Here is a 72,089-nt window from a genome sequence, read left to right on the forward strand (position 1 = left end):
GTATGTCAGTTTGAGTGACAGTGGGAAGCAGAGGCTTAGTATCTCTTACAGCTTGATTTATAGACGGTTGTGAACCAGCAGGAGGAACTAGGAACTGACCACGGATATTTGGGTCTTCCCACTTTTAAGGATTGTTGAACAGTTCAATCCACAATGACACTGAGAGCAGGGAAGATGAACAGGGGTTTTAGATGCCCTGTGAGTATATATGGTAAAAGAGCACACTAGGATCAGGAGGCAGATCAACTTTACCTAGGGTGATTCAAGGCTCATGAAGTTTGGGGAAACTGTGGGTAGGAACATCCAGGATTTGGCAAAGGCTGGGCACTAAGAGTACCTGAAATATCTCATTAACAAGGGAAGTATTTCAGGAATCCCAGGTGCTGTTAGCAGTTTTCCCACACCAGTGTATACTAACAGCAGTATGCACTCTTAATAACTAACTCATCTGTCTATTAAGAAGAATATTTAAAACTAAAATTAGGTTTGGAAAGACTGAAAATATAAAATAAGTTGAACTGGTTTCATGACTTGGATAAATTTCCTACAAAGAATCAGAAATGTTCAAAATGTGTATAAAAAGTTTGAAATCATCGATAATTAACAGGATGCAAAAAGAGATAATCATAAACAAATGTTATTCAAAACAAGTTAACAGACACAAAAGCAGGTAGTATAAACTCTATAGGAAAGTAAAAAGTTGTAGAAGCTACAAATTAGCATTGTTTTTATTCAATAAAATTGAAAAGTAATTACCAAGTTCCAGTTGTGCTGTTACTGGATCTCCTACATGTTAAGTCATCAACTCTTGTTAATCATAATAACAAATGCTATACAAGGATCTGGGGACATGAGAGGATACAAAGTCATACAGGGAATGGTCATTGTTAAGTAAGAAAAATAAAAGAGGGGTCAGACATTCCATGCTGAAGCCCTACTAAGTCTCAGCAGTTCTCAGGAAGAATCTCAGGAAGTCACAATCACTTCTTTCTTGAATATTTGTTGTGATTCAGTGATCAGACCTTCTGATCCTGAATGACTTTGTGTATACCTGCAGAAGGCAATTATCTCTCTATATCATTACTGTGCACAAAAATTTATGTTAAATTACTTTAAAGATGAATTAATAAAATGATAAGATTCTCAGAAGAAAATGGTAGAAACACAAGATGTAGGTACAGGCAACAGGCAAGTGCAATAGTAATAGCACAGGAAATGCAGCATGAATTAACAAGTAGAACTGCAGGATATTAAAAGCTATCTGCAGGTTAAAGAAACTACCTGCCAAGGAGAGATATAACCTATATAATAAGAGAAAATCATTGACTTCTGTATTTCAATCAATAACTTAAAATTTAAACTGTATAAAGTAAAATAGAGATTAAACTGCTTCTACTTTCTAGTAAAAAGAAAACAGATTGATGAAATGGGAAAGGATTTATTTAAGGATAAAATACAAATGGGCAGAAAACAGTTTTCAAAAGTATTCAACGTATTTACCTATCAAAGAAGTGTAAATTGCAAATACGTTTAATTACAAATACTGTGCACCTCTAAGAATTATTAACATCAAGAGAATGGACCACAACCACCATCACCACCAACAAAAATTGATGAAGGCAATATGGTGTACATAGATTTGACGAACTTTAAAACATAGGTAACTAGAAGAGACTCTGTGTTAAATGCTATCATGAGTTATATTGCTGTATGATTCTGTCTAGCTGTTGTGACTATAGTGATCAACTGCAAATATACAGACACTTAAATGATGAGGACCAGCAAGACTGATGTATGTAAAATATGTAAAGGTGCTTTCTACCTCATCTGATGACCAGGACTCATCATGGAAGGAGAGATCCAGTTCCCAAAATACATCTTCAAATCTTCATACATGTATGCTCTCTTAGCTGCACATGCCCCCCCCTTCCCAAACAATAAATGAATTGTGTAATGCAAATTTAAAAGACATTAGAACAAAGATTTACAGGGCTGCAAGAAGAAGATTATGGTTTCAAGGACACAGAGTTTTGGGTTTGTGATGGAAATACTCTAGAGCTCAGCTGCAGAACATTTAAGATCATTTTTGACACGACTGAACTACACACTAACAATAGGTAACATGATAAAAGGTTGTAGTTTGACATTAGTTCTATCTTACATATAAAGGGATTCTGTTTAACATATGTGAAGTTCAGGTTATGTTGTATGGTACACAACTACAACGAATGCAGTTACATAAAGTCAAAAACTTTCACGGGCTCCTAGGATACTTACATTGATTTGATGATCACAAGGATAAGATCATATTTTGGCTTATAAGGAAGAGGTATTGGCATATTAAATATGTACATAACATGGTAAGGCTTTGATGTTGTTGTTTTTGTCTTGGTTCCATTTATTAGTAGCAATTCATAATAACAGACAGATATATGATATCTCCTGAAAAATTTAGACAGGGGACCATGACAATAAGAATAAAAAAGCCAAAGATACCTGTGTCTCTTTTCCAGAAGTAGACAGGAGCGCATGGACAGGCCTCATCTGACAAGAGAACTATTTGTGTATGTTCTTACAGATAACATGTGAGCATAAGCTAGAAACATACAACAAACAATTTTATGGGATATATATTGAAATGTAGAAGTAATCACAAAAATATGTCATATTTCAGAACACCTGAAGTATGTAATAAATCATTTCTTACTTTTACACAATTCATTCGATGTAACTATTAATCTTGGTGATTCCATAAAATTTATTTTCCTAATGGAAAAATCACCTTATAATTCTGGTTTAAAAATTTAACTCACTAGTATCAGTGTTTTCTCCCATCCAATATTTTAATTCAACTCTTTAGACATAAATATAGGATTTAGCATTTTGCAGAAGTTTCCAAATTGGTGAGTAGAAAAACAGAATAAAATTATTCAAGTTATTTATGGTAGGATAGGGATGTAGATCATGGCATGTCCAGCAATTGCAGGGCCCAGGGTGTGATTCTCAATTTCATATGTAAACAAAAATGAAGTATCCAAATAAATCCTCCCTTGACACTCTAAAAACTAGGGAGAGACATGCAAAATGAGATAGAGATAGTGTGAGAAAGATGGAGACAGAGAGAGAGAGAGAGAGAGAGAGAGACAGAGACAGAGACAGAGAGAGAGACAGAGAGAGAGACACAGAGAGAGAGAGAGATGAATGATGGAGGCTAAGAGAAGAAGGGAGGAGAAAATGAGGTGGTATCAATGACAAAAGAGGCTCGGCAGCAGCTGATGGGAGAAACAGGATTCACACAGTTTAGGGAGGCTTGCAGACAGTCTACTTTTGCTCTGAGTAGACTTCCTTCCTTTCCTTCCTCCCTTCCTCCTTCCTTCCTCCCCTCCTTCCTCCCTCCCTCCCTCCCTCCCTCCCTCCCTTTCCTTCCTTCATTTTCTTCTATATTTCCTTTGAATAGAACTTTGGAATGAAATTTTAATATAAATTTTAAGTATAACCACAAGTAAGAGAGGCAAGTAGGAAGAAAATAAGATGCTTCTGTGATACAAGGGTAGCTTCTAAAACCCGCTTTCTAATGTCTTTAGTTCTTACTACTCCTATGTCTCCGGTCACTTACCTCAGTGTTAGATGACACCATTATGGTGGCTGTTACCATGAGAAGTGAGTTTCTGTTGAAACTGGTGAGAAACTCCCTACGCTTAAAGGTTCATGATCTCATGGTATTCTTTCCCACAAGATTAGTCACTTTAATCTTAGTCCTAGAAACACGATAACATCATCTCCACAAGAATTTGAAGTACCTTTCAAACACCTTGGTCCTGACTTCATGTCAGAGAAGAAAACACAACAAAACAGGTAGTACAGATTACGCAAATAACTCCAAGGAAGCAATCTATTGTCCTACTTTCTGTCTGTACTCTGGACTCTTCTGGATGCTCTGGCTGTTCTTTATGTCATATCTACAACAAAAACCCTCCTCTTCAACCATAAGTCGGTAATGCACGGCATGTCCACATTTATTTAGAAAATTCCAAGTACTGATATGGGAGAATGGAGATGCCATGGATCTATGTGCTTTGCATCCTCCAGGTCAAGGTTTTGATTTTGTTTTTTTGTTTTTTGTTTTTTTTTTTTGTTTGTTTGTTTGTTTTTTTTTCGGAGCTGGGGACCAAACCCAGGGCCTTGCCTTCCTAGGCAAGTGCTCTACCACTGAGCTAAATCCCCAACCCAGGTCAAGGTTTTGAAATAATTAATCCATGTTGTGTGTGTCACTCTTTGTTGGCTTCATGCAGTAGACAGATTCATTGATTGCATTAAAAATTTAAATTAACAGTCAATGGCTAGATACTGTTAGTGCTAGCTCTCATGAATGATTTTTGACTGTGAATAAAATATACTTTCCTAGAAATATCTAACTTGTAGTTGAAAAATTGAATCAGGAAACAAGAATGATTTCTGATTTTGGAGAGGAACCAGTTGCGATCACAGAAACCAATTGATGGTTAGCAGCTATCCCAGAGTTTCCTAACCCTCTTCTTACCTTCATGACCATTAGACATATAGTTGGTACACATATGTACATATGGGTAAAACATTCATTCATATCAGTATAAAATTAGAAAAAAAGATAACTATTTACTGGACAGCTTTCTCTTTTTGAGTTCCATCAGCAAGCTCACTCAGGATCCTGAGAAGTCTGAGGTGCTTAAATCACGGAAATTTATACGAAAATGAAAGGTAAGTGTGTTTAAAACTGTCTTTTGCTCATATGCCTATAAGAACATTTTACATCTAAAGAATTAATAAATAAGGCTATATATCTATTTCTCTCTTATTGACATAAATCATTTTATATATGGTATATATTTTCCGTTACATAAATTTATGATAATTGAATTAAATACACTATCTGAAGACTTATATAAAAGTCTAGTTTTGTACTAGGATTTGAATACTAGGGTCTTTTAATGTATGCACGTGTATGTGCGTGGTAAAAAGAAAAAACAGCAGAAAAAAAAGATATTACAATTTTAAAAATGGGAACTATCAAGTGGAAGCTGTAGATACATAATAAATCATATTTGCATCTATCAGGAAAGCAGTCTAACCTAGCAGGAAATAGCCTGCACATTTTAGGAGGTGGTCCTATTACACATGACCATGTTTTACTGTCATACTTAAAAATACAGAAATATAAACAATGTGCCCTTCTCCATCTATTTCTTCAGTCTGTTGTTTCCAATATCTTGATATGACAGGAAAGATACAGGTGTATAGTATACACCTTGGGAACACAATTGTGTCCCATTGTGAATGGCTTAGATTGTAAACAGTCTCTGACTATACAACATATGTATTTACTATTCTTTATCCTCTTTCCAACAGACAAACTGTCATTTTCTTAACTGTATATACACATCACCATCTAACTGAAGGTTTGAAAATTAGTTTCAAATCACTTTGCTTTAATATTATCTTAGACTAAAATAAGAACAAATTACAGAAATAAATTTAAGAAAGTAATGATGATGAGTTAGAAGGAACCTTTTCCATGATCCTTGAGTACTCAGTGTGTTTCTTGAAGAAGCAAAGATGATACAAAGGTTCAATGCTAAGCCATACTCTATCCAGTATTAGGGATGACAAAGTCATTCACTATTCGCTGCCAATTGTGATTTAGTGAGTAAATGCAAACAACGATCTCATTAACAACGACAACAACATATATTCAGGCAAAACATTCTTAGCATGCAAAGAAATACCAAACAGAGCAAACTATTTTCAACTCCCCCCCCCCGCACAAAAAAAAAAAAGCTGTAATTAGCTCTATGCTTATGCTTGCCAGGAATCTTTTTAACAATGTGCAAGACAGCAAAACATTTAATGGTAATCTAGAATAGGCAGGCTTCTGCTGGCAGCATAAGTGCACATTACAAAGGTACATGCATAGTGATTTTAAGGTTTCAGAAGTGTCATCACACAGACATAAGAATATTTCCTGTCATTACTTAAGCCTTTTTACATAGCCACCTCTTCCCTCCTTATTGCGAATGCATGTGAGAGCCATATTTAACATCAGCAACCTTACTCTCACATTCTGCCACCTCAGTTTTCTAGACAGGGCATCTTACTGACATGTCATAGACAATTTGAAATGCATGTCGATACTACCAACCACAATTTCTGCCTCCCATGTACTGGCATCTCACGCTAGTATTTTGAGCCATATTTGTAAGTGTGAGCTGAGGTTCCATCTCAGTCTTCCTGATTACAATGTGAGTTCATATCTGATTGAGCAATCTCCCAGATGTTGTGCGAATAATGCTCTCCAATTATCTCTGATTGATCAATAAAGAGTCAATTGACCTATGACTGGGCAGAGAAGTCAAGACATCCGATCCCAGGAAAGGGGTGCAACATGGGAGAGGAAAGAATAGAAGAGGTACCTATGAGGCTCCAGAAGTCATGACAGTTTGCTAAAGGATTCATCATGGGATTTGTCAGGACGCATATGTAGCAGACCAAGCCAAAGCAAGACTCATACTGCAATTAACCCGGGACCTGTGACTGGAAAATAGCTTAGTGGGGTAGAGTTGATGAATATCTGTCCAACTATAGTGCCTAAAACTTGTGAATAAACTTAATATGTCTTTGTGTCAATTATTTTGGAACATATAAGACTATCATCATTACGTTACTGCCAACAGCCCAGTGGTGAGAAACTGCTCCAAGACCAGTTGAGAAACCATTTGTTCTTGGCTTTGCTTTTCTTGCTACAACTACCAAGTAAACATCTGAATTTTTGCAGCTCCTGATTTACACAGGAAATAATGTCATTTGGGGGAAAGTTGTACTGAGCACTTGGGGAGTAAGATATGTCTTTTTTCAGAGAGCACAACAGAGACCTGGGTTAGAGTAAACTGGACATTATCTAATTTAAGATCATTTGCTTTGACTCAGGCTTATAAGATTCTCTGAGCCAGTTGGCAGAGCTGGTGATTCACACCAACCTGCTGTGAATCCTCAGAAAGATTTAAATGTGGAAGTTCAATATATGTTTTGTGATTGAAAAACTATTTCAAAAATTGGTGGGTGTTTGAAAACTAAGAATTCTAGAGAGAAGAGACATATAAATAAAGTGAAGAATTAACTAAAACTTTTGTCACAGTTGACTTCATCCTTACTTGACAGTTTTACAACTACAGCAGCAAAGCAAGCAAGTAAACAAAACAGGGGGAAGAACCTTTACCTGCTCACTGAGTCTTAGATGGAATCCTAACTCACCCTAGCTCTACATATCTACTGCTATGCTTGATACTTCCCGGAAGGAGAAGACACCCTAAGCATGTGCTGTAATCCACAGTGGTTAAAATGTACAGTAGCACACCAGAGGTAATATTAAGATCAGCATTTATCTCTAAGAAATTCTGACCTGTGTTTTCACATATACCCCATTCCAGAGTTGCTAAAAGTTCCTGATTTCCAGAGAGTTTTCAATCTGAAGCGGTTCAGTGAACAAGATCAAACAACCCATTGGAAATGGAATGCGACAGAGAGAAAGAAGTACCTAGAGGTTGTCTAACTACAACATGGAAAAGACTGAGTCAGAACCAGGTTCATCTCCTAGGGGCATGTATTTCTGTTTTGTGAAACATGGTGTTTGTTGGACATGATGTGAGGACTGTAGCCTGCGGAAGAATTAAAACAGGGGGAACAAAAATTAGTAGTTTTTTTTTGTTGTTGTTGTTCTTTTTTTCTTTCCTTTTCTATTTTTGGTGTTTGCTTGTTTTTTGCAAAATGAAGTAATGTGGCCTATTCTGATCCCAACGTCATTAAGTAGTTTTACATGACCTTGCGCTGTAATTCTATGGCTTCTGCCTTCCCACTGCTGGGTTCTGGACCTGTTCTATGACTTCTGGGTCTTTTTTCTGTTTGTTTTGTTTGGTTTTGTCTTTGTTACCGTGCCACTTTGCATATCCCTGGCTGTCCTGGAACTTTCTATGTAGTCCAGGCTGTACTTGAACTCACAGAGGTATACTTTCCTCACCTGAGTGCTGGGATTATAGGTGTTTGTCACTATGACTATCTTTTTTTACAAACATTCTAATTCTTAGGTTGAATTTTGTCTCCAGAAATTCACATGCTGAAGTCTATATCCCAATGGAAATAGTATGATTTCAGAAAGCTGAGAGATCTCAGCATAAAGGACACAACCCTAAAAGAAGGCTGGAAGCTTAGAGATTAGAAATCTGAAGTGTAAATTTCTCTAAGATTATAACACTGAAAATTTGGAGTCTTGAAACCTCAAGTTCCACTTCTGGGAGAGTTAAAATGCTGTATCTTAGTGTTATAAAGCTATGTTCTTAGAATGGATTATCCACAAAGTATGCGAAGGATTCAATCTTTGGGGTTAAAAAAGTATAATTTTTCTGCATTAATATTCATTCCTGTTGATGGTATTCTGTATCTTGAAAACTAAAGCAACATTGGTCAGAAGAAGCATTCTTATGAAAACATTTGTTTTCATGAAAATACATAATACTTATTTCATGGTGTGTCACTTTTTTCTGCATGTAATTTCATGCATGGAAATCTCACAATTGATTCTAACAATTAGAATAATTGGAGAAAACCCACTGGCATTTAATCCCACCACACAGGTGAAGGAATTTGGTGCATTTCTGTGAGTTTGAGGCCAGCATGGACTACAATATTTCCAGGCAGCCTGGGCTACATAAGGGGAAACTTTCTCCAAAGAACAAAAGCAAATCAAATAGACAATCAAAAGGGATGCATGAAGAACTGAAGCAGCCCTGGGGAATAACAAAGCATAGGATTGGATTGCAAAGTCAATTGCAACTTCTTGGTAAGTTTGCAAAAATAAGCAAACATCAAAACAAAACAGAAATAGATAAGAAAAGTAGAATAAGGAACAAAAAATTCTTTTGGTCACTCCATTTTAATTTCTCTCCAGACTTCAGTCCTGACATCATGTCTACAAATCATCATGTCTCCCACAAAGGAAGTGTATCTCTCCCTCTCCTCTCCGAGATGACCCTGGTCCACCCTATGTCTTTTGTATACCCTGCCTCAGACTCCTCCTTGGTGCTTCCTGTCCTCTGTCAAATTCCACTACCAATTGTTAGAAGTTGTTCACTGAAGCATTTGGGACCCAAAACTCTGGAGAAATCAGGAAAAATTTACAACCATATGTGAGAACAGGATCACTATTCCTATGAAATAAATGTCAATTCCAAGACCACTCTCCTGTAACATCCATCTGCTGGGATGCACACTCACTCCCAGGACCTGTTTGGCTCTGAGCCTGCCTGGTCCTGTCCCATGTCATTTGCTCACAGGAGTGCTTTTCAACTCAAGTCAAGATCTGCAACACTGTCTACATAGGACTGAGAACTTTTAATTGACTTTCCACCAATCACATATCAGTGCAAACTTGTGCAAATCGCAGGAGCAAATGCAATGAAACAATTAGGAGTGCTTAGTAAGAAACCATCTCTGTGAGTCCTCAGTGTTACAAGGAGGGATGCAGAAGGCACAAAGAGCCAAGGATAACTAAGAACATGAAGTTGCCTCATGGCCTTAAAGAATGAAGGACATCTGAGAGCCTTTTCCAGTGCTCAGACAGTTTTAAAGATTTCTTTAAGCTTTGAAGAACAGCAAAATTGAGAGTTGTGAAGAAAGCAAATGCAATAAATTACCTTTTTCCCTTTCTTCTAGTCTGTTTCTTAAAAAAATGGATTAATTTTAACTCTAAAGTTTTCATTCATTCTTTATAAACTCTACTGCTCTCCACACCGTGAAAAAAAGGAACTTACATAAATACTTAATGTATAGCCTCTAGTTTGGTGCTATTTTGCTCAGAACTTCATTGTAAATAGGTTATAGGGACTAAATATATGTTTGCCTTCAGACAGTTAAGAGCAGATCATGAATATTGGAGTGATATATTTAAACTATACTATGTTGATTATGCTTTGAAAATGGCAGGTGTGTTTAAATGCACTTAGGATCATAGTGACCTGCTAAATCCTGTAAATTCACTCCCACATTCCTAAGTCTACCACCTTCAGATCCCCTATTATTTATAACCTCCCAAGTCAATTTCTTTTGACCATACACTCATAGATTTGTGAGACTACCTATGGGAACTCTGTTGGCTTACTAGGGGCCACATCTTTATGGAAATCTCATTTTCCTTGCCACAAAGCCAGGACCTGTCCATATCTCTTCAGTTAGTGCAAGTGCCTCATGAACCCGTCTCTCATGCTAGAAAGTTGCCTGACCAGGTCTTATGTAAGCAACCACAGCTGTTGAGAATTCTTGAGTGCAGTGGCATTGCCATAGTCAATAGACACTGTTTTCCTGTGACTCTACATGACAACTGGCTCTTACACTGTTTCCATTCTCTTTTTCATTTTAGTTGAAACTTCTGGTGAAGGGAATGGTTTAGTTATCCCATTTGTGACTTGGCATTACAGAGTCACTCATTCTCTGCAATTTGGTCAATGTGATAACCACCTACATAGCACAGAGAAACTTCTTGGATGAGTTCTGAGTGTTGCACTAATATATGGCTATAGATATATGAATTTAGAAAATAATTTAATAATGTGTCCATTTAGCAAAATAATGGTATTTCTTGTATCCAAGGGGCTTGTGAATTTCCCTAGCATGGTTTCCTGACCTAATTTGCAGCATTAGGATTCCTGTAGAGCAGTGTTTCTCATCCCATGTGTTACAACTATCAGGAAACATACATTTCTGATGATCTTTACAATCCTGGGCCATAAATTTATTTTCATTGCTACCTTGAATCAGTAATTTTGCCACTGTGTGAACATTATGGATGCTGAATGCTTGCCTAAAAAATGAGGTGCTCTAGGATCCATACTGTTGCAGCATATGTCATAGAGAGCTTACTGCATACATACCACCTAAAATACACATTGTATCATATAACCCCAATTTAATTATTAAAATTAGATCATTTATTTCTATTTAACAACATTACATCATCTTTTAGCACCATTAATATTTTCATCACAAAGGTGCAGTTTGTGAAAGAAGAAAATACAATAATCTTATGTAAAATCTTAGTCAGGAATAACTAATGTTAGCAACCTTCCTTCTTTAGAATATGTTTACATTTAAATTGTTGAAAAGAGTAAGAAGAAGACAAACTATTGTCCTGAAGAAAATAAAATATGAGAATAAAATCCTCATATGATTTGAAGCTGGATACCATGTTATAATTTGTATAATATGCAAAGAAAGTTTACAGATAACGCATTCGACAAAATAATTGAATGAGTGGAGACTGAAAACATGCTCAGTTTCATTCAACCAAAAATAAGGAAATTATTTCCTGTCTTGTGAAAAGGTAAATGGAAATAAAACTAAAAATGTGATAACTGAATGAAACAAATGTAAAAATACAGATAGATACAGACCCTTTAAACAGATTGGAGGATTGCACATATGGTTTGGTGATATCGAAATTATGTAGAAAACAATAAGTCAACGCCTCATAAAAATGTCATCAAAGTTAGATTTTGAAGGCCCCCACCAGATTCCGTGTTATATATGTTGCGATCCCCATGGAGGTGTTGGACCATTTAAAAAGTCAGTAGTATGCATATGGTTTAGTGGCATGTGAATATTCTAGGGGATTGAAGGAGTCCACAGCAGGCATATTTTTCTTTGCACGAAAAGAGTGCTTTTCTTGTAGAAAAATTTATTATAAATTACGTACATTATTAATGTAATTGCTCATGAGAAACGGAGACTCCCAGAGGTATATTTCACTGAAAGTATAAATATATGCAAAGAACAGAATTTATATGCAAAATATTTCAATGCAGAAATTTTGTAGAAAGTGGATGTCACAGCACACGGAATGATATAGGAGTAACATGAACTGAATATGTCATAGGGGATAATGAAAGTTTTAATTACTTTATATTTTAAAGCATACATTAATTAAACATAGTAATGGATTACATTATGATACTTTCATTCATGTGCACTATGTGATTATGTCATATTTATCCTTTGTGTCCTCCTTTCCTACTCTCTGGTTCTATTGTCCTTAGTAGTTCATATTTTACTCTCATTACTTTTTGTACCCTAATTTTACAAGAATGAAAATATAATATTTGCTTTTGTAAAGCTACCTAATATTTTTAAGGTGACATCTGTTTCATTTATTTTTCAATAACATTTTCAGACCAGTGGTGACATTTGAAAGATTATAGCATCCACAAACTAGAAGCAATGAACAACAGTTCAGAGCTGGAGAGCTGGCTCAGTGGGGAAAAACTCATCATGATTTTGAGCTCCGTTCCCAGCAAGTATACAAGGTGGCCCATGATTGTATTTAACTACAGCTCCAGAGGATCCAATGTGCTCTCCTTGCAGCTGCAGGCATTAGGCAATGCATGTAGTACACATACATTCACCGAGACACACACATACACACACAAAATACAACTAAACTATGATTTAACAAAAAACAAACCTCAGAACATAAGAGATAGCTTGGTGGATGAGAGCATTGATTGCTCTTCTGGAGTACCCAGGTTTTACTTCTTGCATTCAATGTTGGCATACCAGTGTCTGTAACTCCAGTTCCACCGGGTGTAATGCCGTCTTCTTTCCTCTGCAGGTACATTATGCATGTTGTTCACAAACATATAAGCAGGAAAAATCAACATCCACACTAAAAAATGAAGGTGTTCACACATATATAAAAATATGTACATGTAGAGAAGAGAGAGAGACAGAGAGACAGAGAGACAGAAAGAGATCAAGAAATAATGTTTGGAACCCTGTACATGGAAGGCTGTGCTACACTTAAGATCTCAAGACCCACATTTCTCCTTGTCTCTCCTGATGACTTGTGCAGAGGCTGAGGCTTGGCTGTCTCTGCCACGTAGTGCATCTGCTGCTGATACCTGCTATTTATCTATACTGAACTGTGTTGATGGTATATCTGTGAAGTATTTGCAAATGGATCAAGTTGCTGCTGCTAACCTGTGAACTGAACTGCAGATTTCCAGACAATAAAGAACTTTTCTAAACTGGCCCACTACCCCCAAAACCCATATCCTTTTTCCCCCCACTACCTCTAGCGGGTGGTGGGCTAAAAGGGAGGTTAAAGTGTTTAAGAACCATCATTAAAAATTGAATTTGAAAAAATTAAAGTTACACTCATGTTCTACTCTACTTTGTCTACTATTACATAATAACCCTTATGACATGATTCTATGTATTTGAAACATTGTTTATTAGAATAAAATTCTGTAAAACTTAAAACTATAATAAAACACCTAGTGATCAAACCACATGACAAGGGAGTTTGTTAAAAGATGACTGATTTTTAAAACAGTTTTCTTAGCAATCTACAATCGATAAAAGGTCATGGCAGTACACAAGAAGGAAGAGATACCTTGCTCATGCAATATTTGGAGGTAACTATCTCTTACCACAGAAGGATAAAAACAGGCTGCAACTAGTCTTGAAATTGCTGGTGAGAACAAAGGGGAAACATATTGCATAGCATATTTCTAAAAATATAAATACACTTACATCCTATAGCACTGAGCTTTTGGAGTAGCTCGTAAAGATTACACATGTAGAAGAGATTGAGTAAGAGAGGACAAATGTGCACACCGAGATGAGGATATTTTGGGTGGCTCTGTCTTCAGGGGAGTACTTTAGAAAATGCTGAGTAGCATGGATATGCTTGACTTGTCTCTTGTGTTTATAGAGGATACAAACCATGGAGAAACTTGAGCAGCCATGAGATCTACACAAGCCACCAGAGAAGCAAAGTAAAAACATAAACAGTGCTGTTGCCACATAGCTGGAAGTAAACAAAGAACAGTACTCAAAACTCATGGTAGTAATATTTTTGTTGTAACTGGATCCTAACACTTTTGCTGAAGTCAAGATGTTTAGAAGGTAGATAAGCCATCTGACTAAGCAGGAGGGACTAATATATGTGTTGGCTCTGTGCTTAAGCATCCTCCTCCTGGAGTTGCTGGTTCTGACTGTGATTGCTTGGAAGCAACCCAGTAGGCACATGACATACAGGGACATCCCCCTTGTTATTTGCTAAATAAAAATTATTAATTTACATCCAATATCATTCAGGAAAAATTTAAATCTGAAATCTAATGGTGTCTCTGGAATGCATTTTGAGATAATAGACAAGCAGTTGGCAAGTGTCAGGTGTTCTATACTCAGGTCTTTAGGGATTAAATAAATGCTTTCCAGTGACTATCAGAAAGATATAATAAAATATTATTGAGCAAGTGCCAAGAACTCCAACTGTAATCTGAGAGAGGAGGAATATTACTATTGCCAAGTTTGCAGGAGTTATTTTCATTCCTGTTAAAAAGGTAAATAAATTTGTTATGTTCAGTACCCTGGAAGTAAATTGAGTGCCCATTAATTCATATAGCTAGCTTAAATAAGATAATCATCACTTTCTTGACTTTATATATCTCTTTCAGAGAAAAATATTTAAAAGTTTTTCTTTATATAACTACATATTCTCTGTTATGTCAATGAAAAATATTATATATGTTTACTGAAATTTAATGTTTTTCCTGGATGTGGTAGTGTATCCCTTTCATCTTAACATTTCAGAGACAGGAAGACAACTCTATGAAGTTGAAACTAATCTGGACTATAAATTCAGTTGCAGGACATTTATTGCTACATGCAGAGAACAATGTTCTTAAAAAAGCATACAAGAGAAACAAAGAATTAATGTATTCATTTCTTTTGAATATAATGATTGGGATCAGTTTTTCACAAAAATATGTTTAAAACATGCCATTATTATTTCTGAAGTTCAAATGAGAGAGAATTAAAATTCATCATGAGAAACAACAGAAGATATCTGAAACTAATATTCACAATAATTTGAAAAAAACTAAAATATAAATCAAATGAAAAATAGGTTCATGACTGTCATATTTTTAATAAATTATTCAAAATGATCAAAATGCATATGAAATGAAGCTCAATATTACCAATAATTATGGGAATATAGTGATGGTATGTAATCAGAATAGCAAAGAAAGATCATTATGTACCTTACAAACAGTCAAAACTTACAAAAATAAAAGCAGGAGTTTACAGACTGGTCATATGGAGATCTGAGAATCTTAATTCGGACTTTATGGAAAGTAGGATGTCAAAGAAACTATATAATTTACTATTATTGTTTCAAACAAAATTGAAAATAATTACCAAATTCCAATGCAGTGTTATTGCATCTCCAACAAATTGAGCCATCAATTCTTGTTATTAATAATGGCAAAATTAAGACTAGCATCTGGGGAAAAAGATACAAACCCACCCAGGAAGTGACCAGGGTGGAATAAGGATAAATGAGGAATCTTCTTTTCCCTGCCATTGCCCTGCAGAGTCTCGGCAGTTCTCAGGATGAATTTACAAAGAATCTATCTTCATTCTAGAGGTTCATCAGCAGATAATGAAAGTGTGCTATGTAGACACAGTGGAATTTCGTTCATCTGAAAAGGAAATTGAAATCACAAAATTTTCAAGAACTTGATGAAGTTACATAGAACTTAGCAAGTTGACACAGACACAGGGGAAAAAACCATATTCTTTCTGAAACAAGAACATGTATCGCAATGTCCATATGTTAAGTGTTAAGAGAAGGTAGATATGGGCTACAAAATCAGAAAAGAGATCAAAGGTAAGGAGTAAAAGAGATGTTAAGGAATCAAGGGGAGAGGGATAGGATAATGTGTCAATAAATTATGAATAAAAAAGAATAATATCAGGGTCTAGAATATGAACCTTCATAGTCACTTCCATAGCAGAATCATTCCAACACCTGAAAGATGCAATCGTTCCATATGTTCATCAACAAAAACACTCATGAGGACAAAATTGTATGTACAAACAATGGAGTAACATTTATACTCAAAGATGAAAGTTGACACATTCTAAAACATAGATGACAGTACGAGACTCTGTGTTAAATGTTATGACCACTTATATAGCTGCATGAATCCAACTAGCTGTTTTCATTACAGTGATCAACTACAAACACACAGAAGCTAAAATAAAGAAACTAGCAGGTAGCAGGTAGACTGCTCAGCAGGTATAGGTGGTTTCTAAGAAGCTCAGTGACCAAAGTTCAATTAAGTGTCCCAATAGTGGAAGGAGAGGCACAGTCCCAAGACATATTTTCTAACATCCTCACATGTATGCTGTCTTATGTACACATGCACCTCCCCAACAATAAATGAATTATGTAATGAAAATTTTAAAAATATTAGAATGATTGGCAGGAATGCACTGTGGAAGTGATAGATGTTAGTTTCAAGGACAGAGTTTTATGATTGTGATGCAACATTCTGAAGATCAGCTACAGGACAAGAGGATCATTCACTATTCATGTGACTGGACTATACAATTGCAATGATTAATGTGATAAATGTTTGTTGTTTGACATAGCTCTCTACTCTTAAATGTAAGGGGATTGTAGTTAATATATGAGAAGTTCTGGTTATGTTGGAGAGAATAGAGCTATACTGCTGGCAGTCAACTAAAAGCAAAATAAAAGTTATTGATATTGAATTTAGGGTCACAATGATGAGTTTATATTTTGTCTGTAAGAAAAATACAAAAGTATATTAGTCAGGCATATAATATGGTAAGGTTTGTTGTTGTTATGAATTGGTTTGGTTTCATTTATTAACAGCAAATATATCTTCTTGAAGAAGCAGAAGTGTTGCTTCTTCAAGGAGTGCTTCTTAGTCTTTAGTTCTTACTATTTCTATGCTATGGTCACTCACCTTAGTGCTCAATGACACCACCGTGGTGGTGTCACCATGAAACAGGGTCTCTGCTAAAAGTGTACTGAGACACTAGTCCTGACTTAAAGGTTCATGATCTCCTGGTGTTCCTTCCCAGCAGATTGGGGATTATCAACTCAACTCTCAGCCCATGACAGCATCTCCACAAAGGTGTTAGGTAACTTTTTAAAAACCTTTATCCAGAGGTCCTAGTTGAAAGAGAGAAAGAAAGAAAGAAAGAAAGGAAGAAAGAAAGAAAGAAAGAAAGGAAGGAAGAAAGAAAGGAAGGAAGGAAGGAAGAAAGAAAGGAAGAAAGAAAGGAAGGAAGGAAGGAAGAAGAAAGGAAAATGGAATGCAAATTACATGAGCAGCTCCAAAGAGCAATTAGAAAGCAGGGTGGTAACCTTCTCTGTCAGTCCTTGGAGCACAAAGCTTATGGCAGAGATGTGCAGGAGGAACAAGGCTTCATCGCTATAAGTAAGTTGTGTGGCCTTGCCCCTGGAGAGATGTTTCCTAACAACCAGCATCCTGCACAGTTTAAATGACTCAATTTTGTTTTGTTTCCGAAGACACTCAGGACAAGAGGCTAACTTAGATGCTTATTAATGTATCAAAGGGGATGCTGGCTGCCAGACTGTCACAGCACTGCAAGAACCTCTTACAAAAGCCTGGCACCTTTCAGCACTTCCCTGTCCCCTAAACCCTTCTATCCCTGAGCTTCTCTTTCCTTCCCTTTTCTCTTTCCTATAAGCTCAGACATTTTGATCATGTATTCTTGGGCTCTTGGTGCTTCTTTTGTTTCTCCTCTTGGCACTTTGTTCTCTTGGTTCCCTTGGCCTTCTCTCTTCTCTTCTCTTGCTCACACTGCCTCTCTCTTCTCATGGCCAGGTTCAATCGGCTAACCATGTCTAGTGTACTCTCTATCCCTGCCCTGTACCCTTTTAGTGTCCATGTCTCTTATCTCCCTCACACCTACAATAAAAAACCTTCTCCTCTCAAGAGCATACCCAGAGGTTAGGCATGGCCCTCCCTGGTTGAGGGATAGGGTCACCCACCCATCACCAAAATTTTAACCCAGAAGTGCTCCTATCTAAAGGAAATATAGGGACAAAGAGTGGAGCAGAGATTGAAGGAAAGGCAACCAGAGACTGACCCCTCTCCCTTGATCCACTCCACGCCCACATTCCAGACACCAAACCCAGAAAGGTAAACTATATTATTTATTTGATACATATAAACCAGAGACAAACAAATAATCGTCTTGTTTATAATTTGAAGACTTCTTAGGCAAAATGCAACTTAATTTTTCCTTACCAGTTTCCCAGTGTCTACTCTTAGTTGCAAGTACATTTTTTACCTTAAAGATGAAGTAATTCATAGCTTTTGAGCATATGAGAGTGGAAACGTAGATAGACAGCTTTAGTTGACATTGTCTTAAGACTTCTAGTTATCAGGAATACATTTTGTTACTGCCTTAAACTATGGTGCTTACGATATGCATAGATTTCTTAAATATCTCCAAGCATGGCTCTTGCAGTAGTGTACATATCGGTCACACTGGAATGGAGACTCAGCACATCAGTGAAAACATTCTGGCTGTCTCAGAAGTGCTTTAAAAAATTGCCAGAGAAATGGCAGAGTGTGAAACTCTTGTTTCCATCTTTTCCTAGTATGTTGCATATTGGAATGAAAACATCATATTCTTCTATATCGTGAAGGAAAAAAAAGGAACTAAAGGGAAAAAGAAAGAATGAAAAGGAAAAGTTGAGGAAGAAAACATGTTAAGGAAAAAGTCCAAGAATGCTTTTAACTCAAGGTGGTTTAGTGTAAAAGCAAAGGAAGGGCATGGACCCCAGAAGAAAAAGGCCAGCAACGAAATCAAGTTACCAAAAGTGACAGACAAGCGTGAAGAAATAATTCCACATCTAGTACCAATAGGAGAAACTTCAGATAAACAAAATGTAAAAATGCAAGAAAATATCACAAGGGGAAAACAAAATCTCAACAAAATCTCAAAAAAACAAAACAAAACAAAACAAAAAACAAAACAAAAAAAAAGAGATCTGATCCAAATACACTTCAGAGCAAGAAAAGGAAAGCCCCATGGCTTTAGAGACCCCAGATCCTAGGGTATCAGGGAAGGAAAAAAAATGTACAAGAAGTTAGAAAGCTGGAGGCCATGTCCTTCTTACTCCCAGGAAATCAGTAAAGAAAGCGTCCAACACACTCAAAGACAGAAAACTACCAGCAGCCCAGTCAAACCCTAATTACTACTTTGGCCTGCAGGACATCAGAGTTAACCTAAGAACTTTTGAGAATAATTAGGCGAGGTGAAGTGGCAGACCCTGTCAGATGCAGAGATAGGCAGATGTGTGTGAGTTTGAGACTAGCCTAGTTGTTTATAGGGGTGGTTGGGACCTCAAAACTACTTAGTGAGAGCTTGTCTCAGCAGATAGACAAAAGTGGCCAGAATTGGATATGCACACCTTCATTTCTAGCACTCAGGAAGCCAAGGTCAGAGAGTTGGGGGTTTGAGGAGAGCACCTGGAATGAAGAGAGGTTCTGTATTTAAGGCCAAATGAAGTCCTGGGCTTGGTAGTATAATAGTTTGCCAGCATATACAAGATCCTGAGTTCAGTATCCAGAACTATCAAAGGACAAAACAAAAAGACCCCACACGGGCTGGAGAGATGGCTTAGTAGTTAAGAATACTGACTGCTCTCACAGAGGTCCTGAGTTCATTTCCCAGCAACCACATGGTAGCTCACAACCATCTGTAATGAAATCGGATGCCCTTTTCTGGTGTGTCTGAAAAGAACAACAGAAAAATAAATAAATAAATAAATAAATAAATAAATACATAAATAAATTATAAAAACAAAAATAAACAAACAGCTCCCCCCCCACGCACACACACAAAGTACTCCAGTACTGATTATATCACAGTCCTTTTTCAACAATAAGTCCAAGATTTAAATTTTTTTTCAGAGGTGGGGGGGGTGAAGTGTCTGTGGGTGACTCTGAATTTAATATTTCTGTTTGTAAAAATTAGGGTATTGAGGCAATATATATACACACATATATAATTTTTCTTCTGTGTGTTTGTGGCTCTTTAATTAAAGTATGACATCCACTTCAAGGTAAAAAATGTAAAATATGATGAATGAAAAATGGTTTATTATTAGATAATAAAGTCTGTTTTAAAAATGCTATAATAAAATAACTTGTGATCATTCCACACCGAAAATGTCAGTTAGAGAAAGCTTGACTTTTTCAAACTGTTGTCTCAGCACTTTACAACAGATAAAAAGATTGCGCATATTTAGAAGAGACAGCAAGGGTTCATATCACACTTAGAGGTAGCTATCTTTTATCAGAGTAGGGGGAAAACAGGCTGCAACTAGACTTCAGATTCATGATGAAAACAAAGGGGCAAACTATGGGAAAGCATATTTCTAGAAATGTATATACATTTACTTCTTACAGCATTAGATATTTAGAGTAGGGTCATAAGAATTGCCAATGATATACAAGAGCTCTTTGAAACATAATATGCAAATATATACACTTAAGCACACATGCACAATACACTTAAGCACACACACACACATAAGATAAGATTTTGGAAGGGCAGATCCAGTGTCAGAGACATTTGTCATATCAGCTTCTTAGGAGGTGTAGAGGATGAAGACAAGAGGATTTGTATGTGCTTCCGAGTCACTTTGCCTGGAGAACAAAATGCAAAACAAGAAAGGCTCTGTCTCAAATAAAGTGAAAGGTAAGGTGCAAGAGCCCAACACACTGGTACCCACTAACACACAGGATACACAAACCCACAAGAAACCTAACTCACAGGAGAAAGGCAGAGCCATCACCATTTATTTATTACTGGGAAATCAGATAACAGCCAGTATTTATCTTGGAAAACTGCCAAGGGCCATGCAGGAGGAACGACAAATGGCTTTAGAACTCATGGCAAGCTGCCTACGGGGTACCATAGCCACATGGGGGAGCCTCAAATGGCATGACCCCAGAGATTTCTTGCTGTTATAGAATTTTGCTCTGCTTGCTACCTTCACAACCCTTTTTATCTAGGAGTTATATGAATACTTTAAGGTGGCTTCCAGTCCCTCACTGGACAGTATCTCTGGCACTCACAGTAATAATGCTTGTTCTCTTTCAGGCATTGCTGCTGGAGCAGATTAATGATTCTCTCACCAACCTAGGGAAGAACTTAGAGATATGGACTGTCAGCAATGACCCTTAGAAAACATTTGGAAAAATAAAGTTGTTTAGTGAAGCTAGGTTGAGATGTTTTTACTACTGGTTCTGATGTAAAAAAAAAATAGTCTTAAGGAACAATCTGAAGTTTATTCAGAAAGGCATAATCTTATTAGTTAATCTAGAGACCTTTTATAATCAGGGAACAAGAACAATGGCACTGACTGGCATGACTCTCACTGAGGCAGATTTCTTATACCCATTTCTGCCCTCAGGTTTCTTATATGATTTATTAAAAATTTCTTATAAGTATATATATTCTGAGGATTTAAGGTACATATGACTGATTTCTATATAAAAGTTTAGATTTATGAATTTTTTAATATTCTTACAAGATTACTTTTAAATGTAAATAATAAAATATCTACTTTCTTTGTAACCACAAACTGCTTCCTGCCAGTAAGAGAAAATGGCAGAGAAAACTACCTTGCTTTGTGTATACTTTGTGAATCTATAGCAAGCTGCTTAGCTACAAATGTATGTGGGTTTTGGGGAATAGTTTGTTTTCTTTACCTGGGCCATGTGATGTTACATCTTGTAAATGTATTGGGGAACATACTTTTCACAATTATTTACTAGAAGAAAAGTCAAGTGTAATCACATTGTAATTTTATACCATGTGAAAGGTTTTGCTGGGATATGTAAGCTATGGAGGGAAAAATAAAGTGTAGAGGTTTGGAATATTGTTCCTTCCATATATCAACAATGTGTGTGCATACATACATGTAAAGCTTGTCTGGGTGTGTGTTGGAGCTTGCTCTATCGACCAATAGTGTGTGTGTATGATTGCATGTGTATGTGTGAAATACTTAAAGCCTGCTTTCTGGAGCTTTGTTCTAACCATTCAATGTATGAATGTGTATATATCTATCTGTTTGTATGTATGTATTTGTGTATGTGTGCATGTATATATGTATATGTATATATTTATATATGCATGTATGCATGTATATGGTTGTGTATATGAGGTCCTTGGACTCTGATTTTGTTTCATCTACTCAGTGTGTGTGTGTGTGTGTGTGTGTGTGTGTGTGTGTGTGTGTGTGTGTGTTATTTTCTCTCTCTCCTTCTCTTTCTCACTGGCCCCAAGTTGTTTAAAGAGTTCAGAGTTTTTCTGCAGCCCCAGCAAATTAAGCTTTGTTCCCACAGGGAAAAGTCTGCTGAGTAACTTCTCTAATTACTGCCTGCCATTGGCAGCAGCTCCTGTTAAGTATCTGGATCCATCCCTGTCAGTGGCACTAGGCACTAACCTCTAATGGCTGCCTGCCTCAGTTTAACCACCACATAGATGCCAAAGCTGGTAACTGGAAGAAAACTTTAGTAAACAAACTGACAAAAACTTCATTTTTGCCTTCACATGCCAAAGGCATGGGACAACACATGGAAGGAACAATCTGAATGTTAAATGAAACATCCTCACTGGCTAACTCTTATTGAGAACCTACATGCTTCTTTATGTGAAGATGAGACACTGAGGCTGAGTGAAGCCCTACTTGTAAGGTCCATAGTTCATTCTGATTTGTGGAACTTCCTCAGGTGACGGTGGTATGTGGATGACTGGCGAAAGCTACTATTACACAGGGAGCAGGTGTAAGGTTTCTCTCCTGTGTGAAATCCTCTCATAATCCTGCAGGTTTGTCTTGTATCTGAAGGGCATTCCACATGTACTTCATATAAATGGCTTTTCTGTCTTTGTGTACCAAAAACCATGAGAATAAAAATTATCAATTCCTTGGGAATCGTAATGAGCTCCTCAAAAGGAGCCAGTGACAATGGGCCTTTGGTCAATGATGACTGACTTAGGAAGGATAAGTCTGGACCTGAGTCAGCTCCTAGAACATGGAGTTGGAGGAGATAACAAAGTCAGAACAGAGCTGGTCACTGAAACCCTTTAAGGTCTTACCAAATATAGTGAAACTAACATAGTAGCTAATCAAAATTGTACTAATGTCACTGATTTGCCCCTACCAATCATATAAGATGTTACCAAATTCTTCTGCAAATTTTCTGTAGTACTGCATAAAAGGGGGCAAACGACCCCCTCATTTTGATGAATGATTGACCTACTGCATGCCAGTAATTTCTGCAGGATAAATGCTCTTTGCAATTGCATACTACTTGATTCTAGGGTCTTCCTTAAAGATTATTAGACCCAAACATTATGACTTCGTAAACTTAGTGTTCTGAGACTTAGTAAAACCCTTTCTGGCACTCCTTATAGAAAAATGGTCTCTCTTTCCTGTGTGTTTTCTGGTGGATGAAGAGGTGCTGGGATATTTAAAGGTTCTGGAACTTTCCTCACATCTGTGTAGTTTGGGGGTCTCTCTAGCCTCTTTCCTGGCAACCCTCACTGATGGAATTTGCCTCATGATGCTGGAAAACAGGGGCAGGCTTATGGTAGGCTGCTTTGGCCTAGAGAGGAACCCAGGTACCTCTATAGCGATATCTTCAAAACAAGCTGCCCACATAGACTCTTCCAGGGACTGGGAAGTACCACACAATGTTCTTCCTAAGTTCTGAGGCATTCCATAAGAAACATCTTCCATATCAGGCTCAGAATATTCATCTTTCTGGATAATGAAAAAGGGAAACTCCTTTATTTCTGAGATAAATAATACCACCATTTACATCAGTAGTGTTGTGGCCATCTCTGGTGTATTCAGACTGCTCTGTCCTGGAGGGAAACACTGGTTATGCCTTCATATGGCTATCCTCAGAAGAAGATGCCCTCAGGAACATTTCCTGGGACCTGGAAGTACCTTGTTTTCTTCTTTTGACAACCTATGGGATTCCATAAAAACATTCCCCTCTTCAAGCTCTGGATACTGTACTCTCTGGAAAGTAAGGAGGGGATCCCTCACAGTTCCAATACTGTTAATACTATTTCCAACACTAGCACTCCAGAGAGTTTGGCAGCCATTTTCTGTATTTTCATGTCCTGTGAAAATAAGACAACCAGAGAAGCTGTGTCCAAGAAGGGATCCATACAAGGATCATCTTCTGTTTAGCTTCCTGACTCACCTGAACATATCTCTGGGGATCTCCAAAAGTACCCTTGCATTATCTTGTGTTGGAGTTGGTACTTTCTGTTGCTTCATATGCATGCTTATTTCTTTTAAGGGCCATGAAAAGATGGTTTCCTGCCGTTCATGGAAATGTGGACTTGTAAACAAAGCCAGGTGACCACTGTCAATTAATCACTGAATGACAGAAAACCTACCCTCAAACTACTTACAAAGGATCCCTAGATTCTGGGTTAGTTCATGGGCCCATCCCTCATTTCTAGTGATCTTATCCTGACTAAGTTCTGTTCTCTAAAGTCACTATTCACACTGTGTTTGCAAGTGTTGAGTCACTGTTCTTAAGAAAAACACAACATTATGTTTCTGTAATGTCTAGTCAAAATGTTTTCCTCAACTTGTTAACATTGAATGAAGATAAGATGAAAGGGGGCCAAGCTGTTAAACAGGGACTGGCCCTTTAAGAAAGGTTACTCATTTCAGAAGAGTCAAGGATGCCACACAACTTGGCCCACAGAATTAACAAATTAGGGCTCATAGACTGTAGCAGCAATTACAGAGCCGTTATGGGTTGGTACTAGGTCCTCTCCATGTAACAGTTGTGTACTTTGGTGTTCTTATCAGACTCCTAACCGTGAGAGCAGTAGTGCCTCTTGACCTTTTGCCTGCCTTTGAACCATTTCACTCATACTGAGATGCATTTATGCTCAGTTGCCTCATCCGTTCAACCTCAATATGGAGGGATGTGATTGGACTTACTGTAAATTGTTATGCCATGTTCGGTTGATATTCATGGGTGGCCACTTCTTTATGCAGGAAAATGGAGGGCTGGATCTGAGAAATAGATGAGCTGGGAGGAGAAGGACTAACAGGAGAGATGGGAGGGAAAACTGAGGTCAAAATGAAATATGTGCCAGAATGAATAAAATAAATAAATAAATAAATAAATAAATAAATAAATAAAATAAAAGAAAGGCTACACATTGTTTCAGGAATTGTCCCTCCTCCCCAAAACCTCATAAGTAAGATATTGTAACTATTACCAAATGTGTGGCTTGGGAAAAAGAGACCAAGGCTGGGTAGAACCAAGCAAGAAGACTGGAGATGGGGAGAACCCAAAGGAGCCCATACAATGTCTGACACAGAATCCCCTGAGGAGTCCCCATCTCTGGACTCCTTTTACACCCTACAGTAGATGATACCCTAAACTGGATCTGTTTGCTCAAAATAGCTTGTCTTTTTCTTTTTTAACTTGGCTCTATGACTGGTATTTCCGGACAAAAAATTTTGTGAGATGGTCTTTATACTCATTTATTCAGTGGGATTAATTATGGGTAATTGTTATATTTTGTCTGGACTCCTCATGATCTCTACATTAATTATGCAAGACATGCTGTCTTGGTGTCTTGGCCTCAGACAGGCAACTACTACTTTCTGTCTAGCAACCTCATGATGTTCCATGTTTGTTCTAAAGTATTTGAGGCTTTCCCATCTCCCACCTCTAAGCATTAGTCTGTCAGTGGCCCCTTCCTATCTGTCACTTCATTTTCTGTCTGAGTGAGCTGTATTTCTAATATCTATATATTTTTTGTGTCCCTTCCATTAAATACTAGCCCTAGACAATTACCTTTGTTCAAAGATGTTTTGACAAAAAAGTTTTAATTTGAGGGGGCCACAGCTTATTTATTATTGAGTCCTCAACAGCACTCACGCCTGTGTGAAACATGCCCAACACTTAACCATTGTTGGCCCAAGATGCACACTGCCTCTGATCTTAGAAACACACCTGGATATTGTGGCAGCAGTTTACTTGGAATTCAATTTCAATCATGAAATTCTGAGTTTAAGATAAAGCCCAGGTGTGAACCTGGAATAAGACAAACTGAAAGAAATACTTGCTTACAGAGTAAAAGAACTCCAACAAACAGCATGGGGTGTCAGGGAGAGGGGTGGATTGTGTGTGTCTACAACTACAATCCTTCACTTGAGAGGAAAAGGGATTTTTTTTATTAGATATATTTCTTTACTTATATTTCAAATGTTATTCCATTTCCCGGTTTCCTGTCCATAAGCCCTCCATCCCCTCCCCCTCCCCCATATGGGTTCCCTCCATCCATCCCCTTTACTGCCCCCCATATTCCCCTGCACTGGAGGTCCAACCTTGGCAGGACCAAGGGCTTCCCCCTCTACTGGTGCCCTTACTAGGCTATTCATTGCTACCTATGCAGTTGGAGCCCTGGGTCAGTCTTTCGGTAGTGGTTTAGTCCCTGGAAGCTCTGGTTAATTGTTGTAGGAAGAGGGATTATTAATATACACCTAAATTCTCAGTCGGTCAGGTCTACACTATGAAACCATACCTCAAATAGGAAAACAAAAAAACAAAAACAAAAATCAAGAAACCACAAACAAAGTGAAATCAAAATTAAAATATATAAGACAAGAAGAAATTATTTACATAACAATGACCTCTTACAATGTGAATGTGGGGTGTTTGAACAATGTCTCCACTTAGGAAATCTCTGTCACTGACTAAGAAATATGCAAATCAAGATCCTGAAAGAAGATCCAATGTATTTACATTTACACCAAGTCTTTCAAAGTTTGAAAATTTCCACTGAAGCACCAATGTTCAACAAGGCATTTCTTACGAGTGTGCCACTGGTGCATATGCATGTGACAGATGCCTTTCAACATCAGAAACATTACTCTACCATTGTGTAACCTAAGGTTTTGTGGACAGGGTGTCTTACTGACATGTATTAGCCAATTTGGAAAGCCAGGTAGTTACTTCAATCCCCAGATTCTGCCTTTCAGGTACAGGGATCAGAGACTAGTGTTGGGAGCCAGATCTTTAGATGTGAGCTGAGGGCCGAACAGATTTTTCATGATTGCAATATGAGTATATCCCTGACTGAGACATCCTCCAGACAGAAGGCATCTCCTCTAAAACATTTAAGTTCTTACCCATATGTCAACTCCTCGGTCTCTCTGAAACCATATAAATATACTATATTTAATTAGAACCATCAAACATTTGATGGGATCCTTTCTGATTTATTCAAACTAATTTAGAGTAGTGAAAATTTTCCATATAACCATTTCGGAGGAGGGGAAAACTCTCCTTAGTAACAAAAACTACAATAACTTCTTAGAATTTCTTCCCAATTACACATGACTGCCTTTCATAATAATCTGTTACCCCAGGTAACATGACAGGAGGCTTCAAGCACTCATGAGTCAGACCCTGCATGAATCTCCCCATGTTTCTGCCACAGGATTTCCACTTCTCTGTCAAGGCAAACTTGTCCTTGCAGTGTCCAGTGAGGTGAAACTGCTCCAAGACCAGTTGAGAAATCATCTGCTTTGCTCTGCTTTTCTGGCTGTAGCCAGGAGGTAAACATCTCCCAGAGTGTTTGCAGCTCCTGCTTTGCCACGGAGCCATTGTTATTTGGGGAAATGTTGAACTGAACACTTGGTAAGTGAGAGATGTTTTCTCCCCACTGGAATAAACTCTGCATTGTCTAATTCAAAGTGATTTGGTGATGCCTTGGGCATAAAGGTTTCTGTGCACTGTGGAGCCGTTGTGATGAGAATCCTCAGGAAAATTCAGCTATGGCAATTTAGTATTTGTCTTCTGAGTTGAGTCCTGTTTCAACAATTGGTGAATGTATGACAGCTATACATTAAAAAGAAAGGAGACACGTAATTAAAGTAAAAGATCAGAGTTTATCTCCTGTGACTTCCAAACCTGTGCTCTCACATATGGCTCATCGTTTTTAGAGAGTTTTAGATCCCAGATGCTTCAGTAAACAAGGTCAGACCCTTGGAGGTGGGATGAGAGGAAGGGCCGGAGATGTGTCTGAATCACAACAGAAATAAATAAACAAACAAACAAACACAGAGGCTGAACAGGGCTCGTCTCTGTAAGCAGAGAAGGGTTTGTATTAGTAGTCTGGATAAACTTTAAGTGCTATGGTCAAAAACCAACTATTTGTTCTTTTTGTTTTCTTTCCTTTTCCTCGTGTGTGTGTGTGTGTGTGTGTGTGTGTGTGTGTGTGTGTGTGTGCGCTCGCGCGCGCGCATGCGCACGCTTCTTTTCTCAAAAGGGTGTCATTTAGTCTTTCTGCTCACAAACTCACTGAAAATGACCTTGTACTCCAATCTAATGTCTTTTACTTCCCTAGTGCTGGGATTCTCTCACAAGAATCATTTTCTTTTAGTTTTTGTTTTTCTGAGCAAGTATCTCACTGGAGCTGGCTCTCCTGGATGAGCATGGTGGGACTCACAGTCATCTGCCTGTTTCTGTCTCCTCTATGCTGGGATTAAAGGCCTGGGCCAATTTCTGCAAGCATTCTAATCATTGGGTTAAATTCTGTGCCCTGAAATTCAGGAATTGAGGGATTAACCTCAAACACCTTAGACTGTGGCCTTATTTCAAAAGAGTTCTGAACCTCTTCACAAAAGTCTGAATCCTAAGTGTCATCAGCCCAAATAAGAAGGCTGGAAGTTCAGGGCTGAAACAAACAAACAAACAAACAAACAAACAAACAAACAAACAAAACGAAACAAAACTTTCGACCAAAGTCCTTGAGACTACAATACTGAAAAATCTGAATGTTGAAATCACAATCTGTAGTATTCCTGGGAGAGAAAAAAATGTCACCTGATAGAATTAAGAAATCCAATTTCTGGGAATAAGTCACAAGGTATACCAATGCTTGAGTTCAGTGGAAGAAATTCCCATTATTTGGCTGCATTGATATTCTTTTTTGTTGATGAAATTCTGGATTTTAATAAGTCATAGAAACATTGTTCATAAGAAGCATCCATATGAAAATAGTTTTCATGAGATTACAAAACACTTAAAGCTGAGAACCAGGGAGTGTTGAGTTTAGTTTCTCCAGTGTGCCTCTGAATGGATGCGTTTTTGGGTGCGTAAGTACATGTGCACACCACGCATGCGCGAGCAAGCACATTTAAATGTGTGTTTATGCATGTGCGGTGTGTTACGTGGGGGAGAGCATGCACTGGGGCATGCACGGATTGCACGTGCGCGCGCGCGTTCTTTTGTGTGCGCGCGTGTGCGTGCGTGCGTGTGTGCGTGTGCGTGCGTGTGTGCGTGTGCGTGCGTGCGTGCGTGCGTGCGTGCGTGTGTGTGTGTGTGTGTGTGTGTGTGTGTGTGTGTGTGATGGACAGTTATATGTGTTTCCCACTCGTACACTAAAATGAATTAAATATTAAAAGATTAAAACATGGCTAGCCATCTGTAAGGCTCAGAAACCCGGGTATAGTGGGCCTACAGTTAGCCAGCTGCTCAAGAGTGACCATTTCACCTGCCTGTCTAGAAACCAGTCCATCAGGACCCCTTGTATGGAGCAAAAGCAGGCTAGGTGGGATGCCATATCCAGATCAATCAGGAAAAGCAAAAGGCAGCTACAATCCTTATACATCACTGTAGCCCCCGCTCACCAAGACCCAGAAGTTTCTGGAAAACGCCTAAGAAGGCTTTTGCACACGCACCAGCAACTCTCCTCAGTAAGACTCCGAAATTTCTGGAAGACGCCTCATTTGCATCGGCAGCAGCACCCCTTGCTAAGATCCCGAAGTTTCTGGAAAACAGCCTACGCGGCTTCTTCAGCTCCGGCCCAGGTATGTAACAGTCCCGAAGGGACAAAGGGCTGAGGGTGGTCCGAAGCACTTCCAGTGAGGTACTTAGTCTTGATGTCACTCCATGAATTTCCCCAGAACCTACCCTAAGTTCAGGAGTGGACAACAGACATACAGAGTTAAGTAAAAATGAATTTATCATGTTGCTCTGGGATGAACAGCCACCATCCCTGTGGGGTTTTTTATATGAACTTCCTTGGTCTTGGGGTTCTAGGATTTTGCTTGTGCGTACCAGGGCATGTGCTAACAGCTTTCTTCAGTTTTCACCACAGTATTTGGTTAAAGTTCATAGAAATGAGGCATTGTGTGGTAAGTGCCAGATGCAGCCTGCACTCTGCCTACCGTCAATGCTGGGTATGAGCATGGTAGTTTATAATCCTTTGCTGAGTCTTTTCTCTGGCTTAATGTTCATTGCTAATTGTGTAAGAGAAGTAGGAATTCTCGGAATCCCTCTGGGCCTGCACTGAGTGTTGTGTTGGTTTCAGCAACTGATTCTAAAGGCTCAAATGTAGCACTCCTGCCCTCCACCCCTACGCCGATCTCTCGTGCTCAGCGTGTTGTGTTCTTATCCGTAAATGTTTTTACCAGTAAACATTAGTCAGACAGAAAAAGGTTGATTCCCAAGTGAGTACTTTAAGCTTGGAAAAACGGTGCGTTTAAGCTGTGGGTCGTGTTTTTGTTTGTTTTCACGTTAGAACTTTAAAAGTGAAATATCCTTTGTGGTAAATTGATCAAACAAAAATATGAGCATACGGATTTGAGAAAAGTGCAAGAAAAAAATAATAGAAAATCTGCCTTGCAAACCGGTAATACAGACATAGTTCCATAATCCCGGACAATTTGTGCTGGGATTAATCGCCTGTGCACACCTCCCTGCTGGATGGATAAGCAGTTTTACCTTAGAGCATGGCCCTTCCTGAGCTGATTGATTCACACTGGTGTTTTACATCGTAGAGCAGAGGCTGTAGATCAGCTTGCCTAACATTCCATAATCCCTGGGTTTCATATCATACCACATCATCCCTGGTGCCCCTCTTACCTGCAGTCTCAGCATTTGGGAGGTAGATACTCAAGTATCAGAAGTTTGAGGTCATCATTGACTGGGTATCGAGTTCAAGGAAAGCCTGAGATATAAGAGATGTGACTGAAAGACTCTTTTTTTCCTCAAGGATTAGAAGTCTATATAAACAAATGTTGATTTTTTTTCAATTCCCATCTTTTCAGTGTCATGTTTTGTGTTGTTTCAGGTAGGTAAATATTAATTCTAATCACTAAATAAACAAGAAGTTAGCAGGAAGAAAATAATTACACTCAGTGGCATATGGTATTTTCCCCCCACTAATTTATTTACTCCTCTTACATCCTGATCAATGCTCCCCACTCCCCACAACACACACAGGCCCTCCTACCTGCACCTCTTCTCTGAGAGGGTGGGATTTTTTCCCCCTAGGCATGTGTTTTTTTATGCTCATGGAAACAACTATTTTCATATGGATGCTTCTTCTGATCAAGCTTACTTTAACTTATTAAAATTCAGAAATTCACCAACAGGAAATAGCAGTCCAGCCAATGATGAATTTTTACATTGAATTCAAACATTGGTATGCCTTGTCGCTAATGGATTCCCAGAATTTGCCTTTCTAACCCAAACAGGTGACATTGTTTTCTTCTCATGAAAGCTGCAACTTGTGGTTTCAACATTCAGATTGTTCAGTATTGTAGTCTAAGGAACTTTAGACCTCCGAATTTTTCATCCCTGAGGTGCTATTCCTCTTTGGGCTGATGGTATTTAGAATTCTGACATTGTACAGAGGTTCAGCACCCTTTGAAATAAGGCTACAGTCTGAAGTATTACAGGTTAATCTCTCAGCTCTTGAGTTTCATGGCCCATAATTCAACCTAAGTATTAGAATGCTTGGAAAAAGCCAGTAGCAACGGCATACCCCTTCAATCCCAGCATACAGGAGATAGAAGCAGGCAGATCTCTGAGTTCCAGACCACCCTGGTCTACAGGGGGAGTTCTAGGACAGCCAGCATTAGAGGGACACTTTCTCACCAAAACCAAAACCAAAACCTAAAAGAAAATGATTCTTGTGAAAGAACCCCAGCACTGGGAAGGTAAAAGCACTAAGATTGGAGTTTAAAGGCATTTTCAACTGCTTACTGAGTTAATGATAAGATTAGGCTACAAGACACCCTTTTGCAAAACAAAACAAGAAACAGACACACACACACACACACACACACACACACACACACACACACACACACTGGAACAGACAAACAAGCAGAAAAGGAAAGAACAAATAATCACAAAACATTTTAATTCCACCCAGACTACAGTAGTTACATCGTGTCTGCCAACCATCATATATTTCTGACAAATAAAATACAAGTCTAGCTCTGCTTACCAAGATGAGCTCTGTTCTGCCTCTGTCTTTGTTGTGATTCAGACACATTCAGGAGAGCCTCTTGCCCTTGTCTCATTCCACTTCCAAGGGTTTGACCTTCCTCACTGAAGCATCTGGGACCCGAAACTCTGAAAATGATGAAAATTTAACAGTTTTGGAATGAACCATATGTGAGAGCACAGGATCAGAAGTCATGGGATATAAATGCCAATCTTGATATTCCCTTCCAGTGTGGTACTCTCCTTTTTGACCACAGTGACATACTATGCTTGCTTAGGATGTGTTCCCTCACAGGGAAGCTTCAAGCATTGTATTAGAGATACTGAGCTGAGACTGAGTTAGAATTCCAGCTGTGGTTCATTCAGCAGAAAAGGTGTCTTTTGATATTTTCTCTGATGCAGTGATGCAAGTAGCAGGTAACTAGTAAACTAACTGTGACAGAAATTTCCGCTGTGTCTTTACTTATGTGTCTCTTTCCTTTTTACTTTATAGCTTTTACACATTCACCAATTGTTGAAATAGGGCCTCAACTCAAAAGACAAATGCCAAATTGCCACAGTTGAAATTTTCTGAGGATTCTCATCACAATGGCTTCACAGTTCAGAGAAACCTTTATGCCCAAGTCATCGTCAAATGACCTTGAATTAGACAATGCAGAATTTATTCCAACTCATGCTTCTGCTGTGCAATGGGGAGAAAACATCTCTCACTTACCAAGTGTTCAGTTCAACATTTCCCCAAATAACAATGGCTCCGTGGCAAAGCAGGAGCTGCAAACACTCTGGGAGATGTTTACCTCCTGGCTACAGCCAGAAAAGCAGAGCAAGGAGCAGATGATTTCTCAACTGGTCTTGGAGCAGTTTCACCTCACTGGACACTGCAAGGACAAGTTTGCCTTGACAGAGAAGTGGAAATCCTGTGGCAGAAACATGGGGAGATTCATGCAGGGTCTGACTGATGAGTGCTTGAAGCCTCCTACTATGGTGAGTACCTGGGGTAAGAGATTGCTATGTGGGGAGAAAGACAATCATTTGTAATGGGAAAAAAGTACTGAGAAATTGCTGTAGTTTTGTTATTAGGAGATTGTTTTTTCCCCTCGAAACCATTGCATGCTTGAATTTACAATACTATAAATTAGCATGAATAAATCAGAAAGGAGCCAATCAAATGTTTGGAGATTCTAAATTAAATATGATATATAGACCTAGTGACAGAGAGACTGGGGGGTCGACATTTGGGTAAGAATCTAAGGGTTTTAAAATACCTTCTGTCTGGAGGATGGATTAGTCAAGGAGATACTCATTTTGTAATCAAGAGAACTGTGCTGGGACCTCAGCTCACCTCTAAACATCTGGATTTTAGCACTAGTTTCTGATGCTGTTGTTGCCATGAAACGTTCGAACCCCAAAAAGAATACCAAGGGCCTAATCCAATGCAATTATATTAGGGTCTCTTTATTCAAGCTCAAGCTTGGACAACTTACCAACCCCTAATACAGCAGGAAAATACAGCACTGAGTTTAGTTTTAGGCAAGCATTTACAGAGGCAAGAAAGAGGTATCTATCCTAGTACACATATGATTGAAGGCCACTGTGGCTTTAACATAATTGGCTGATGCTGGGAACTAAACCGTAAACTTAACTTCTGTTTTCCTCCTGATTGGTGGTTATTAGAAAATTAAGTATCAGGGCCCGCTTGTAACCTGGATGTGCAGATTTGTGGGAGAATAACATGGGAACCAGTGCTAGACACAGGTTTTGTTGGGGAGTAACCTGGGAAACTGGTAGAAAACACGTCCTGTTGGGGGTAGCCTGTAAACTGGTGCTAGGTACTGGCCTGTTAGTTAACTTGAGTACAATCTTAGGTCAGGTTCTCTGAAATGGAGTCTGAACCCAAAAAGATTTGCTCTCTCAATCCCTGTACATAAAGGGCAGAATTTGGGGATTGAAGTGACTACCTTTGCTTTCAAATTGGCTAATAAAATGTAAGATACCCTGTCTGGAAAACTGAGGCTGCAAATAGGATTCTGAGGTTGAAATGCTGCTTTCACATCCATACACAAGAGGGACACACTTGTAAGTAATGCCTTGATGAATATTGGTGCTTCAGTGCAAATTTTCAAGCCTTGAAAAAAAAGGTAAATGTAAATCATCTGATCTTCTTCCAGGGTCTAGATTTGCATATGGTGGAACATTTTCAATTTTAATTTGGGAAGGCAGGGTCCCAAATTAGTGCTCTTATTAAGAATATCTGTAGTCAAGAATACTTGTCTGGGGCTAATAGTCAATGGAAGGATAAAAATATATATACACATTTAAATAAAGTCCCATACTCACATTGTAAAAGGTCATTTGCTATGCATATGCATTTTTTTAGTTTGATTTCAGTTCCTTTTCTCTAGCGAAGTTATAGGTATGGAACCCCCCCCCCACATACACACATATACTGTTTGTTAGAGTTCATTTACTCTATAAATGAGTTCTCATTTCAGTTTGTTTTATTCTTTGTTGAACGCTCCTGAACTTTATTTTAAATTCAAAATTTCATGGCTGAAACTGAATTCCAAGTAAACTACTGCCACAATATCCAGTCCTGTTCCTAAGGTCAGAAGCAGTGTGCTTCTTCTTGTGCCAACAGTGGTTAAGTGTAGGCTTGTTTCAGACAGGTGTGAGTCTTGCTAAAGACTTAATAATAAATAAACTATGGCTCCCTCAAATTAAAGCTTTCTTGTCAAGAACATCTTTGAACAAAGGTAGTTGTCTAGGGCTAGTTAATGGAAGGGACAAAAAATATAGGTATTAGAAATAGAGCCCACTCAGAAAAGTGAAGTGACCGATAGGGAGGGGCCACTGACCGACTAATGGCTAGAGATGGGAGATGGGAAAGTCTTAGCTACTTTAGAATGAATATGGAGCACACATGAGGTTTCTAGATAGAAAGCAACATTTGCCTGTATGATACTAAGACATCAAAGGGGCATCCACTGCACAAAATATGTAGAGATCCTGAGGATTCAGGCAGAAAATGATAATCACATATAGTTAATCCCACTGAATAAATGAGAGTAAAGGCCATCACCCAAATTGTTGGTTGAATTAAACAAGTTTTATTTTCTCTCACACAGGGCCATCTCTATTAGGTGGGCTTTGAGAAAATGAAGAAAGAGACAGGGTTTATATGGCTTAAAATACTGAAAGACCAGAGGGTTTCCAAGATTTGTGTGCTTTATGTTTATGTAGGAATTAGACTGAACCTTTCAAAATGTATCTTACCAGGGTGGAGGTCAGGATAGACTTGAGAATGAAAATGGAAGGCCCTGGGGTTCCAGGTCAGAAAGTAATAATAGTCTGTCTGAGGCCAAGACACCAAAGTGGTGTGTACTGCAGAGTATATGTCGAAATCCTGTGACTCACAACTGAAAATTACAATTACCGTTAAGTTCACGGAATGTATGAGGATAAAAGCAATCACACATTTTTTGCTTGAATTAAGCAAGCCCTATTTTATGTCAGACAAGGCTATTTTTCAAAATTTGGCTTTGAGAAAAGAGTGAACCCACAGACAGTGGGGTTATATAGCTTTAAAAACTGCAAGACTAGGGGGAATCCAAGACTTGGGGTGGCTTTTTTGTTTATATAGGAATTTGGCTGAACATTTTAAAACTTATCAGAGTGGAGGTCAGGACATGGTCAGAGTATATAGGCTTCAGAAAATGTTAAATTTCAGAAAATGGGTCAAGACATGGTCAAATTCGAGTTTTACAAAAAACCAGGAATGATTCTATTTTGACCTTGTAATAAGGTTTCTAACCTTGAGATGGAGTCAAGCTGGTCCATCATTGACCAGAGGCTAGATGTTAAGGTAGAGGCTTACGGTGGTCATCTGGTTTTGTTTACAGGTCCATGTTTCTATGGATGGGCAGGAAGCCCTCTTTTCTGAGAACATGCCCTTAAAAGAAGTCATCACACATTTGGAGCAACAGAAAGCAGCAGCAACTCCAACAGAAGAGAATGTAAGGGCACTCTTGGCGATCTCCAAAGATATGGCAACAGGTGAGTCAGGAGGCTGGACAGAAGAGGGATGTTGTGTGGATCACTACTTGTGCACAATTTCACTGGCTGTCTTATTTTCACAGGACATGAAAATACAGAAAACTGCCAAACTCCCTGGAATGCTGGTGTTGGAAATGGCAGTGTTAATAGTATAGGAACCATGAGGGATTCCCTCCTCACTCTCCAGAGAGTGCAGTATCAAGAGCCTGAAGAGGGGGATGTTTTATATGAAATCCCACAGGTTGTCAGAAGAACAAGTCAAGGTACTTCGAGGTTCCAGGAAATGTCCCTGAGAGCACCTTCTTCTGAAGATGTCCTTATGGAGGCACAACCAGTTTTTCTCTCACTGACAGAACAGTCTGAGGACACTGGGGATGGTGGTGTTATTAATCTCACAAATGAGGAAGATTCCATTTTCATTATCCAGGGAGAGCAGTATTCTGAGCCTGATATAGAAGGTGTTTCTTATGGAGTGCCACAGGATTTAAGAATTGCAATGTGCGGTACCTCCAGGTCCCTGCAAGAGTCCCTATGGGCAGCTTCTTCTGAAGTAGTCCCTATGAAGGTACCAGGGTTTCTTTCCAGGGCAGAGCAGCCTACCCCTAAGCCTGTCCCTCTTTTCCAGAATTATGAGGTAAATTCCACCTTTGAGGGTTACCAGGAGAGACTCCAGAAAGACCCCAAACCATATAAATGTGAGGAATGTTCCAGAACCTTCAAATATCCCTGCAACCTCTCCATCCACCAGAAAACACACAGAAAGGAGAGACCATTTTTCTGTAAGGAATGCCAGGTAGGCTTTTATGAGGAGTCAGAACTTCAGGTTCATGAGGTCATACACAAGGCAGAGAAGCCTTTCACATGCAGTTCATGTGGAAGGGCCTTCAGATACAAGACCAATCTGCAGGCTCATGAGAGAATTCACACAGGAGAGAAGCCTTACTCTTGCTCTCTGTGCAATAGTAGCTTCCGCCAGTCATCCACATACCACCGTCACCTGAGGAAGTTCCACAAATCAGAATGAACTGTGGACCTTAGAAGTAGGGCTTCATTCAGCCTCGTGTCTCATCTGCACATGAAGTAGCATGTAGCTGAGATTTAGCCAGTGAGGATGATTCATTTAACATTCAGATTGTTCCTTCCATGTGTTGTCCCATGCCATTGGCATGTGAAGTTAAAAATGAAGTTTTTGTCTGTTTACTAAAGTTTTCCAAGTACCTAAATACTGGCTGTTATCGGATTTCCCAGTAGTAAATAAATGTTGATGGTTCTGTTTCTCTTGTTTTATGTTTCTTGTGTGTTTGTGTATCCAGCATGTTAGAGGGTGCCAGTGTGTGGGGCTATGGTGTCTTACCTTCCACCTTATTTGTTACAGACTTTCTTGTTTAACAATTTGTTCTCCGGGAAAGGTTAATTTGAAGAACATACCATCCTCTTGTCTTCATTCTCCACAGTTCTTAGGAATCTGAGCTCTGACAAATGTCTCTGCCACTGGATCTGCCTTTCAAGAATTTTTATTTTATGTGTGTGTGCTTGAGTGTATATATTTGTGTTTCCTGTTTGAAGGAGCCGTTTTGTGTCTGTGGGTCCATCAGATCGCCTGCTTTTATTTCAGTTAATTTGTTTTGACTGTTACCTGATCTACACAGAATATGACCTCACGTTGCCACTTTGATTTGCATCCCTCATTGTATTTCCTTAATTTTGGAGGATGATGTATTTCATTTCGCATAAACTTTGGACATTTCTGAGATGTTTGTAGGAAATTTATCCAAGTGTGAACCCGTTCCTCATTTGTTTTATATGTTACATTTTTTCCCAAAATTAGTTTTAAATATTTTCTTTATGGTGGAGTCATGTGAGAGGTACATAATGCTTTTATGTTGGACCTGAGTTCAGCACCTAGCTCTGGCCAGTGCCTCACAAACATTTATAAATTGAACTGTAGAAGATCTCATGCCTATGGCCTCTGTGGACCCTCATACTTACATTCAACCTCTCGCAGCAAACATAATTAAAAACAAAATAAGTCTTAGCTACAATTAATCTTTATAAAATGTGAATGTTTAACTACTCAATATAAATATGATTGTCCAATATATTTTATTGTTTCTTTTGATGGAGTTTGAATTTCGGTCACATTAATTCATGAAATGATGGCATATTCTAAAAGTCTCTCCTTGAAAAAAAATCATTAGTATTTAGTTAAAACTAATGAAAACAAATTTTCCTTTCCTTTCTTTTCTTTTCTCTTCTTTCTTTCTCTTTCTTTCTTTCTTTCTTTCTTTCTTTCTTTCTTTCTTCCTTCCTTCCTTCCTTCCTTCCTTCCTTCCTCCCTCCCTCCCTCCCTCCCTCCTTTCTTTCTCTCTCTCTCTCTCTCTCTCTCTCTCTCTCTCTTTCTTTCTTTCTTTCATTCTTTTTTTTAAAGACAGGGTTTCTCTGAATGTAGCCTGTGTTTCCTATAAGTGAGTTGGTAGTCCAGGTTAACCTCTTGATTCATTGGTCTATTTGTCTCTGCCTCTGCCCCTTGGGTGCTAGGATTGAGGCTTATGCCACTGCATCTAGTGAAAATATTAATCTTTAAGAGACATATCTTTTACTTTGCATTTAAATAATAGAGGACATCTACTTCTATAAAGAACAAAATTTTAGACATTTCTTCAGTGAAAGAGCTATATAAATACAGTGATGTAGTGGCTATTTTATTTAAACTAACTTCATGAAATAATGCACTCTCAATGCATTTCTATGGTTTGTTGATCCTATTAAATTTATTTTTTAAATGGGAATATAAATGGCTACTACAAACATGGCAGTGGAATTTTCCACTTCCCCCAGATTTCAATGGGAATGCTTCACAATTAATGCTTTTGTATGCCTTTTTCCTATTAACTGGGAAGCATTTAATGCCCAAAGATGTGATTATAGAGCAAATGACTTTTGCCAACTACTCGACTATCATCTCAAAAGGTATTCCACAGACAAGGCTAGATTTTGGATTTAAGGATTTCCTGGATGATACTGGATATAAATTGGTACTGAATAACACGGGGATGTCTGTGTATGCCGTGTGTCTACTGACTAGCTACCAGGCCATCACAATCAGCCCCAGCAACTCCAGGTAGATGAAGATGAAGCCCAGAGCCACCAAGTACATTGGTCACTCTTTAGCTTGTACACTGGCTTCTAAACATCTTGACTCCAGCAAGAATGTCAGGCCCCAAGTACTATAAAAATGTGACTTAACAGGATGAGTTCATTGATCCTGCTCATTGCTTGCTTCTGGCAATGGGGCAACTGCATCTCATATTTCCTTACTGTGCCTCTCTCTCTCTCTCTCTCTCTCTCTCTCTCTCTCTCTCTCTCTCTCTCTCTTTTTTTTTTGGTTTTTTTTTTCGGAGCTGGACCGACAGGGCCTTGCGCTTGATAGCCAAGCGCTCTACACTGAGCTAAATCCCCAACCCTACTGTGCCTCTCTTAAGGACTGTGTCTGGGACTCATGTCCTGCTCAAGTATCTCCATGGTACATATCCTCTACAGACATGAGACAAGTAAAGTATAGCCACAGTACTCAGAACTTTCTGAAAGTCTCATCTGAGGACAGAGCTGCCCAAACAATCCTCATCCAGCTGTGCACACATTTGTCATCTCTTACTAATTCTCTTCTACTGTGGTTATCTTTACAACCTACTCCACATATCCAAAGCTATGGAGAGTTAAGTGTATTTCTGTTTCTAGAAATATATTTTTCCCACATTTTGCCCCTTTGGTCTCATTAACAATAGGAAGTTGAGTTCCAGCATGTGTTTACCCTGTTATGGTAAAAGATAGCAACCTTCATGTATGACACGAACCCTAGTTGTCTCTTTACTTCTAAGTATGCATAATCTTTTTATCTGTTGTAGGATACTAAGACAATAGTATGAAAACAGCAAGCCTCCAGAAACTAACTTTTTCAACGTGGAGAACTCACTAGTCATTTGATCTGAGTATTTTCCTTACAGACTTTAAAATCCAATAGTGCATAATTTTTAAAATAAATTTATCTACAGAAATAGATTTATCACAGTATAATAATCTCTACATATCAGTCAACAGTATGTAAATGATGATAACATAGGGAAGACATTATGTCTCAGGAAAATTTGTTCATTTTTATTTTATATGTATGGGCATTTTTTCCTGCATGTATGTCTATACCACAGGCATAAAATACTTGAAAACATCAGAAGAGGGCGTTGGACCCTTTAGGAGTGAAGTTACTCAAAGTTTTGAGCAATTATTGAGTGCTGAAAATAAACCCTGGATCTTCTAGAAAATGACTACATGCTTTTAACCACTGAGCCAGCTCTCCAGCTCCAAGCTGTTGTTCTCATATGTAGACATTACAGTCCTCCAAATGTCACCATTGGTCTGAAAATGTCCTAAAAATTATGGAAATGGAGGTTGCCTTAAGAAAATTAGCCTAAGAATGGCAAATATTACCTTTTCTATTATGTGAATCAGAATAAAATAGGAATTTCTGAGATGAGGCAAAAATCTAGAGAACAGAAAATGGTAACAGATGTAAACACACTCTAAAGGAAGGTTGCTAAATGCTACATTTAATCCTGGCTTATAATTTCACCAGAATGCTTTCTTACTTTTTGCCACAAAAGGTAGCATTGTGATTATTGGGAAAATGTGAGAGGTGCTAAGAGATGAGATAATGTTGCTACAAGGGTATCATAGTCTGAATTTGACAATTCATCTGGGCTTATATGGTGTAATACTATTTTGGGGAGGAAATTATATTATAAGCTCTTTTTGTGGCATATAGTATAAACCATGCTAGGTATGAGTTCTTGAAAGGCAAGCATTCTGCCTTCAGAATGTTCACAGAGCCAGAACAGAGTCCCATCTAGTCTGAGTAAAATTGAATGAGAAAAGTTCTTATTCACTTTTCTGCAATTTTTCTATCCACTTGAAATAATCTCACACATTTAAAAAAAATCAACAATTAGCAAACATAGCAACATGTCTCAAACTTTAATTTCAGCACTCAGGATGGAGAAGCAGACAAATCTCTGTGACTATGAAGCCAGTCCAGTCTACTTAGCAAACTCAATAAAACTAGGGCTATATATAGAGAGACTACATCTAAAGGACATAACAAAACAGACAAACAAACAAAAATAATAAAAAGAGTGCTTGAAGAAGTAGAACAGTCCTGGATCCCCAGCACTGGGGAGGTAAAGCCATAGACCAAAGTCAGGCTCATGCTCACATAGTTTTTAAGATTACTAGGATACCAAGAGTTACCCACAAACAATACAAACACCAGTCTTAGTCCAACAGGGATGGTTTATTGAATGCATACCCTAATACTGATCGATGAGGACAATAGCTCAGGCTATAGACCAATATAAGTGACAGTGTTTATGACCCTTGGTCATAGCTTTTAAACAGTATCATTCCTGGTGCCGCCAGGAAACAAGCTGCTATTTACAGTGTACATGGCCATGCATGCAGTATTTGCAGTTACAGAGAGGCCTACAGGTTTCCTAGGGATCACACAGTGCCTAAAAATGGTGACAGATCACACACAATTTCAAGCTACATGAAATTTTTTGTAAAATCATGAATCGCATTCAAGAAATTGGTACATATCCATTGCAGTACAGGTTAAGGCAGTTAAAAAATGTATTCCTGGTAACTGGAGGTCTCAAGACAATGTCAAAGCTGTCTGACTACTTTTCCACTCTTTCTCACATGCTCAAAAACTGTGAATTACTTCATAGTAAAGGTAAAACATGTACTAGCAACTACGAGTAGACACTGGGAATTTGGTAGGGAAAGGGAAAAATTAATTTGGATTTTGCCTGAAAAGTCTTCAAATCATGAACAAGAGCATTAATTTACTAGTCTCAGCCTTGTATGTATCAAATGAATAATATAGTTTACCTTTCTTCATTTAAAATAAACTCTTACTTTAAATATTTCAAGTAATGTAAGACTATCAAAAATAACTTGTAAGTGATACAAGGGTAAGTCAATTGCATTTTTCAATGCTTTAACTTTTAAAGAACTGTAAACTAAACCAAGGCAGTTTAGTTAAACAAATGATAAATGACTTCTATTTGCACTTCTGATTCTATAATACAAATCACTACAGCAAATACGTAAGATATGGAAGATTATGCATTTGATCAAAGCACTTAAGTCTACAACAGTTTGAAATCGTCTAAGGTCATGCATAAGACCCAAGGACTTGCCTACTGGTTTCTAGGAAGCCTTCTCTCTAATCAGAATCCATTATTCCTCAACTGCAGATGAGAAAAGGCACAATCACTTGTAAACAGAAAACTGTTGTAAAACCAGGATAATATTCTTAAATTAAGATCATTCTCATTCAATTGAAAAGACTCCCAAGTGTCTTCCAGCACTATAGGATATATTATGTTGGCAACTTAATTTCATAAACTAACTTTCCTTTGATTCCATTTTATGATGTTTGTGTTCATTTTTTTTTGTTTTAAAACCTGGTTTAAATTTATATACATTTCAGTACATGTTTACAAATTTATTGCATAGAGAACATAATCTTCAAGACAGTGTTTGTAAACACATATCCAATTCAAAACAAAAATATCACATTTCCCATTTGGCTTTTTTCTTCTTTTTTATTTGTTTTGGACATTCACAGTTAGTTTCAGACCTGGTCTGTGACAGAGAGGGAGGCACACTGTTTTGCTTTGTATTTTACTTGTGTTTGTCTGTGAACCTTGTAATATCTGTGGCAGTTGAGAAGAGCTCAGCAGAAATAGTGAGCAGGAGAGTCTGGATACACTGTTCATTTTTGACCTCTACTTCAGCTGGATCAATAGTACTCATGGTCTTCTGGGAACAAACGTTTTCCCAGTTTGGAATTGCTTTGCAAATAGTCACTAGAATCTCTTCTCGAATGTCCTTTTCTAGTTCTTCTGTATCCTGTATGAAATAGTTGTCTTCACCTTGCTTCTTTTTCATTTTTTCTGTTTTTTCTTATTTTCATTTAAGATTGTCCAGTTGGCATTCTCTCTCCTTTTCCTTTATCATCATCTGATTACTTTTGAGCATTAGAAATCAGTTCCTGGGGCGTCAGAAGTAACGTTCTTTCTTCATCTACCCAGTTCCCCTACTCCTCTGCTGGTACATTCCAGTCTGATCTGGGATCAGTAGAAAACAAGCCATTTAACTTAGTTCATTTGCCATTGATATAGGGTTATAGTTTTAGAAACTGGCTCAACAGTAGACCCAAATGGCAGAAAATACTAAGCAATCACTCCAATTCCTTCCCCAGTTTTTATCATTTGCATTACTGTCAGTGGTGTCTTGAGTCCAAGCAGATAGCAGGTTTTCCTCTTGTCTGCAGAAGCAGGTGGGACAGAGTTCCATTTCCCCTCACCTGCACTCAATGGTGAGATGTCAGGAACCATAATGGGACAAGCTTATAAGTAGCAGGTGATCTTCCTGAGATGACCTGCTTCAGATTATTATATAATCTGCCACAAGTTTGACCTTATTAAGCAAGGCTGTAACGGAATTCATTTTAGGAAAGGTTTCTGCTATTAATGTGCTTTCCTGTTATTATTAAACATATATAACAATCACTAAGTAATACCCATCCCTTTGCAGCACATCTCTGCAGAGCTATGAAGATGTACTGTCTTGCAGTGATGCTATACACACAACTAGATGATTTTTTAAGTCTTAATGGTGATCCTATAAGAGTTCCTAAAGTTATATCAGTGATTATTAAACTCTTTTAAAGTGTGACTACTAATGGGCTTTTTCCTGATAGTCAAAACTGCAATGAGAACTCTGCCAGTCTTCCACGTGTCACCAGTTAATTGCTCTTAGATAACCAGAATTTCTCCTACACAGAGCACATTCCAAGAAGTTGTAAACCAATTAAGGTCATAAAAAGGGAACTAACAATTTATTATAGGTGCTAGGACAGAAGATAAAGTATTTACTGAGTTTATCTATACAGAACTTCACTAGTAACTTTGTTATGGTTTTAAACCTCAGTGAACCTATGGAGCTGAGACAGGTGATGGATGTTTAGCCAGGTAATTGTTATGCATTGTAAGCATTCTCTGTTATAAACTTATGTTTCGATTTATGATTTGATTTTTTTGTGTGAACTTATGATGAACTTTGTAACATATATTCATGTATTTTGAAAGATGTATAGGTACTGAGGACAAAGAGAAGAGAAAAGAAAATTTTCCCCTTAGGAGAATTTTTTGCCTTTCCCAGCTTACAGTAGAAAATTTTCCCTTTCCACACCTAGAAGAATTTTTCCCTTTCCCTGCTTAGGATCTTTCTGCTTTCCCCCTTAGCTTTCATCGGAAACTTAATACAATTTAGTAATAAATTCTATAATCACTTTTCAAAGTGTCCCTTTTTCTTCTGCTATTTCTGACTGATTAACAGAGGAAAGTTGGAGTTTGAGTAGTTCCAGCTGAGTTCTGGGTGTTAATCACCTAAGCCAGCAGCCCTTTACCCTCAGAAAGAGCAAGAAAGTTTTTAAGACTTTTGAGAAGTTATCATCAGCATTTCAGTACAGTCAGAGAGCTAGAATGTCTGAAGACCCTCAGACTTTAAAGCCATCACCAGAGTCCAACTGCACCTCCACTATTGCCCTCTCCTGGCTGGGAGGCTCCTAGCAGTGAGGCTCCCGGCAGTGAGATGAGTTTTACAGACTCCATAAACAGTAAGATTTTCATTCCACCCTGAAGAATCCTGAATTTTAGAATCTCCTTTTCCAGACTTAAAGTTGCTAATTTGAACATTTAGAGGAGAATCACCTTTATTCTTCTTGGAACCAATAGGAAATGATGCAGTTGCAGGTTACTTGGTGGTGACTGTGATGGTATTTTCCAATGAACCAATGAACCAATGAACCAAAGTCAGTCAGTATCTTACCACGTTTAGGGGGTTGTCCCCTTTCTGTTAACTGATTTTAGTTTCCCAGGCTCCTTCATCAACTTCCTTTCATGGCATGAACTGCATCTGACTTGGATTTCTTATTTTTCTTTGACTTTTTGTTTTCCTTGTCTGTCTCTGGTGGCTGCTTTGCTGCTTTAGTTCAGGGAGTTCTAACAACTTCATCCCCTGGTACTTCAACACTCAATCTATTTAGTTTGGGCTTTTTAGACAACCTCTTCCTGTTTTTTTGTTTGCTCCTGGCTTCTGATACTCTTCAGTGTGCCCGAGTTCTCGGGCTAGAGCAAGTCTGGCTCCTTTCTCCCGCTTGCGTTCGCGGGTTAGGCTCCTTTGTTTCTTGCCTGCACTGGCACAATCATCAGCCTAGCACTAGCCAAGAAAGAAGAGCAGCAGCCGTGTGAGCGCGTGGGTGCTCAACAGCATCAACTTGGACCGATACCGCGTTTGCTCCAGCCCCAGGGCCAGGACCAACTCAGTGTGCACACGCAGAAAACCTGGGGTGAAGAACAACTTCTGCAGCTGAACATTTCTCTGTGAGCTGGGCCAGCTTGTTCTGTCAGTTCTTCCCTCCTGTCAAACAGACTCAAGGGATGATGCCTGGGAACACACATGCCACTGGAAGAGTCTTGGGAGGCAAGAAGGACCATCACACTTCAGGCAGAGCACATCGAGGCAGCTCCTAACTCCGGGGCAGGGAGGGCGTAGTGTTCCCAGACCCCTCATCCAGCCTCTTGCCACTGCTACTGCCAAGAGGACATTAGTACCATGAGGTGGTGAGAAGAAGTTATATCCTTTTGTTTTAGGATACAATGTTCTATAAATATCTGTTAAGTCCATTTGGCTCATGACTTCTCTTAGTCTGTCTATGTCTCTGTTTAATTTCTGTTTCCATGATCTGTCCATTGATGAGAGTGGGGTGTTGAAATCTCCTACTATTATTGTGTGAGGTGTAATGTGTGTTTTGAGCTTTAGTAAGGGTTCTTTTATGTATGTAAGTGCCCTTTTATTTGGAGCATAGATATTTAAGGTTGAGGGTTCAACTTTGTGGATTTTTCCTTTGGTGAATATGAAGTGTCCTTCCTTATCTTTTTTGGTGACTTTTGATTGAAAATTGATTTTATTTGATATTAGAATGGCTACTCCAGCTTGTTTCTTCAGACCACTTGCTTGTAAAGTTGTTTTCCAGCCTTTTACTCTGAGGTAGTGTCTGTCTTTGTCTCTGAGGCATGTTTCCTGTGGGCAGCAAAATGGTGGGTCCTCATTGCATATCCAGTTTGTTAATCTGTGTCCTTTTTATTGGGGAATTGAGTCCATTGATATTGAGAGATATTAAGTAATAGTGATTGTTGCTTCCAGTTATATTCATGTTTGGATGTGAGATTATGTTTGTGTGCTTTCCTTCTCTTCATTTTGTTGCAAAACGATTAGTTTCTTGCTTTTTCTAGGGTGTATCTTGCCTCCTTATTTTGGGCTTTACCCTTTATTATCCTTTGTAGGGCTGGATTTGTATAAAGATATTGTGTAAATTTGGTTTTGTCATGGAATATCTTGGTTTCTCCATCTATGTTAATTGAGAGTTTTGCTGGATACAGTGACCAAGGGCTGGCATTTGTGTTCTCTTAGGGTACGTATGACATCTGTCCAGGATCTTCTGGCTTTCATAGTCTCTGGTGAGAAGTCTGGTGTAATTCTGAGACGTCTACCTTTATTTGTTATTTGACCTTTTTCATTTACTGTTCCTAATATTCTTTCTTTATTTTGTGAATTTGGTGTTTTGACTATTATGTGACAGGAGGAGTTTCTTTTCTGGTCCAATCTATTTGGAGTTCTGTAGGCTTCTTGTATATTTATGGGCATCTCTTTCTTTAGGTTAATGAAGTTTTCTTCTATGATTTTGTTGAAGATATTTACTGGTCCTTTGAGTTGGGAGTCTTTACTCTCTTCTATACCTATTATCCTTAGGTTTGATCTTCTCATTGTGGCCTGGACTTCCTTTATGTTTTGGGCCAGTAGGTTTTTCTGTTTTACATTATCTTTGACAGTTATGTCGATGATTTCTATTGAATCTTCTGCTCCTGAGATTCTCTCTTCTATGTCTTGCATTCTGTTGGTGATGCTTGTATTTGTGGCTCCTTGTTTCTTCCTTGGTTTTTCTATATCCAGGGTTGTTTCCCTTTGTGCTTTCTTTATTGCTTCTATCTCCATTTTTAATTCCTTCACCTGTTTGATTTTGTTTTCCTATAATTCTTTCAGGGATTTTTGCATTTTCTTTCTCTATATAGGCTTCTGCTTGTTTATTTGTGTTTTCCTGCATTTCTCTAAGGGAGTTCTTTATGTCTTTCTTGAAGTCCTCCATCATCATGATCAAATGTTATTTTAAATCTAGATCTTGCTCTTCTGCTGTGTTTGGATATTCAGTGTTTGCTTTGGTGGGAGAATTGGGCTCCGATGATGGCATGTAGTCTTGGTTTCTGTTGGTTGGGTTCGTGGACTTGCCTCTTGCCATCACGTTGTCTCTGGTGTTACCTTGTTCTGCTATTTCTCACAGTGGTTAGACTATCATATAAGCCTGTGTATCAGGAGTGCTGTAGACCTGTTTTCCTGTTCTCTTTCAGCCAGTTATGGGAACACAGTGTTCTGCTTTCAGGCTTGTAGTCTTTCCTGTCTACTGGTCTTCAGGTGTTCCTGTGGGCGTGTGTCCTGAGTCCACCCGGCAGGTCATTTGGAGCAGAAAAGTTGGTCTTACCTGTTGTCCTGTGGCTGAAGTTGCTCGTCGGGGGCTGCTTTTGAACTCTGTGAGGATCGCAACCAGAAGGGCCTGTTCTGCCTTCGCTTGGGACCCTGTGCAAAGTGGGCCCAGATGGCACTAGGTGTTTTCCTCTAGAGTCAGATATGTGGGCAGAGTGTAGTCTCCTCTTGCTTCCCAGGCATGTCTGCCCCTCTGAAGGTCTAGCTCTCCCTCCCATGGGATTTGGGTGCAGGGAGATGTTGACAGGATCCCTTCATATCCGGGTGGTGTCTGGATCACAGGGGACCTGTAGCTCGAGTGCCCTAATACAGTTCTATTCATTAATTCTTAGTACCTTTCCTGTGCTACTCATATTGTTGCCTCATCTACATCTTGTTTTATTAGCATTTTGCTCTGAGAGTTTTAGCCTTTCAGCTTTTGAATAATTTAACATTAATTTTGGAGCAAGGTGTAGAATTACAAACACATCCAGTTAGTGTTCAGTTGTATACCCATTTTACTCAAATCTATTCAGAATCAAAAGTCTGAGAATCTAATCACTCCAAACAGTCAAGAAAGGAATGATTTCATTTTTGCAAATTCTTCCTGAGAACTGCTGAGACTCAGCAGAGCAATGCCAGGCAAAACCAGACATCTTGTTTATTCTTACTCAATACAGATTATTCCATGTGTGTTTTGGTATCCTCTTGTCCCCAGATCATTGCCCAGCATTTACCATTATTAAAAGCAAGATCTGATGACTCAGTGTGTGGGAAATGCCATAATACTACATTGGAATTTGGCAATTATTTTTCAATTTTGTTAAATCAAAAACAGTAGTAAATTGTATAGTTTCTATGACTTTTTTTCCATAAAGTTTGAATTAGGATAGTTATTTCTCCATATTTTCAGACCCTTAAACTCCTGCTTTTATTTATTTAACATGTATTTTTTAAAATATGTATGAAAAGATCTCTCTTTGCTATTCTGATTTGCATCTCATCACTGTATTCCCATAATGACTGGTGGCATTGAGACTCATTTTGCACATATTTTGGACATTTCTGAATAGTTTATAAAAATTACGCTAGTCATGAACCCATTTCTCATTTATTTTATATTTGTGTTTTCTTTAAATTAATTTTTAAATATTCTTTTTATGGTAGAGAGGTGAGTCATTTGTTAAGCGTGCATACTGCTATTACTTTGGATCTGTGGTCAGTTCCTGGTTCCAATGGGTTGTTCATGAGACCATCTTCATATTCTGCTGTAGCAGATTGCAAACTTCTGGTCTCTGCTGGCACTCACACTTACATGCAATGGCCAAACACACACATCATTTAAAGCAAGATAAACGTTAAAATAAAATATACTTTAAATATTCTGAATATTTAATAACTCATTGTGGATACTATTTTCAAACATTTTATGTTTCTCATGATGAATTTTAATTGTTTCATTTGAACTTCAGAGAAAATGGCATATTTTTTAAATGTTTTACTTAAAAATTATTCTCAAGTTATTTTCTTAATCAAAAGTAATGAAAACATTAATATTCTTTGTTTCTTTTATGCTTTTTTGAGAAAATTATTCTCTGTACATAGCAATGACTGTCCTGAAACTGTCTGTGTAGACAAGATTTGCCTCAAATTCATAGGTCTGTCTTCCTCTGTCTCTTGGATTATAGAATGAAAGGAGTCAATACCACATCCATGCAAAACATTACATTTTAGTGAACATATCTACTATTTTCGATGGATATAAAAGAGAACTCCCACCTATATAAAGAAAAAAACTTTTAACTATTCTTCTGTGAAAGAACTATGTAATTTCAATAAAGTGATTATCATTTTATTTAAACTAACTGTACGAAGTAATGGATACTCAATGTATTTACAGCATCTCTTGACCACAATAAATTTATGTACCTTTTAATTGGAAGGAAAACAACTTCTGCAAACTTTGCAATGGGAATTTTCCTCTTCTCCCAGATAACAGTGAGAATGCTTGGCAATTCCTTAATGTTATTTTATAATGTCATTTTGATATACACTGGAAAGACCATAATGCCCAAAGACCTAGTTATAGAGCATTTGACTTTTGCTAACTTCTTGTCTGTCAGTTCAAAAGGCATTCCACAGACACTGTTAGATTTAGGATTTAAAGATTCTCTGGACGATATTGGATATAAATAGATAGCTATAGTCTATATGATCAACACGCTTCCAATGGCCTTAAGAATTAAAGTCCACACAGTAGCAAAATTACAGTTTTGAGGTAGAAATGAAAGTAAGTTTATGGATGAGGAGTCCTAAGATCACCAAAAATATGTGTTTTCTGATAGTTGTGACACACAGAATGAGAACTATTTTTCTTTAGGAAGCCTGGTGCTCCCAATGAGGCCAGGACACCATGCTAGGTGAACTCCCAGGCACCATGGAGTCAATGAATTCCATTATTTTGCTAAATGGACACATTGTCAAACTACCCTTTAAATTCTTACATCCATAGCCATAGATTAGTGCAACACTCAGTATCCATCAGAGAAGTTTCTCTATGCTGTGATCATGGTTATCCCACTGACCAAAGTGCAGAGAGTGAGTGACTCTGTCCTGCCCCATCACAAACGGGATATCTATATCATTTCCATCACTGAAGGTTCAGATAACATCATGGAGAGTAGCATGGAAAGAATGTAAGAGCCAAATGTCGTGGATAACGAGAGGAAAACAGTACCTACCAGCTGTGACAGGACATGAATTTCAACATCCCCGGTTGACTGCATAAGACAGGCACAATACTAGGTAGGACAAGCAACTTCCTTGCATGAGGGAGGGGTCCATGACACCCAAGTATTAACAGAGGAGCTATGTACAGTTCCTAGCCTTCAGGAAAGGAGTTTTCTATAAGAATGCGGCCCCCAGTAGGTCTACCATGCTCCAGTGAGTGGTCTCACAAACCTATGAGTGTATGGTCAACAGAAGATGATTTGGTGTTTTGTTAAATAATAGGTAGGTGGTAGACTTGGGAATGTGGGGGTGAATTTACAGGACTTAAAAGTGACTATGATCTAAATGCATATCTGAAATTCTCAAAGAATATTGAACATATTGTATTTTAAATATTCTCCAATAATCATGTTCTTAAGTGTATGAAAGGAAACATTGCATATGAACACTCCATTTACAAGAATGTTTACAGCAAAATAACCCCAAATAAGAGTCTACACATTATATATCCATATAAATAACTTTTATGCATGGTATAGAGTTCAGTATAGTCAAAAGATGAATAACCATGGCATGGCAAAAATCAATTCATTTTTAGAAAATGTTGCTTAAAGAAAGGGAGACAAAGTTCATTCGCTGTCTTCTTCCTTCATGACTCTCAGTTCAGCTGTTCTTTGGAGTTTAAATATATCTCCAGGGATGTCTGGGCACTGAAAAAGGCTTCTAGGTTGTTTCACATTTATTAAGGACACGAGGCAACTTTATGTTCTTAGCATTGGCTCTTGGTTCCTTCTTCATCCTTCCTTGTGACAGTGGAGCCCACAGAGATGACTTCTTCCTAATTACTCCTAATTGCTTCATTGCATTTGCTCCTGTGATTTGTACAAGTTTGCACTGATATGTAATTGGTAGAAAAATATTTTAAAAGTTCTCAGTCTTTTAGGTAGACAGTACTGCGGATCTAGACTTGACTTGGAAAGTACTCTTGTAAGCAAATAATATGGGACAGGAATAAGCAGGTTCGGAGATAGACGGGGCCAGGGAATGAGTGTGGAGCACCCCGGATGGGGTATTACAGCAGAGTTGTCCTGGAATTGGCATTTATCTCACACAGACTCAGATCCTGTTCTCCTATATGGCACCTTCCATAGTTGTAAATACTTACTAATTTCCACAGAGTTCTGGGTCCCAAATGTTTCAGTGAACATTTAACAATTGCTAGTGGAAAGTGACAGAGGACAGGAGGCAACAAGAAGGACTCTGAAGCACAAAAGACAATAGACAGTGTGTAAGCCAGGATAATCTCCCTCCAGAGACAGATGGGCTTGTGTTTCTTTTCTGGGAAACATGTTTGGTAGACATGACATGAAAATTTTAGTCTGGGGAGAATTTTATATGGCGAGACCAAAAAATGAGTGGTTTTGTTCCCTATTCTTTTACTTTCCTTTTTTATTTTTGATTAGTTGTGGTGTGTCTTTTAGACCAGTGTGCTCTCAATCTCACTAAGAAGTTGCAATTGACTTTGTATCCCAATCCTATGGCTTCTTACATCATCCCAGGGCTGCCTTACTACTTCATGCATCCTTTCTCTTTGCCTGTTTGATTTGGTCTCCTTCTTTGAGACCGTGTCTCCTCATGTCACCTGACCTGTCTTGAAAATAATGTAGTCCAGGCCGGCCTCACCCTCACATAAATGCAATAGGTTCCTTGCATATGTGGAGAGATTAAATGGTGGGTTGGGCTTTCTCCAATTATTCTCATTGTTAGGATCAATTGTGTCTTCTGGAATTTACATTCAGAAGAAAAACAGTGATACACCTTCAGATAAGTGCTTTTTCCCCCCCATGAAAACAAATATTTTCATATGAATGCTTTTTCTGACCAATTTAATTTATTAATTTATTAGAATGTAGAATATCATCACCAGGAATGAAAAGCAAGGCAAATATATAATGAAATTTTTGTACTCTGAAGATTCAATCCTTCACATAGCTTGTGGCTAATCCATTCCAATAATGTGTCTTTCTAACCCTATCATGTGGCATTTTTTATTCTTCCAGGAGAACTGCAACTTGAGTTTTCAACACTAAAAACTGTCAGTGTTGTAATAGTAGAGAAAATTCAGATTTTCAATCACTGAACTTCCAACCTTTATTGTAGCATTTAGGTTTTTTTTTTTTTTTTTTATGGTGATGTCCTGCACTTTTCTGAAATCCGACCAAAATCAATGGGATTTAGACTTCAGAGATGTCTGGTTGAAGTCCCTTAAATTAGCCTCCTGCCCCCCACACAGTCTATAAGAGGCTCAATCACCCTATTCTGCCTGTGATTTCTTCTGGTATCATCCCCTGAGACTGGTGAACTCGCCCAGAAGCCTGTTCCCAAATAAACCTTCATTTTTACTTAAATTTGGCTGAATTGGCTTATTCCTTTGGTGGAGAAAACCTATCACCTTGGTGCGGAAATCGGGGAGAAGTTGAGCCCCCAGCAGGTAGCCCGGTTCCTTCCTGGCCATGTGAAGATAACTTTCTCTCCCCTTAATTTTCTCCTTTGAAAACATTAACTTTTATAAATAACTTGTCCCCAACTACTGCCTAATTCTGAGTCCAGGATCCCACTGGCTCTCTCTCTGATGAATCGCTGCTCTAATAGAGGAAGCCCCCATTGGAACAAAGACTAAGTCTTTTCGGGGAAAACTCTTATACGACGCCTCTATATAGAGGTTACCACCCTGGTATAAACAGAATATCAATTGGAACGCCAATTCCACAGTCTCAAGATCTCCAGTAAACCCTGGAAAGATGGGTACTACTGGGTCCAAACTTGATCCCCAGACGTCTTTTGGATGTCTGCTGCGAAATTTATTCAAAATAGGGTCATTTCAGAACTTTCTGTCCTAAATCCCTAATGCTATTTTCCTCTTTGGCTTGGCTTCCATACACTGTGGATAATTGATCTAAATGGCCACCAGAGGGCACTCTAGACCTTAATGTTCAGGTTTTTTAGGAACTGCGCTCCTGCCCCTTTCTTTGTAGTCAATGCTCTACGGTTCAATTCAATTCAATTCTTTTTTTTCCCCCTCCCCACCTCAATGGCTCAATTCTTCTTGGCTAGGGTTACAGCATCTGTGAATCCTCTTTTATCTGGGGATTTGGACCCTGAGTCATCAGCCAAGACTGAGTCAAGGGAGTCATTGCCTCCCACTGCCCCCCTTCCTTAATTCCAATCTACTTCCTCCATCTCTTCTGAGACACAGGTCAAGGCCTAACCTTTTCCCCTTTACCTACCTTTCTCTTCCTCTCTTCCACTGCTCCTCCCTCTTCCTCATTACCACAGGCTTCATTTGATAATCAACTGTCTCCCCTTTACCCATCTTCTCCCTATCCTCTTCCCTTCTCAATGCCTACTCTGCCCCTTTCCTCTTCTACAACTCCCACCCCCACCTCACATCCTGGTCTCTGTCCACTCATTGGCCTGCCTCACAAGATTTTTTTTCCAGTGGCGTCTCACAAGCAGGCCTCTGATGTCCTCTGTCCACTGTCCCCCAGGTAGTAAGAGCCGAGGGGCTTGTTCGAGTCCATATTCTTTTTTCTGTGTAGGACCTCTCCCAAATTGAAAAAAGCTAGGTTACTTCTTTGCCAAACCATTCGCCTGTGTTAAAGCGTTCCACTACCTTTGCCTACGACCTTACTTGGCGGGACCTTTATGTGACACAAGCTTTACTTCTGAGGAATGTGGATTGCTTCAGGCAGCCGACAGGCAGTATGCAGACCAGATCCACCTATTGAACGATACAGTTCCTGTGGGTAATGTGGCAGTGCGAGTTAGAGAACGCAACTGGAATTACCAGTCAGTCAAAATTAGCACCACAGTACGGACCTCATGGTCTGCTGCCTCCTTCAGGGTATCTAATAGGTCTCAAATAAAGTTGTTAACTTCCAATAAGTTCTTTAAATGCGCTGGATTCCCAGGTGGGACAGGCTCTGAATGGCCATTCCTGCAGGTTATGCTCCAAACTTTGTTTCCATTCTCATATGAGTATTTTTGTTCCATCTTTTAAAAAGGACTGAACCATCTGCTCTTTGGCTGTCCTTCTTCTTAAGCTCCCTGTAGTCTGTGGATTATATCTTGGGTAATTCGAGCTTTTGGTCTAATATTCACTAATGAGTGAGCATCTACCTTGTGTGCTTTTTGTGATTGGGTTACTTCACTCAGCATGATATTTTCTAGTTCCATGCATTTGCCTAAGAATATCATGAAGTCATTGTTTTGAATAGCTGAGTAGTACTCCACTGTATAGATGTACCAACTTTCTCTATCAGTTCCTCTGTTCAAGGACATAAGGGTTCTTTCCAGAATTGGCCTATTATAAATAAGGCTGCTATGAACACAGTGAAGTATGTGTCTTTGTTATATATAGGAGCTTCTTTTGGGTATATGCCAAGGAGTGGTATAGGTGGGTCCTCAGGCAGTACAATGTCCACTTTTCTGAGGAACCGCCAGATTAATTTCCAGAGTGGTTGTACCAGTTTGCAATTCCACCAACAATAAAGGAATGTTCCTCTTTCCTCAACAGCATCTGTTGTTACCTGAGTTTTTTTTAGCTTAAATACTTTATTTAGTATGTCACATTGTAATTTTAATATATAATTTGTAGGATATATCATTGAAATATTTTACATTTTCCTACAAAAAGTTTTTAATACTGTCTTTTTTTATATTTCCAACACACTGTTGTTTGCATAGCCACATTCAAACTGTTCCACATACATCAAATTGTGCCATGTCACTGACTGTGATATGTGCAAGCAGTCCCATAAGCAGGAAGAAAAGGTTTGCAGCCAATCTAACAAGTAAGAATAGTTTTTCACATTTTAGAATGTTCAGTCACTCTTAATGTTTTTTTTTATATTTTAAAATAAATTTAATTCAAAAGAAGTATTTTTCCAAATACAAATTTTCAAAGATCAAAATGACAAACATTAGATATTTACAGAGCATCCCTTCAGTAGAAGAAAAATTAAAATCAACTTATATATTCACCATTAGGCATAAAGGTCATACTCTTGAAAATAGGTATATATGTTTATATATACAAATATATATATATGTGTGTGTGTGTGTACATATATACATATTTGAACTATAAAAAACAGTTTATATCAATGCACAAACATTCCATTATGCTAGAAAAAAACATGAGGAGTGGTTCTGTTATATTGGTAATATATGTAAAAATCTCCAATCTCTACAAATACCATTTATCTCCTTGGTCCTACATAACACACGTTATCATAATAACAAATAAAGGACAGAAACATGAATGAGGAAACATTCCTGGCCACTTGTTTCTATATAGTTTCTAGCCAACTCTCCATCATATTCCCGGCACCATGCACTAACTTCACTTTAGCAACACAGGAATAACCCTTAATATTTAATGGACATTCTCTCTCTCTCTCTCTCTCTCTCTATATATATATATATATATATATATACATATATATATATGGTATGTGTTAACATATTATGAACATGTATGTATATTCATGCAATATAATACCAATAATATATACAGTAGTTCATGTTTCTCAGAAACATTCATTCCTTGGAGAACGAATGTTTATTTAATCTGCCTCACACATGCATTTTTCCAAATGCATCAAAAGCTGCGGACATTTTCATCACGTCCAGTTTTTACCCTGAAAAACTTTTCACAAATTACTAGTAGGAATTTTAGGATGAGAAATTGTTCTGTGTCTAGGTACATGTATTGTAAAAAAATTTTGAAAAGTGGTTCCAGTATCACTTGAACAAAAGCAAATCCTGAGCACTGTATATTGTGTGTTAGTCTTTTTAATAACATACTATTAGGAAAAAAAGATATAGAAATTGTGTTATTCTCTTGATTATATTAAATATTAAGTATAAGTGAAATATGAATACAATTGATCATAATGATGGAACTAGGTGCTGTGCCTATGGAAAATTTAGGCTTTGTTTAACATATACATACATACAGACACATGTGTGTGAGTGTGTGTGTCTGTTTCATAACTTTTTTTTAGCTTTATTAACTGGAGTATCTCTTATTTACATTTCAATTGTTATTCCCTTTTCCGGTTTCCCGGCCAACATCCCCCTAACCCCTCCATCTCCCCTTCTTTATTGGTGTTCCCCTCCCCATCCTCCTCCCATTACCACCCTCCCCCCAACAATCACGTTCACTGGGGGTTCAGTCTTGGCAGGACAAAGGGCTTCCCCTTCCACTAGTACTATTACTAGGCTATTCATTGCTACTTATGAGGTTGGAGCCCAGGTTCAGTCCATGTATAGACTTTGGGTAGTGGCTTAGTCCCTGGAAGCTCTGGTTGGTTGGCATTGTTGTTCATATGGGGTCTCGAGCCCCTTCAAGCTCTTCCAGTCCTTTCTCTGATTCCTTCAATGGGGGTCCCGTTTTCAGTTCAATGGTTTGCTGCTGGCATTCACCTATGTATTCGCTGTATTCTGGCTGTGTCTCTCAGGAGAGATCTACATCTGGTTTCTGTCGGCCTGCACTTCTTTTATTCATCCATCTTATCTAATTGGGTGGCTGTATATGTATGGGCCACATGTGGGGCAGGCTCTGAATGGGTGTTCCTTCTGCCTCTGTTCTAAACTTTGCCTTCCCTATTCCCTCCCAAGGGTATTGTTCCCATTTTAAAGAAGGAGTGAAGCATTCACATTTTGGTCATCCTTCTTGAGTTTCATTTGTTCTAGGCATCTAGGGCAATTCAAGCATTTGGACTAATAGCCACTTATCAATGAGTGCATACCATGTCTGTTTTTCTGTGATTGGGTTACGTCACTGAGGATGATATTTTCCAGTTCCATCCATTTGCCTATGAATTTCATAAAGTCATTATTTTTGATAGCTGAGTAATATTCCATTGTGAATGCTTCACTCCTTCTTTAAAGGGGAAAAGAATACCCTTGGCAGGGAAGAGAGAGGCAAAGATTAAAACAGAGACTGAAGGAACACCCATTCAGAGCCTGCCCCACATGTGGCCCATACATACAGCCACCCAATTAGACAAGATGATGAAGCAAAGAAGTGCAGAAGTGTAGATCGCCTCCTGAGAGACACAGCCAGAATACAGCAAACACAGAGGCGAATGCCAGCAAACCACTGAACTGAGAATAGGACCCCTGTTGAAGGAATCAGAGAAAGAACTGAAGAGCTTGAAGGCTTGAGACCCTATATGTACAACAATGCCAAGCAACCAGAGCCCAGGGACTAAGCTACTACCTAAAGACTATAAGATGGACTGACCCTGACTTGACCTCATAGGTAGCAATGAATATCCTAGTAAGAGCACCAGTGGAAGGGGAAGCCCTGGGTCCTGTTAGACTGAACCCCCAGTGAACTAGACTGTTGGGGGAAGGGGCGGCAATGGGGGGGAGGGGGGGAGGGGAACACCCATAAGGAAGGGGAGGGGGAGGGGATGTTTGCCTGAAACCGAAAGGGAATAACACTGAAATGTATATAAGAAATATTCAAGTTAATAAAAAAAGAGTAGAATTGGTAATTCAAATAGCAATTGTAAATGTATTTTATATAAATAGAATATATGGAATATATACACTATAAGAGCTTCTTCTAGAAAGGTATTTATAATAACAACAAAACTAATAAAGCATAAGAAATATCTTATGAAATGTATTACTTTTAGAAATAAAATTATTAATATTGGAAATATCTACAAAACAAAGAGGAATGTACATTTTTTTGCATATAGGACAAATAACACAAGAATCACCATGGCAATATAAATATTGTACGTACATTTTTAAGGTTGCATTGACTATAAGAACTGCTATTGTTCAGTGACAATATTTACTATAAAACAATAATAGATTTTCGATTTGGTTTTTAAAATTTTTAATTATCATACGTAGTACTAAATATCACTATGAGATTCAAACAAATTTAAGTTTGATTCTCCTCTTTCAGTTTTCTTCTCCACTCTACCCAAAACACCTCCTTAACATTTAAAAAAAATTTTTTTTGCATTTCTTTTTTTTTCTTTTTCTCCCAGCTTTATTAAATTAGGTATTTCTTATTTACATTTCAAATGTTATTCCCTTTCTCGGTTTCCAGACCAGCATTCTCCTAACACCTCTCCCTCCCTTTCTATATGGCTGTTCTCCTCCCCATCCAGCCCTCCCCACAACAATCCCGTTCACTGGAGGTCCAGCCTTGGCAGGACCAAGGGCTTCCCCTTCCACTGGTGCTCTTACTAGGCTATTCATTGCTACTTATGAATTTGGAGTACAGAGTCAGTCCATGTCAGTCTTTGGGTAGTGGCTTAGTCCCTGGAAGCTCTACTTGGTTGGTATTGTTGTTCATATGGGGTCTCAAACCCCTTTAGCTCTTTCAGTCCTTTCTCTGTTTCTTTCAACGGGGGTCCTGTTCTCAGTTCAGTAGTTTGCTGCTGGCAATTGCCTATGTATTTGCCATATTATGGCTGTGTCTCTCAGGAGAGATCTACATCTGGTTCCTGTCAGCATGCACTTCTTAGCTTCATCCATCTTATCTAGTTTGATGGCGGTATATGTATATATATATATATATATATATATATATATATATATATATATATATATATATATATATATATTGGCCACATGTGGGGCAGGCGCTGAATGACCGTTCCTTCAGTCTCTGTTCTAAACTTTGCCTCCCTATCCCCTCCTATGGTTACTCTTGTTCCCCTTTTAAAGAAGGAGTGAAGCATCCGTATTTTGATCATCCTTCTTGTGTTTCACGTGGTCTGTGCATCTTGGGTAATTCGAGCATTTGGGCTAATATCCACTTATAAATGAGTGCATACCATGTGTATTTTTCTTTGATTGGGTTACCTCACTCAGGATGATATTTTTTGATTCCATCTATTTGCCTGGGAATTTCATGAAGTCATTGTTTTTGATAGGTGAGTAGTACTCCATTGTGTAGATGTGCCACATTTTATGTATCCATTCCTCTGTTGAAGGGCATCTGGGATCTTTCCAGCTTCTGGCTATTATAATTAAGCCTGCTATAAACATAGTGGATCACGTGTCTTTGTTGTCTATTGGAGCATCTTTTGAGTATATGCTCAAGATAGATATAGCTGGGTCCTCATATAGTGCAATGCCCAATTTTCTGAGGAACTTTCAGACTGATTTCCAGAGAGGTTGTCGCAGTTTGCAATCCCACCAGCAATGGAGGAGTGTTCCTCTTTTTCTACATCCTCTCCAGCATCTGCTGTCACCTGAGTTTTTTATCTTAGCCATTCTGACTGGTGTGAGATGGAATCTTAGGGTTGTTTTGATTTGCATTTCCCTATGATTAAGGATGTTAAACATTGCTTTAAGTGCTTCTCAGCTATTCCATATTCCTCAGCTGTAAATTCTTTGTTTAGCTCTGTACCTCATTATTAAAAATGGGTTATTTGGCTCTCTGCAGTCTAACTTCTTGTATTCTTTGTATATTTCAGATATTAGCCCTCTATCAGTTGTACGATTGGTAAAGATCTTTCCCCAATCTGGTGGTTGCTATTTTGTCCTAATGACAGTGTCCTTTGCATTACAGAAGCTTTTCAGCGTTATGAGATCCCATTTGTCGATTCTTGATCTTACACCATAAACCATTGGTTTTCTGTTCGGGAAATTTTCCCCAGTGACCATGTGTTCGAGACTCTTTGCCACTTTTTCTTCTCTTATTTTGATTGTATCTGGTTTGATGTGGAGGTCCTTGATCCACTTGGGCTTAAGATTTTTACAGGGTGATAAGAATGGATCAATTTGGATTCTTCTACATACTGACCTCCAGTTGAACTAGCACCATTTGTTGAAAATGCTATTCTTTTTCCATTGTATGGTTTTGGTTCCTTTGTCAAAAATCAAGTGACTGTAGGTGTGTGGGTTCATTTCTGCATCTTCAATTCTATTCCACTAGTCAATTTGCCTGTCTCTATACCAATACCATACAGGTTTTATCATTATGGCTCTGTAATACTGCTTGAGGTCAGGGATGGTGATTCCCCCAGAAGTACTTTTATTGTTGAGGATAGTTTTAGCTATTCTGGGTTTTTTGTTAATACAAATGAATTTGCAAATTTTTCTTTCTAACTCTGTGAAGAATTGTATTGGAATTATGATGAGGATTGCATTGAACCTATAGATTGCTTTTGGTAAAATGGCCATTTTTACTACATTAATCCTGTCAATCCATGAGCAATGGAAATATTTCCATCTTCTGAGATCTTCAATTTCTTTCTTCAGAGACTTGACATTCTTATCATAGAGATCTTTCACTTGCTTGGTTAAAGTCATGACAAGCTATGTTATATTATTTGGAACTATGATGAAGGGTGTTGTTTCCCTAATTTCTTTCTTAGCCTGTTTATCTTTTGTGTAGAGGAAGGCTACTGATTTGTTTGAGTTAATTTTATACCCAGCCATTTTGCTGAAGTTGTTTATGAGGATTAGTAGATCTCTGGTGGAACTTTTGGGGTCACTTAAGTATACTATCTTATCATCTGCAAATAGTGATATTTTGTCTTCTTCCATTCCAATTTGTATCCCTTTGATCTCCTCTTGTTGTCTGATTGCTCTGGCTAGAACTTCAAGAACTGTATTGAATAAGTAGGGAGAGAGTGGGCAGCCTTGTTTAGTCCCTGATTTTAGTGGGATTGCCTCAAGTTTCTTTCCATTCAGTAATGTTAATTACTGTTTTGCTGTATATGGCTTTTAGTATGTTTAGGTATGGACCTTGAATTCCTGTTCTTTCCTGGACTTTTATCATGAAGAGGTGTTGAATTTTGTCAAATGCATCTAATGAAATGATCATGTGGTTTTTATCTTTGTGTTTGTTTACATAGTGGATTACATTGATGGTTTTCCGTATATTGAACCATCCCTGCATACCTTGGATGAAGCCTACTTGATTGTGATGGATGATTGTTTTTATGTGTTCTTGGATTGGGTTTGCAATATTCATAAGGGAAATTGGTCTGAAGTTCTTTTTCTTCATTGGGCCTTAGTGTGGTTTAGGTTTAAGGGCAATGTTGGCCTCATAGAAGGAATTTGATAGTGCTCTGTCTATTTCAATTTTGTGTAATAGTTTGAACTGTATTGGTAATAGGTCTTCTATGATGGTCTGATAGAATCACAGAATCTTTTATAACAGTCACTTTGTTTACAGGTTCCCATATCCGCACAGGGGCATGAAGCCATCATATGTGAGAATATGACCTAAAAAGAAGTCATGTAGCAATAGCAATCAGTAACACCTTCAACACTAAAGAATGTAAAGACGACCTGGCAGATACCCAAAGAAATATTCTTGGCAGCAGATGAGTCTAGAAAACTGTGTAGAAGAGTGGTATTATATGGCGATCATATTGGTACACAATTTCATAGAATATCTTATCTGCACAGGAGATAAAGTAAGTAAAGATGGCTACAACTGTTCAAGGTGTTTTAAAATAAAAAATGGTATTAATAATCCAGTAAATGAGATCATCCAAACAGATCATTATGCGGAACCTGAAGAGGGTGCTGTTTCTTGTGCATTCTCTCAGGGTGACAGAACAGTAAGTCAAAGCACCTTGAGCCACCATGTACAGTCCCTTAGGGCAATTTCTTCTGAAGCTCTCCCTATGGATGCCAGAGTGAAGTCAAGGAATATGGTGGAAACATTTACTGGAGTGCTAGTGAAGTGAATCCTGGTGTTAATCCTGAAAATAAATTGGACTCTTATTTCTTTATCCAGAGAGAAAAGTTTCCTGAATCTAAAGAGAGAGGTATTTCACGTGGAGTCATTGACTATTCTTTAAGAGCAACTCAAGGCACCTCCCATTCAGACCATAGATGTGTCCCTGGGGGCACATTCTTCTGATGAATTTGCATTGGAGGTACTAGGGTTGCCTTCCAGGTCAGACCTGCCTTATTCTGTGCCTGTACATTTTTGCCTGAATAATGAGGCACAGTGAATAATGTGAAGGCCACCAAGAGAGTCTCCAGGGAGACCTCAAAACAACAACAACAAAACTTAATGAATGTCCCCAAATCTTCAAATATCTCTCTAATCTTTAAGCCCACCAGAGAGAACACCAAAATGAGTGGTCCTTTTTCTGTACCAAGTATGATGAAGACTTCTATAACCTCTCAGGCCTCAGAATTCATAACGTCGTTCATCCACAAGCAAAGGAAGCTTTTTATATGTAACACATGCAAGAGGTCCTTCACCACCAATGTCAGCCTGTAGGTTCATGGGAGGATTCACATGGGAGAGAAGCCTCATACACACTCCCTATGTAAGCATAGCTTCAATCAATCATCCACATACTACAGTCACCTGAGGAAATTTCACAATGGCTTAATTGTATCATTTCTGTAAGAGCACTAAGAGGGCTTCAACCTCAGTGTCTCATCTGTACATGAAGAAAAATGTAGCTTTTTAAAGACCATTTAGTTAGTGAAGATGTGACATGTAACTTCTGGATTAGTCCTTCTATCTGTTGTCTCATTCTACTTCCCTGTGAGGGTAAAGAAGAGAAGTCAATTGACAGTTCTGAAAAATGCCTAGTGCCTAAAAAAGCAGCTTTAATTTATGCCCAATAATATTAAATGAATGAATAGTACATGTGTATGCCTCTGTTATATACTTTGTGTGGGACATCTCTCTCTCTCTCTCTCTCTCTCTCTCTCTCTCTCTCTCTCTCTCTCTCTGTGTGTGTGTGTGTGTGTGTGTGTGTGCTTGGGTGTTTGTCTGTTTTGCCTTAGGTACACAGCATGTGTGGTGGACAATAGGGTTCTTAGCTATTCTTGAGTTTTGCCTTGTTTGAAGCAGAGTATGTTACTGTTAGCTTCTTATACTATTTTATCTGACCCTAGATATACAAAACATTCTCTGGTCCAATTATCAATAGAGGCTTCTGGCAGTGGAATGCCATTTCCTCTGACTTTTATCTATCTTGCTGGGTTTCAAACCCAAGACTCAGGCTTTCCTGGTAAATTCATTTGGCCTCTCAGTTGTTTCCATTCCCACGAAATCTTCACTACTTAAAGTTCCAGAATGTGAATAGTTGACGTTCCAAAATATAATAATAAATAATAATAATAATGCAAAAAACACAAAACAAAACAAACAAACAAAAACATTACACTTCAGTAGTTCACAGTATTTCAGAGGAATCTCCCCTCCCAGTTCCATTATGGTCGCACCACATTCTTCATACATCTACTTACAAGACATCTCGAAACCTAGGGAGTGTAGGTGGTTATATGGAAGCTTGCCTCAGATGAAGGCAAGTAGACGCAAGGGTAAAAATTTTCCACAAATAAACTCCAAAAACTACAGTCAAAAAATACAAGTTTTGTTGAGAAATAGGATTCTGTGTCAAGTAAAAGCCAACAGACATAGTCTAATTGAGTTGTTGGGATCTGTGTGTATGCTGGTGATTTTCTTGAGAAAGCTAAGTTCCCATGTCATGTAGAAATGTCAAGAATGTACTATGACTTTCCCCTGATGTATCTGGTGCAGGCTTTCAGCAGATGATCAGAAGGTTTCAGTTTATAAAAATACAGAAATTCCTAAGCTGGGATAAATACCGATACAAATTATGCATTTGCATACTGAAGTTACTCTTGTTGGCATATTTTCTGCTAGACCTAGTCCATGAGATTTAGTTTTCTAACTCCCTGCTTATGGTTTATTCTTCAGTTTGTTTTCCAGGTTAAGAAAAAGCTTCCTGAAGTTGGGTGATTTGGGTTCTCAAGATTTCAACTTTAAAATATTTAGATTGCATCTTTGTGAATATTTTATCTATTTTAATCTTTTGACATCCTAAAATTTATATTATTATAGAATTTTGGTTTAGGATCAGTGCTATTGGCAAATATGTTCATATCCTAGGGTTGGAAGATGAGATCTGAACAGGTGAGCATCAGAGGACAGAGTTCAACTGATAATAGTGTGATATCCTGATGCTATGGACCATTCTTTCAGTCCCTTCATAGGGGATGTGAGGGCAGAAAGTCAAACCAAAACTATACAAAGTGACAGGCATGGTGGTGCAAACTGTTAATTCCAGCACTCCTAGGGCAGACACAGAAGGATATCTGACTCTGAGACCAACTATTAAGAGCAGGGTTCTCAACCTGTGGGGCTAAAATAACCCTTTCACGGAGCTTCATATCAGACATTTACATTACAGTTCATAAATGTAACATGAAATATAATTTGTTGCTACTGTTATGAAGTAACAGCAAATATAATTTTTTTGGTTGGTGGTTACCACAACATGAGGAAATATAATAAACGTTGCAGGAAGGTTGAAAGTCACTGTTTAGGAGTTTGAGGCGGAAGGATGCAAATTATAATGCAAGTCAGTATTCATGACCTGATCCTGTGTCTAAACAAAGCAACAGTTAGGACTGTCAAGAAAAAATAGGAGAAGACCAACTGTCTAGTATAGAGGCTAATAGCTGCATCATCTCCATGCTGACATGATAAAGCAAATGGAACCACAGGAGGAAGCACTCTAATGTTAGTACCATTCTTACTGTCTCTTTTTCAAAAAATTTTTCTCTCATGTATTACATCCTGACTGCAGTTTCCCTTTCTTCATCTCCCCTTCTCCAACCAATCCCCAGGATCACTCTACCACCCAGATCCACTAACATATCTGCTGATTTCCCTCAGAAAGATCTTGTCTTCTAGGGAGATAAGAAAAAATGCATGTGAAGCTACCATAAGAACAGGCACATTTCATCACATCAAGACTGTACAAGGCAGCATAGTAGAAGTGTCCCACAAGCAGCTAAACAGCCATGGATATCCATTTGAATGGAATTAAAAAATGTTTCTGAGTAAGGTAACATAGATCATGAAACATAAACATTGTATGTACTCACTTATAAGTCAAAATATCTATAAGATGAAGTGTAAAAAGTAATAATTTTATAGTCCACAGACAAAGAGAGGAGGGTTGAAGACAGAATGTAAGGATCTTCCTAGAAGAGAGAGAACATATTCTATTATATTCCCTCCCACTAATAGCTTCCAGTAGGAAGACCAAGTTACCCAAGTATAACATATATATAGAAGACAATGTCAGAGCCCCATAGGCTCTTTATTGTGAGCTCAGATAGTACCCAGCAAGTTGATTGCATAGCCTGTCTTCTCAGGGTGTCCCTGAGCCCTCTTGTTCCTATGATTCTTCACACTCCTTCTCTGTAAGAGTTTCAGCCCTGTCTATGTTTGATTTTGTGACTCTGCATCTGTTCCTGTCAGTTGCTGGAAGAAGTCTCTTTGGTCTCTTTGATGATGATTATGATAGTCTCCACTCCAATTTGCAAGCAGTGTAAACTGCAGTTTGAAGTTTTTATGGCTGAGTTTATATCCCAATCCCTCCATCTGTAGACTTGTGTGGATACAGATGATGGCCAGTTCAGGATCCCTATCCTCCATTACTACGAACCTTCTAGAAATAGATTCTGTGCTGCCCTTATAGATTCCATGAGGTTTCTATTGAACTAGATTTCCACCTAAACTGCCAAATTCTGCCCCCTCAATTTTAGTCATTTCTCCCAGGATTTTCTCCTTCCCTTCAATCCAATCACTTCTGGTCCCAACCCTTTTCACCCCTAGTGCACCATCTACAAAATCTATCTAATTCTCCTTCTGGAGATCCTGAAATTCCCCCTTCAGCTGTCCTAGTTAAATAGCTTCTTTAGGTTTGTGGACAATAGCATGATTGTCTTTTTCATTACAACTAATATCCAATTATAAGTGAGTACATACCATGTTTACATTTTTGGGTTTGCTTGCCTCACTCAGGATGCTCTTTTCTAGTTCCATCCATTTGTCTGCAAATTTCATGTCACTGCTTTTAATAGCTGAATAATACTGCATACTCGTGTAGATATAAATGGGCCACTTTTCATTTTTAAAATAATTTTATTTTTCTTGGATATTTTATGTATTATATATTTCAAATGTTATCCTCATCACTCCTCTATCATTCCTCCTCCTCTTCCTTCTATGAAGATGCTCCCATTCCCACCCACCCTCACCAACCTCAATGCACTGGCATTACCCTACATTGGGGAAACAAGCCTTCACTGGACAAAGGGATTTTTCTCCCATTGATGCTGGACAATGCCATCCTCTGCCACATATCACCAACCTCACCAACCTCAATGCACTGGCATTACCCTACATTGGGGAAACAAGCCTTCACTGGACAAAGGGATTTTTCTCCCATTGATGCTGGACAATGCCATCCTCTGCCACATATGTGGCTGGATTCATGAATCCCTCCATGTGTACTCGATTGTTGGTAGTTTAGTCCCAGAAAGCTCTGGTGGGATTTGATTGGTTGATATTGTTGTTCTTCCTATGGTGTTGCAAACACCTTCCCCTCCTTCAGTTTTTTTCTAACTCCTCCATTGTGATCTGCTTGTTCAGTCAAATGGCTAGCAGCAACCATCATAATCTGTATCAGTATGGCTCTGGCAGAGCCTCTCAGGAGACACCCATAACTGGCTCCTGTCAACAAGCACTTCTTGCCATCAGCAATAGTGACTGGGTTTGGTGGCTGCTTATGGGATGGATCTCCAGGTGGGGCAGTCTCTGGATGACCATTTTTTCAATCCCTGCTCCACTCTTTGTGCCTGTATTTCCTCCCGTGAGTACTTTGTCCTCCCTTCTGATAAGAAAAAGTCATCCACGTTTTGGTCTTCCTTCTTCTTGGGCTTCATATGATCTGTGAATTTTTTCTTAGGTATTCTAAGCTTTTGTGCTAATATCCACTTATCAGTGAGTACATACTATTTATGTTATTTGTGACTGGATTACCTCAATCAGGAATGTATTTTCTAGTTTCATCCATTTGCCTAAGCATTTCATGTAGTCATTGTGTAAATGTACCACTATTTCTATATTCATTAATCTGTTGAGGGATATCTGGATTCTTTTCAGCTTCTGGTTATTATAAATAAGGCTGCTATGAACACAGTGGAGCATGTGTCCTTGTTATATGTTGGAGCACTCCTTTGAAAGTATTCCCAAAAATGGTATAGCTGGCACCTCAGGTAGTACTATATTCAAATTTGTGAGGAACCACCAGATTGATTTCTAGAGTGGTTGTCGCAGTTTGCAATCTGACCAAAAATGGAGGAGTATTCCTGTTTTTTTCACATCTTTGCCAGCATCTACTGTCACCTGAGTTTTTGATCTTAGTCATTTTAATTGATGTTAAGTAGAATCACAGTGTTGTTTTTATTTGCATTTCCCTGATGACTAAGGATGTTGAATATTTCTTTAGGAGTTTCTCAGCCATTTGGTATTCCTCAGTTGCGAATTCTTTATTTCGTTCTGTACTCCATTTTTAATAGGATTATTTGATTCTCTGGAGTCCACTTTTTTGAGTTCTTAGTATATATTAGATCTTAGCCCTCTATCATAACTAGGATTGGTTAAAAACAACAACAACAACAACAACAACAACAACAACAAAACCTTTCTCCAATCTCTTGGTTGCCATTTTGTCCTATTGACAGTGTCCTTTGCCTTACAGAAACTGCAATTTTATGAGGCTCAATTTGCCAATTCTTGATCTTAAAGCATAAGCCATTAGTGTTCTGTCCAGGAAATTTTTCCCTGTGCCTAGGTGTCTGAGACTCTTCCCGCACTTTTCCTTCCATTAGTTTCCATGTATATGGTTTTATATGGAGGTCTTTGATCCACTTGGACTTGAGCTTTGTTCAAGGATTACAAGGAGATAAGATTGGGTCAATTTCCAGTCTTCTACAGTCTAACCTCTAGTTCAACCAGCACCATTTGTTAAAAATGTTGTCTTTATCAATTGGATGGTTTTATCTCCTTTGTGAAAATCAAGGAACCATGAGAACATGGGTTCATTTCTGGGCCTTCAATTCTATTCCACTAATCTACATGCTTATTTCTCTACCAATATCATGCAGTTTATTTAATCAGGATTCCTCTGTAATACAGCTTGAAGTCAGGAATGCTGATTCCCCTAGAAGTTCTTTTATTGTTTAGGACAGTTTTCACTATGCTGTGTTTTTTCCTGTTCCAAATGAATCTTCAAATTGCTCTAACTCTGTGAAGAATGGAGCTGGAATTTTGATGGGGATTGCATTGAAGCTATAGATTGCTTTTTGCTAGATCACAATCTTTACTGTATTAATCTTGCCAATACAAACTTTTGAGATCTTCAATTCTTTCTTCAGAGACTTGAAGTTCTTGTCATATAAATCTTTCACTTACTTGGTTAGAGTCACACCAATGTATTTTATATTATCTGTGGATATTGTGACAGGTGTCATTTCCCTAATTTCTTTCTCAGCCTATTTACCCTTTGAGTAGAGAAAGACTACTGATTTGTTTGAATTAATTTTATATCCAGCAACTTTGCTGAAGTTGTTTATCAGGTTTAGACAGTTGTCTGGTGGAATTTTGGGCATCAGTTAAGTATACTCTCATGTCATCTGTAAATAGTGATACTTTGACTTCTTCCTTTCCAAACTGTATCCTTTGACCTCTTTTTGTTGTCTAATTGCTCTGTTTAGGACTTCAAGGACTATATTGAATAGGAAAGGAGAGTGTGGACAGCTTTGTTTAGCTCCTGATTTTAGTGCATTTGCTTCAAGTTTCTCTCTGTTTAGTTTGATATTGGCTACTGGTTTGGTGTATATTGCTTTTTACCATGTTTAGGTCTGGACCTTGAATTCCTGGTCTTCCCAAGACTTTTATCATGAAGGGTTGTTAAATTTTGTGAAATGCTTTCTCAGCATCTAATGAGATGATCATAATATTTTTCCTTAGTTTTTAACATAGTGGATTATGTTGATGGATTTCCAAGTATTGAACCATTCCTGCATCCACGGGATGCCTACTTGATCATTGTGAATGGTCATTTTGATGTGTTACTGGATTCAGTTTGTGAGAATTTTTTTATTATATATTTCTTTACTTATATTTCAAAGTTTGTTCCCCTTCCCAGTTTCCTGTCCATAAGCCCCCATTCCCTCCCTTCCCACTCCCCCATATGGGTATTCCCCCTGTACATCCCTCTTATTGCCCTCTTCCATATTCCCCTGAACTGGGGGTCCAACCTTGGCAGGACCAAAGGCTTTCCCTCCCACTGGTATCCCAACAAGGCTATTCTCTGCTACATATGCAGTTGGAGCCCTGGGTCAGTCCATGTATAGTCTTTCAGTAGTGGTTCAGTTCCTGGAAGCTCTGGTTGGTTGGCATTGTTGATTTTATGGGGTTGCAAGCTCTGCCAACTCTTTCAATACTTCCTCTAATTTTCCTCAAGAGAGTCCTATTCTCAGTTTGGTGGTTTGCTGCTAGCATTGTCCTCTGTATTGGACATGCTCTGGAGGTGTCTCTCAGGAGACATCTATATCCAATCACTTTCCGCATGCATTTTTTTAGCTTCATCAATCTTATCTAGTTTTGGTGCCTGTATATATATATGGGCCACATATGTGTCATGCTCTGAATGCCCATTTCTTGAGTCACTGCTCTAAATTTTGCTTCCATATCCCCTCCTATGAATATTCCCAGTTTGTGAGAATTTTATTGAGTATTTTTGCATCAATATTCATGAAGGAAATTGGTCTGAGTTTTCTTTCTTTGTTGGGTCTTTTTGTGTCTTAGCTATAAGCGTTACTGTGGCTTCAAAGAATGAATTTGGTAGTGGTCCTTCTGTTTCTTGTTTCTGTAATAATTTTATGATTATTGGTGTTAAGTATTCCATGAAGGTTTGGTAGATTTCTCCACTAAACCCATCTGGTCCTGGAATTTTTTTTCTTTGGGAGGCTTTTAATGACTAGGGGATATGGGACTGTTTAGATAGTTTATCTGATCCTGATTTAACATTGGTACCTACCGTCTGTCTAGAAAATTATTCATTTCCTTCAGATTTTTCAGTTCTGTTGCTTATATACTTTGGTAGTAGGATCTGATTTTTTTTTTAATTTCCCCAGTTTCTGTTGTTATGTCTCCCTTTGCATTTCTCATTTTCTTAATATGGATACTGTCTCTGTACCCTCTGGATATTCTGGTTTATCTATCTTATTGATTTTCTCAAAGAATCAGCTCCTAGTTTTGTTGATTCTTTGTATAGTCCTTTTTTTTTTTATTAACTTGAATATTTCTTATATACATTTCGAGTGTTATTCCTTTCCCGGTTTCGGGCAAACATCCCCTCCCCCTCCCCTTCCTTATGGGTGTTCCCCTCCTCACCTCCCCCCATTGCCGCCTCCCCCCAACAGTCTAGTTCACTGGGGGTTCAGTCTTAGCAGGACCCAGGGCTTCCCCTTCCACTGGTGCTCTTACTAGGATATTCATTGCTACCTATGAGGTCAGAGTCCAGGGTCAGTCCATGTATAGTCTTTAGGTAGTGGCTTAGTCCCTGGAAGCTCTGGTTGCTTGGCATTGTTGTACATATGGGGTCTCGAGCCCCTTCAAGCTCTTCCAGTTCTTTCTCTGATTCCTTCAACAGGGGTCCTATTCTCAGTTCAGTGGTTTGCTGCTAACATTCGCCTCTGTATTTGCTGTATTCTGGCTGTGTCTATCAGGAGCGATCTACACTTCTGCACTTCTTTGCTTCATCCATCTTATCTAATTGGGTGGCTGTATATATATGGGCCACATGTGGGGCAGGCTCTGAATGGGTGTTCCTTCAGTCTCTGTTTTAATCTTTGCCTCTCTCTTCCCTGCCAAGGGTATTCTTGTTCCCCTTTAAAGAAGGAGTGAAGCACTCACATTTTGATCATCCGTCTTGAGTTTCATTTGTTCTAGGCATCTAGGGTAATTCAAGCATTTGGGCTAATAGCCACTTATCAATGAGTGCATACCATGTGTGTTTTACTGTGATTGGGTTAGCTCACTCAGGATGATATTTTCCAGTTCCAACCATTTGCCTACAAATTTCATAAACTCGTTGTTTTTGATAGCTGAGTAATATTCCATTGTGTAGATGTACCACATTTTCTGTATCCATTCCTCTGTTGAAGGGCATCCGGGTTCTTTCCAGCTTCTGGCTATTATAAATAAGGCTGCGATGAACATAGTGGAGCACGTGTCTTATTTATATGTTGGGGCATCTTTTGGGTATATGCCCAAGAGAGGGATAGCTGGATCCTCAGGCAGTTTAATGTCCAATTTTCTGAGGAACCTCCAGACTGATTTCCAGAATGGTTGTACCAGTCTGCAATCCCACCAACAATGGAGGAGTGTTCCTCTTTCTCCACATCCTCGCCAGCATTTGCTGTCACCTGAGTTTTTGATCTTAGCCATTC

The 72,089-nt window shown here is 38.5% G+C and overlaps 1 protein-coding gene and 4 pseudogenes across 1 annotated transcript; 3 read left to right on the forward strand and 2 right to left on the reverse strand.

Annotated features, from left to right (window-relative positions):
- Positions 1-13,494: 13,494 nt before the first annotated feature.
- LOC116890067 lies at positions 13,495-14,410 on the reverse strand (annotated as a pseudogene).
- A 3,933-nt stretch (positions 14,411-18,343) lies between these two features.
- Positions 18,344-19,187, forward strand: LOC116885607 (annotated as a pseudogene).
- Positions 19,188-32,828: 13,641 nt separating this feature from the next.
- Positions 32,829-37,317, forward strand: LOC116885698 (zinc finger and SCAN domain containing protein 4C-like). The gene is made up of 3 exons (XM_032887037.1): positions 32,829-33,224; positions 36,140-36,293; positions 36,377-37,317. Exons 1-3 carry the CDS (start codon positions 32,829-32,831, stop codon positions 37,315-37,317), a joined length of 1,491 nt encoding a protein of 496 aa, XP_032742928.1.
- Positions 37,318-39,157: 1,840 nt separating this feature from the next.
- On the forward strand, positions 39,158-40,124 carry LOC116885784 (annotated as a pseudogene).
- Positions 40,125-40,625: 501 nt separating this feature from the next.
- Positions 40,626-47,772, reverse strand: LOC116885877 (annotated as a pseudogene).
- Between the last annotated feature and the right edge of the window lie 24,317 nt (positions 47,773-72,089).

The sequence above is a fragment of the Rattus rattus genome, chromosome 1 (assembly GCF_011064425.1).
Source record: "Rattus rattus isolate New Zealand chromosome 1, Rrattus_CSIRO_v1, whole genome shotgun sequence".
Taxonomy (NCBI): domain Eukaryota; kingdom Metazoa; phylum Chordata; class Mammalia; order Rodentia; family Muridae; genus Rattus; species Rattus rattus.

What these genes read in the sequence shown, in the direction of transcription:
- LOC116885698 (XM_032887037.1), top strand. Translation starts at nt 32,829, where the DNA reads ATGGCTTCACAGTTCAGAGAAACCTTTATGCCCAAGTCATCGTCAAAT. An exon ending in GCTTGAAGCCTCCTACTATG is followed by an intron (nt 33,225 to 36,139) that starts GTGAGTACCTGG and finishes TTTTGTTTACAG; the next exon opens with GTCCATGTTTCTATGGATGG. An exon ending in CTCCAAAGATATGGCAACAG is followed by an intron (nt 36,294 to 36,376) that starts GTGAGTCAGGAG and finishes TTATTTTCACAG; the next exon opens with GACATGAAAATACAGAAAAC.